The sequence below is a fragment of the Triturus cristatus genome, chromosome 6 (assembly GCF_964204655.1).
Source record: "Triturus cristatus chromosome 6, aTriCri1.1, whole genome shotgun sequence".
NCBI classification, from domain to species: Eukaryota; Metazoa; Chordata; class Amphibia; order Caudata; family Salamandridae; genus Triturus; species Triturus cristatus.
This window is the reverse complement of record NC_140589.1, coordinates 1,005,704,793-1,005,776,881: the sequence shown is the minus strand read 5'-3', so window position 1 is coordinate 1,005,776,881 and position 72,089 is coordinate 1,005,704,793.

The window sequence follows — 72,089 nt, the reverse complement described above, 5'->3', positions numbered from 1 at the left end:
AATCTTCATAGCTTTGAAATTCTCCCAGTAGTTCATCCTCTGTACGCCATGGTTTAAACAGCTGTAAAAGAGCCAAGTAGTAAAATTCCTTTTTGTCAGTAGTGTCGCAACTCAGCTTCCTGTGATTTATCAAACTTCCTTTTGTTTGCTTCACCAAACATCCTTCCTCACCAATGACTTTATATTTTCCATTGTTGATGTCTTCTGCGGCTTTCCGTGAATAAATGTAGTTCTGCAGCACTTCATAGAGACACATGTTCTCCAGATGATGACTTCTCTTGGGATAATATGTGTCCAACATGTTTGATTTCAAAATATCTGTACTTTCTGGGTCATTCTCGGCCAAATATTCAATTTCTCCAACAGATTTCAGTACCCGATTTCTCATTGCTGCAAGGCTTAAACTTGCCCAAATTATTCTTCTTGATTTCGAGTAGAGACTTGCAGAAGATAACCTATCTGAACATTCGTAGGATCCAATTTCTCGATGCGATAACATCTTTAAACTGAAACTGTACAGCTTCTTACTGACAGTCTTCTCGTGAGAAATCTCTTCCCACATTTCTTTCAATTCAGTTTTTTCTGATTTAGTAATGTAAGACGTTACATATGAGCAACAGCAATGGAATTGTCAGCTACATACTGTATATCCATGTTAGCAGTCCACATGGATAAAATGACTGGGTTGTAGTCATTTATATTTTTTGATTCTTCTTTTCTTTTAAGGTTGTAGGTATTCTTAGGTGATTTTCTTGTGATAGTATGTCTCACAGATGACATAAAACTGTTTACTCTTCCATTTGAAAGAACAGGTCTAGGAAATCCAAATCGACATTTAGTGTAGTATTTATCTTTGCTCTTGTATTTCCGTCGACAGTATTTTCCACACCGATGACTTTGGAAACGTAAAACTTGCTCCTTTAACTTTTTCTCTTCTGTGCTTTTTGGTATAGCACATGTTGCATATTCTTCAATGTAAGATAACACTGCTTCATCAGCATCTGTTCCAAACTTTGGGGCATCCTTGATCCACAACAGCATATGAATATGAGGAGCACCTCTTGCCTGGTACTCTTTTCTCCAAAAGAAATCCACTACTTCTCCTAGAGGTGGATTTTTTTTATTGCAGATGAAGGACATCATAGCCTCAAATCTATGATTGAAATATCTGCAAACATTAACCGGATCCAATGAGCACAGTTCTCCTGCTGTCTTGTATTCGATGTTTTTAATGTTTGAATTTGCCTCTCGTAGAAAATCCAGTAAATCATCCCAAGCGTACTCAGCACAGCTTAGGGTAAGGAACCATGTTGGTGTTCCTAAATTCCGTAACATGCATTTTAATTCACCATGGCGTCGGTACCAATATTCATTTGTCCCACGCTGACAAGCCATCAGATTGATCAGTTGTGTTTCCAAATGATCATCTCAGTGCTGCACTTTCTCCATAAAATCCTTAGCAGACACATTTTGTAAATGTACTCCACTTTTTAAAATGTGATTTACTGCATAAGACAGTGCAGACAAGTCGCTTTCAAATAAAAGATGGAACAAATAAGGAATACTTTGTCGAAATCTGGGATCTTCAGCATATAGTCTTGTAGTCCGATACTCAGAAGCTGGAATCTGTTCTAGACGTTCATCGTATCGTCCTCCTTTTCCTTTAGGAAACAGCTGGGGAAAACATCGAGCTTCCAAGCTCTCCTCCCATACACTCACGGGAGTTCCTTTTGCTTTCTTCATCTGAAACAGATCAATATTGTCTCCCATAACTTCTTTTGAATGAAGAGGATGTATGCTAAAATGTTCATAAATTTCTTCTTCCTTTGACTTGTCCACTTTTTCAATTTGTCCAGTTGGTGTTTCTGTGTCTTCTTGTAAATCTTCTTCTTCTTCTTCTTCTATATAAATTGATTCATACCATTTGTTATTCCTTTTCAAATACAAATTTGCTCTTTGTACTTTCCGTACATCTACCAGCTCCTGCCAAATCTTCTTATTCTTTGTAGGTACACCATTAACCAGAATAACTAATGGTTCAGTTTCCAAAGTATCTGCATCAATAGTTTCCATATTTTTTTTCAAATCCAAGGGCAAATACACCACTCTACCTTTTAAACCTCTCAGTAAATCTGAAGGAGGTAATTTACCAGTTTTGGGCTCCATACGTACTATGGTCTGGAACGGATGAACACATTGAATAAGTATAGACTCATAAGTATTTAATTCAGAAAGTTCGGCAGGAATAACATCCAATTCTAAATTATTATGTACAGCTCTGGTCGGCATTCTATTTTCTTCTAATTTGTTGTAACAGTATTTACAAATACGCTGAACTTCACCCAATTCAAAACAATTTTCAAGAAATATATATGTGGCAAAATCCTTCCACTTATAATTATCTTCATTTTCACTTTTTCTATAGAGATCAACATACCTGGTTTGTTTTCTATAATGAGTTCTGCGGCAACAAATACAAGTAATATTTGGTCTTTCATTAGAGATTTTTTCAAATTTTGTTATGTGATCATTAAATGTCTTACTTACAAATGGTTCTACATTCTCTTCCACTTCTTCCTCATTTACTGTGTCCTTTTCTGCACTGTTTTGTTCAGGACCAAAGTAACAAAACTGAATTTCATCAACAACCTTCTCTACATCTGATACTGACCCACGGAACAGAGCCCAATTCAATTCATCTAACTTTAGTGCTGGACTTTTAGCAAAATACAACCGTCTCACAAACTTTCTCATTTCAGTATGATGAACAGCCAGCATCCTAAAATGATGGAAAACACTATTACACACTTTTCTAGATAGACAAGCCAGAGAATGACCCTGCAAACCAGTATTCTCTCTCACTCTGCATGGATCTAGACTTTGAAGCACCTTAATCTTCTGTTTTACACTTTTTTTACTATATTCTCTTAGAAACTCACGAAATTTATCAATAGATTCCTGACGCACAGTGCAAATACTACTACAATTCCAAGTGTACACTGGGGCTTTAGGACGTCTCCCCATAGCCTCATCCGCCATCACTTGTACCTCATCTCTTGGAACCATTATCTCCTTCTCCATTATGCACCCATTTTTCACTTCGTAAGCACGACCTCTGGTGTCAACTGCATGCAGCAAACTATTACTTTGAAAATAGTTCTCTTCATTAAAAAAAGGTTCACTACTTGAACTATGCATCCATTTTCCTAAAACACTTTACAAAAGTTTGTTCTGTTCACTACTCTTTTCCTTTTGCTTTGTGATTTCAGTACATTAACCATTTTATCTAATGTACGCATCCTATTCAAAATTAAAATGAATAGTTTCCTTTTTAATTCTAATGCCTTTGCTGCAATGGCTTCAATTTCTTTTTTTCTCTTGTAAAATTGTGCCTTTTGCTTATATTTCTTCACATCCTTTATCAAATTGGACATAACTCTTCTCTGAAACATTTTTCTACTTATCTCTTTAAACGCTGTTTTTCTGTTTAAGTTAATCTTTATATTTACAGAAGGTATATTTGCATTAACTAAATTCTCAATTTTTTCCTGTCCTTTTCTATTGAAAACATTCTTTCCAGTACAGATATTTTGTACATTTTTCCTTTTTTTGAATATGTTCTTTAAAAAATCTTTTGTCTGCTTACCAGAAGATTTTTTCTTTTTCCCAACATGAGCATCTCCAACTAACTTAGGTCCTCCAGTTGTCTTCAAATATAGGATTTTTTTGTGGTCTTTCTTTAGTCTGGATTTTGTAGGCATCTTAAATTTTGTTCACTGCTCTTCAGCAATACCTGAAAAAAAACAAAAAAGAAATCCTTTATTTTATTTAAATATATTACTACATTTTTTATGTTCTTTAGAAATCTTAAAATACTACAAACCCCTTTCCTATAAATGAAAATCACAATAACACCTTCACAAATTAAATATCTAAAAATAATTCCTGTGTGCACACAAAGTCATGCTTTGAAATTAGACAGAAAACGAAATTTCTTTGCCAATTGCAAAGCATACTTTCTACTCTTTTTTTTGGCAAGTGATAAGTACTTTTTCAGACTGACACATTTTGAATCCACTTTTCATATTCTTAAAAAAGCACATGTCCAAACTGCTTTTTCAGACCAGCACCATGTGTAACCTGGGTGACTGACTACACTCCAGCAAGGGCAACCAGCCTTAGTGATGCTGAATGTATTTGCATTACTGACTGAAACCTCAAACCCCACTCGGTTGTGAATACTATGCATGATTCCAGAGGATAAGCAGCTGGGTGTGTGCTAAGAGTCTGCTTCTACACAAAAAAAATGGCTCACCCTTTCCATCTAATGCAAATGTGAAATCTCCAGAGCAATACGCAATAAATCTCTGCCTGTAATTCCTCTTTGCACACAGAGTCATGTTTTCATATTAGTGACAAAACGAAATTTCTTTGCCAATTTGAAAGCACACTTACTTTTCTTTTTTTTGGCAAGTGATAAACACTTTTACAGACTGACACATCTTGAATCCACTTTTCAGATTCTGAAAACAGCACATGTCCACACTGCTTTTTCAGACCAGCACCATGTGTAACCTGGGTGACTGCCTACACTCCAGCAAGGGCAACCAGCCTTACTGATGCTGTATGTATTTGCATTACTGACTGAAACCTCAAACCCCACTCGGTTGTGAATACTGTGCATGATTCCAGAGGATAAGCAGCTGGGTGTGTGCTAAGAGTCTGCTTCTACACAAAAAAAATGGCTCCCCCTTTCCATCTAATGCAACTGTGAAATCACCAGAGCAATACGCAATAAATCTCTGCCTGTAATTCCTCTTTGCACACAGAGTCATGTTTTCACATTAGTCACAAAACGAAATTTCTTTGCCAATTTGAAAGCACACTTACTAGTCTTTTTTTTGGCAAGTGATAAGTACTTTTACAGACTGACACATTTTGAATCCACTTTTCAGATTCTTAAAAAAGCACATGTCCAAACTGCTTTTTCAGACCAGCACCATGTGTAACCTGGGTGACTCACTACACTCCAGCAAGGGCAACCAGCCTTAGTGATGCTGAATGTATTTGCATTACTGACTGAAACCTCAAACCCCACTCGGTTGTGAATACTGTGCATGATTCCACAGGATAAGCAGCTGGGTGTGTGGTAAGAGTCTGCTTCTGCACAAAAAAATGGCTCCCCCTTTCCATCTAATGCAACTGTGAAATCACCAGAGCAATACGCAATAAATCTCTGCCTGTAATTCCTCTTTGCACACAGAGTCATGTTTTCATATTAGTCACAAAACGAAATTTCTTTGCCAATTTGAAAGCACACTTACTACTCTTTTTTTTGGCAAGTGATAAACACTTTTACAGACTGACACATTTTGAATCCACTTTTTAGATTCTTAAAAAAGCACATGTCCAAACTGCTTTTTCAGACCAGCACCATGTGTAACCTGGGTGACTGACTACACTCCAGCAAGGGCAACCAGCCTTAGTGATGCTGAATGTATTTGCATTACTGACTGAAACCTCAAACCCCACTCGGTTGTGAATACTATGCATGATTCCAGAGGATAAGCAGCTGGGTGTGTGCTAAGAGTCTGCTTCTACACAAAAAAAATGGCTCACCCTTTCCATCTAATGCAAATGTGAAATCTCCAGAGCAATACGCAATAAATCTCTGCCTGTAATTCCTATTTGCACACAGAGTCATGTTTTCACATTAGTCACAAACCGAAATTTCTTTGCCAATTTGAAAGCACACTTACTTTTCTTTTTTTTGGCAAGTGATAAACACTTTTACAGACTGACACATTTTGAATCCACTTTTCAGATTCTTAAAAAAGCACATGTCCAAACTGCTTTTTCAGACCAGCACCATGTGTAACCTGGGTGACTGACTACACTCCAGCAAGGGCAACCAGCCTTAGTGATGCTGAATGTATTTGCATTACTGACTGAAACCTCAAACCCCACTCGGTTGTGAATACTGTGCATGATTCCACAGGATAAGCAGCTGGGTGTGTGCTAAGAGTCTGCTTCTGCACAAAAAAATGGCTCCCCCTTTCCATCTAATGCAACTGTGAAATCACCAGAGCAATACGCAATAAATCTCTGCCTGTAATTCCTCTTTGCACACAGAGTCATGTTTTCACATTAGTCACAAAACGAAATTTCTTTGCCAATTTGAAAGCACACTTACTAGTCTTTTGTTTGGCAAGTGATAAGTACTTCTACAGACTGACACATTTTGAATCCACTTTTCAGATTCTTAAAAAAGCACATGTCCAAACTGCTTTTTCAGACCAGCACCATATGTAACCTGGGTGACTCACTACACTCCAGCAAGGGCAACCAGCCTTAGTGATGCTGAATGTATTTGCATTACTGACTGAAACCTCAAACCCCACTCGGTTGTGAATACTGTGCATGATTCCACAGGATAAGCAGCTGGGTGTGTGGTAAGAGTCTGCTTCTGCACAAAAAAATGGCTCCCCCTTTCCATCTAATGTAACTGTGAAATCACCAGAGCAATACGCAATAAATCTCTGCCTGTAATTCCTCTTTGCACACAGAGTCATGTTTTCATATTAGTCACAAAACGAAATTTCTTTGCCAATTTGAAAGCACACTTACTACTCTTTTTTGTGGCAAGTGATAAACACTTTTACAGACTGACACATTTTGAATCCACTTTTTAGATTCTTAAAAAAGCACATGTCCAAACTGCTTTTTCAGACCAGCACCATGTGTAACCTGGGTGACTGACTACACTCCAGCAAGGGCAACCAGCCTTAGTGATGCTAAATGTATTTGCATTACTGACTGAAACCTCAAACCCCACTCGGTTGTGAATACTGTGCATGATACCAGAGGATAAGCAGCTGGGTGTGTGCTAAGAGTCTGCTTCTACACAAAAAAAATGGCTCACCCTTTCCATCTAATGCAACTGTGAAATCACCAGAGCAATACGCAATAAATCTCTGCCTGTAATTCCTCTTTGCACACAGTCATGTTTTCATATTAGTCACAAAACGAAATTTCTTTGCCAATTTGAAAGCACACTTACTACTCTTTTTTTTGGCAAGTGATAAACACTTTTACAGACTGACACATTTTGAATCCACTTTTTAGATTCTTAAAAAAGCACATGTCCAAACTGCTTTTTCAGACCAGCACCATATGTAACCTGGGTGACTGACTACACTCCAGCAAGGGCAACCAGCCTTAGTGATGCTGAATGTATTTGCATTACTGACTGAAACCTCAAACCCCACTCGGTTGTGAATACTGTGCATGATACCAGAGGATAAGCAGCTGGGTGTGTGCTAGGAGTCTGCTTCTACACAAAAAAAATGGCTCCCCCTTTCCATCTAATGCAACTGTGAAATCACCAGAGCAATACGCAATAAATCTCTGCCTGTAATTCCTCTTTGCACACAGAGTCATGTTTTCACATTAGTCACAAAACGAAATTTCTTTGCCAATTTGAAAGCACACTTACTTTTCTTTTTTTTGGCAAGTGATAAAAACTTTTACAGACTGACATATCTTGAATCCACTTTTCAGATTCTGAAAACAGCACATGTCCAAACTGCTTTTTCAAACCAGCACCATTTGTAACCTGGGTGACTGCCTACACTCCAGCAAGGGCAACCAGCCTTATTGATGCTGTATGTATTTGCATTACTGAGTGCAACCTCAAACCCTTAAAGTATTCCTTATTTTTACCAGTACACCTTAATTTATCGTGAAAACATAGTCCATATTATTTTACATGTTCCTCACATTTAAATTTCTCCCAAAACAGAAAATGATAAACACAACTTCAACAAAAGGAATTCCATTTCTATTATTCATTTCTTAATTTACCATATACATCCCCTCTCAAACTCTAAACTCACCTTTAAAATTAGTTAGTTGTGAAAGAAATGTGGCACTCAAACAGCAGATTATCAGAGCCAGGATCTCTGTTCTTTACACCTCTCTCCTCTCAGCAGAACCAGATAATGGCAAACTTTCCCTCTCTTTTTCCACACATATACATGTTAATTTCAAATCTCAGTGCTTCCCCCTTTTTTTCAAATGTAATCACACATTTCTATTGGTTGAAAACCAACCCTTTTCCAAAAGTACCCTTCCCCCAACTTGACTTCTGCCTAGTACCCTTCCCCCAACTTGACTTCTACCTGCTACCATAGCAACAGCTCATGGAACACTGCTGTGTGGAGTTAGGTCAGAAGTTCACCAAACAATGTTTCAATTCCACAGAGCAAGAGTGCTTGACTTTTCAAACCTAACAGCAAATCCATAGTACTGTTCTTTGGTAACACATTTTTCTGTACCAATACAAAACATGCTTCTATTAATTTACACATACAGCCTAGTTTTTATTCTAGAATGGTATGAAACAGCCAATCAGTTCTTTTTTTTATAAAAAAAAATATGTATGCCTCCATTTCCAAACTGTCTTTCATTTCTTTTTACCATTCTACTGAATTTCACCTCCTGAGTGCATCCATTTCTCCTTTGAAGATGTTCACAGTGTGGATTGTAGGGCACAGCTATGTCTTCTGGAGTGAAAAGTATGCAGAGAAAACAGATATGGTGAGAGACCTTGCTTTGCCAAATGTAGACATTAAATGGATTGGTCAGAGAGGGTTAAAGTGGCACCAATTGATGCCATTGGTGAAATCCTTCATGCAAATCCAACACCCTGACCTCATAAGAGTGCACTGTGGTGGCAATGACCTAGGCACTTTGACTGGGGTAGGTCTGGAAATGCTTATGAAGGACACCTTTGCACAACTGTTTTCACTTTTCCCTAAAACTGCCTTTGTCTTTTCTAACATATGCCAAAGGCAAAAATGGAACTGGTCCAATCATTTTTGTCCGCAGATTGACAAAGCAAGAAAGCACGTCAACAAATCTGTTTCTGCTTTCCTCCGTGACTATGGTATGGGTTCCATTTACCACAACAACTTGCGTTACGACATGCAAGACATTTATAGAGGAGATGGTGTGCACTTCAATGATGAAGGGAACAGAGTCTTCCTCTTGAACCTTAGACTCTGCATCGGTACTTACTTGTAGGTACCACTAAAAAATCAAATCACTTCATAAACACAACGGCTCTTTTTAGAGCCCCCTAATATCTAAACTCTTAAATCTGAATTTAATTTCTTTTTTTTTCTTTTTTTTTCTACCGTACGCGTACGTTGAGCTTACCGTACGCGTACCCCGCGATTTCTTTTAAAATCAATAAATGTTTTCTTTGTACTTTTCTGTCCTTCTTTGACCCCTTTACAAATGTTAGGGGGTCTGTAACTCTCTCCCTTGCCCCCTTTTCAAGATATCACCCTTTTTTTTCTGAGTGAAACACACGAAATGGCGGCCGCCGCTTCCTGGTTTCGACCGATTCGAATGTTTACTAAGATCTAACAGCCAATCAGAATCGCGCTCGCGCACGCCACCGTACGCGTACGGTAAGCGCACCGTAAGCGCACCGTAAGCTGGCTCAGATATATATATATTGATTTAAAGGCTATTTTCTCTGAATCTACTGAACAGATTTACACCAAACCTACAAAAGGCACTTCCTTGACCTGAGGACTACCTCTCTGCCAAATTTCAAGTAATTCTGTTCAGCCGTTCGGGCTGTAGCTGTGTCTAAAGGTCCTATGGAAAAATGCATGGGAAAAATGCGTTTTGGGACCCCCCTTTTATCTCAGCCCCCGCTTGACGAATCCCCCCGAGACTTTCAGGGTAGGAGCGGAGCGTAGCGCCCCACCTATTTTAAAAAATTCACGAGGATTCGTCGACCGGCGCCAAAGTTATTCCAAATAGAATGTTGCGGATTTCCTATGGAAACGTGGTCCTAATTAACTACCTACTGGCGACCGCCAGTAGGTAATATATATATATATATATATATCACTCGCGGGTGGGTGCCCTCAATGTGGCGATGCACTCCACAAAAAATCAAAGCTCCAACTTCCTCCTGTCGCAAAGGAAATAGGCACTCACGGGAGACGCTTAGAAGATGTTTTTATTCCGGTAAAACAAACAGACGCGTTTCGGCGAATTGCCTTCCTCGGTGTTTACTCTCATACCGGGAGGTCGCCATTTTAAGTGCATGCAAAAGCTGTCATCGTGATACATCAATCATAGAAAGCGGACTTGCACATTAGCAGATAAACATCCGCCATTGCTAAATTTGCAATAATAGCTTGTTCGAATAGTAAATACCTGTCAAATCACAACCTAAGTTGTAAAATAAATTTGAAAACAAGTTATGTACATATTTGCACGCACTATGGCTATTTAACAAAATTACGCCATGTATTGGCTACGGCATCCAGGTAACATCGCTACAAGCGGATTAACAAATTACTCTAGAAAACCCGTCATAAATAAACAGACAAGGCTACAGTTGTGAATCATTGCTTAGATTATGTTCATACTGTATGACGGTACCTTACAGCTTGAATGTCCTGGGTCTCAATTCCAATTGGAAAATAAACATTAGGACCACCCCCGCTTTTATCTCATGCGTGGCTTGATGTGTAACATGATTTAGCCATGTATTGGCTTACAGTGCTACCTCTACACTAAATAATTGTAAGTATACCCAGTTGCTATCAAATTATCCAACTTCTCATTCCGCCGTGTATCGGCTATTGTGTACCATCCTAAATATTTACACAGCTCGTAAGGTACAACTGTTAAAAACCTTCTCATAATCAGATAACAATCAGATAACAATTGTCAAGTTCGTTGGTTGGAGACAACTCTACTATCAATTTGACAAATAGTACAGATCCTACAGTTGAAACTCTACATTGTTACTTTTTTATTTTTCTCATGTACCCAGGTGTGATGCCAGTTCCTCCCCACTATTTAGGCCTTTAGGAAATTTGGTTTGGCAATCTACTATGTACCGTGATTCTAATCTTCGTAGTTTTCTCAATCTGTCTCCTCCTCTCACATTGTCTGGTACAAGATCCAAACCATAGAATCGTAGTAGATTACGATTGCTGGAATGTTTCTCGGCGTAGTGCCTTGCTACAGGATATGCCGTGTCTTTATTAGCAATTGCCCTTTGATGTTCCAATACCCTGATCTTCAATGGGTGTATGGTACTTCCTATGTACCATAAATTACAGGGACATATTAAGCAGTACACTACATAGGGGGTGCTGCAGGTAATGAATTTCTTGATGATTCTAGTTGTCTGTGTGCCTGGTAAATCAAACGAGAGAACTCGTCTACTATTAGAGCACGCTTTGCACTTTCCACAGGGAAAGAAACCTTTCATATCCTTAAGGGCTCTAACCCCAGGAGATGCTTCCTCAAGGTGACTGTGTACTAATCAATCTCTAAGAGATCTGGCCTTTCTGAATGTAACTTGTGGATATGCTGGAATATCATCATTTAATACCGGATCAGTTTTCAAAATGTGCCAGTTTTTTCTCAGTATGCGTTTTAGTTGATTCGCTTCTGCTGAGTAGGTGGTTATCATCCTAAATTTCCCTTGATGGGTATTCTCTGACTCATTAACTGACTTCTTTTTGCTGACCAACAGGTTCTTTCTAGGAATGCCTTTCACCTTATTCAGTGTATTATGCAATAATGTGGGATTGTAGCCCCTTAAGGTGAACCTCTGTATGCATTCTTGTGCTGACACTTTGAAATCACACGGACGTGTGCTGTTGCGTTTGAGACGCAATAGTTCCCCATATGGGATGCTTTGAATCAGTTGTGGCGGATGGTTACTTGTGGCAAACAGGGTAGAGTTGCCTGCTGTGTCTTTGCGATGTAGTGTGGTATGTAACTGTTCTTCTATTACAAATACTTTTAGGTCTAGATAGTCCACTGCCACTGGCCTGACTATACCTGAAAATTGCAAATTAAGATGATTATCATTCAGATTCCTGATGAAACCATTAGCAGATTCAATGCTGCCTTGCCACACTATAAATAAATCGTCTATATAACGATACCATTCAACTACTCTCCCTGTTAAATTTCCATATTCATATGTTTTTGGCACCTGCTCCTCCCACCAGCCTACGAAAAGATTCGCATAGCTGGGGGCGAAGCAGGTGCCCATCGCTGTACCTGATACTTGTTTGAAATAACTGTCCTCAAACAAAAATATATTGTTCATCAAACAAAATTCCGTGAACTGTAAAATCATTTCATTGTGTGCAGCAAACCTCAGTTGTCTTCTGTTTAGAAAGTACTGCAATGCTTTTAAACCATCATGATGATTAATACAAGTGTATAGGCTGGTGATATCTAGCACCATCATTAAATAAGTTGAATTCCAATTAATTAAGGAGATTTTGCTCAGAAAGTCTTTGGTGTCTCTTATATATGATTTCAATTCTACCACAAATGGAAAGAGAAAATGATCCATGAACATGGACATATGTTCTGTCAGACTGCCCTGTGACGAGACTATAGGTCTTCCGGGAGGGTGGGCTACATCCTTATGTATCTTCGGGATGTGGTAAAACGTTGCTGTCACCGGATTAGGACACCTCAGAAATAAATGTTCATCTTTACCCAGCATTCCTCTGGTATTCCACATTTTAATCATAGTGTCATATTTTTCTACACTTTCCAGATATGTTCCTCGTGTTGTCGGTATGTAGTATTTTGTATCTTTAAGTTGTCTTAATGCTTCTTCTCGATATTGTGATCTTGTTTGCAAGACTACATTACCACCTTTGTCTGAAGGTTTTATAATGATCATTTTGTCTTCCATCAGATTGGTTAGTGCCAGCTTCTCCTCTTTAGTTAAATTGTCTCTCCCAGTGGCACGGTACTTTTTGCCTCTAAAGTCAAGTAAATCTTTGACCATAGCCTCAGAGAATACGTCGATAGAGTCATAGGGCATTTGCGGGACAAACAACGATTTGGGTTTGAATGGACTCTCTTGCATCCCTTGTTCGATACCAACTTTCATTGCCCTTTCTTTCATGGACAATCCAGTGTTTTCTAGATCTGCAGTATTCAAATTTTGCAAGAGTTCCACTGCGTTTATATCATTGCAGACCTGCAATGATATAAACGCAGTGGAACTCTTGCAACATTTGAATACCGCAGATCTAGAAAACACTGGATTGTCCATGACAGAAAGGGCAATGAAAGTTGGTATCGAACAAGGGATGCAAGAGAGTCCATTCAAACCCAAATCGTTGTTTGTCCCGCAAATGCCCTATGACTCTATCGACGTATTCTCTGAGGCTATGGTCAAAGATTTACTTGACTTTAGAGGCAAAAAGTACCGTGCCACTGGGAGAGACAATTTAACTAAAGAGGAGAAGCTGGCACTAACCAATCTGATGGAAGACAAAATGATCATTATAAAACCTTCAGACAAAGGTGGTAATGTAGTCTTGCAAACAAGATCACAATATCGAGAAGAAGCATTAAGACAACTTAAAGATACAAAAAACTACATACCGACAACACGAGGAACATATCTGGAAAGTGTAGAAAAATATGACACTATGATTAAAATGTGGAATACCAGAGGAATGCTGGGTAAAGATGAACATTTATTTCTGAGGTGTCCTAATCCGGTGACAGCAACGTTTTACCACATCCCGAAGATACATAAGGATGTAGCCCACCCTCCCGGAAGACCTATAGTCTCGTCACAGGGCAGTCTGACAGAACATATGTCCATGTTCATGGATCATTTTCTCTTTCCATTTGTGGTAGAATTGAAATCATATATAAGAGACACCAAAGACTTTCTGAGCAAAATCTCCTTAATTAATTGGAATTCAACTTATTTAATGATGGTGCTAGATATCACCAGCCTATACACTTGTATTAATTATCGTGATGGTTTAAAAGCATTGCAGTACTTTCTAAACAGAAGACAACTGAGGTTTGCTGCACACAATGAAATGATTTTACAGTTCACGGAATTTTGTTTGATGAACAATATATTTTTGTTTGAGGACAGTTATTTCAAACAAGTATCAGGTACAGCGATGGGCACCTGCTTCGCCCCCAGCTATGCGAATCTTTTCGTAGGCTGGTGGGAGGAGCAGGTGCCAAAAACATATGAATATGGAAATTTAACAGGGAGAGTAGTTGAATGGTATCGTTATATAGACGATTTATTTATAGTGTGGCAAGGCAGCATTGAATCTGCTAATGGTTTCATCAGGAATCTGAATGATAATCATCTTAATTTGCAATTTTCAGGTATAGTCAGTCCAGTGGCAGTGGACTATCTGGACCTAAAAGTATTTGTAATAGAAGAACAGTTACATACCACACTACATCGCAAAGACACAGCAGGCAACTCTACCCTGTTTGCCACAAGTAACCATCCGCCACAACTGATTCAAAGCATCCCATATGGGGAACTATTGCGTCTCAAACGCAACAGCACACGTCCGTGTGATTTCAAAGTGTCAGCACAAGAATGCATACAGAGGTTCACCTTAAGGGGCTACAATCCCACATTATTGCATAATACACTGAATAAGGTGAAAGGCATTCCTAGAAAGAACCTGTTGGTCAGCAAAAAGAAGTCAGTTAATGAGTCAGAGAAAACCCATCAAGGGAAATTTAGGATGATAACCACCTACTCAGCAGAAGCGAATCAACTAAAACGCATACTGAGAAAAAACTGGCACATTTTGAAAACTGATCCGGTATTAAATGATGATATTCCAGCATATCCACAAGTTACATTCAGAAAGGCCAGATCTCTTAGAGATTGATTAGTACACAGTCACCTTGAGGAAGCATCTCCTGGGGTTAGAACCCTTAAGGATATGAAAGGTTTCTTTCCCTGTGGAAAGTGCAAAGCGTGCTCTAATAGTAGACGAGTTCTCTCGTTTGATTTACCAGGCACACGGACAACTAGAATCATCAAGAAATTCATTACCTGCAGCACCCCCTTTGTAGTGTACTGCTTAATATGTCCCTGTAATTTATGGTACATAGGAAGTACCATACACCCATTGAAGATCAGGGTATTGGAACATCAAAGGGCAATTGCTAATAAAGACACGGCATATCCTGTAGCAAGGCACTACGCCGAGAAACATTCCAGCAATCGTAATCTACTACGATTCTATGGTTTGGATCTTGTACCAGACAATGTGAGAGGAGGAGACAGATTGAGAAAACTACGAAGATTAGAATCACGGTACATAGTAGATTGCCAAACCAAATTTCCGAAAGGCGTAAATAGTGGGGAGGACCTGGCATCACACCTGGGTACATGAGAAAAGTAAAAAAGTAACAATGTAGAGTTTCAACTGTAGGATCTGTACTATTTGTCAAATTGATAGTAGAGTTGTCTCCAACCAACGAACTTGAAAATTGTTATCTGATTGTTATCTGATTATGAGAAGGTTTTTAACAGTTGTACCTTACGAGCTGTGTAAATATTTAGGATGGTACACAATAGCCGATACACGGCGGAATGAGAAGTTGGATAATTTGATAGCAACTGGGTATACTTACAATTATTTAGTGTAGAGGTAGCACTGTAAGCCAATACATGGCTAAATCATGTTACACATCAAGCCACGCATGAGATAAAAGCGGGGGTGGTCCTAATGTTTATTTTCCAATTGGAATTGAGACCCAGGACATTCAAGCTGTAAGGTACCGTCATACAGTATGAACATAATCTAAGCAATGATTCACAACTGTAGCCTTGTCTGTTTATTTATGACGGGTTTTCTAGAGTAATTTGTTAATCCGCTTGTAGCGATGTTACCTGGATGCCGTAGCCAATACATGGCGTAATTTTGTTAAATAGCCATAGTGCGTGCAAATATGTACATAACTTGTTTTCAAATTTATTTTACAACTTAGGTTGTGATTTGACAGGTATTTACTATTCGAACAAGCTATTATTGCAAATTTAGCAATGGCGGATGTTTATCTGCTAATGTGCAAGTCCGCTTTCTATGATTGATGTATCACGATGACAGCTTTTGCATGCACTTAAAATGGCGACCTCCCGGTATGAGAGTAAACACCGAGGAAGGCACTTCGCCGAAACGCGTCTGTTTGTTTTACCGGAATAAAAACATCTTCTAAGCGTCTCCCGTGAGTGCCTATTTCCTTTGCGACAGGAGGAAGTTGGAGCTTTGATATATATATATATATATATATATATATATATTCAATGAAAAAACCAAAGGTTTCACACATGTTATAGTTAGCTGGACATTTCACTTGTAAAAAACCATTGAAATTCCCCCGTTATAGTTAGTTCAGCTAACTATAACTCGCGCGCCCGCAATGCACTACTGATGACGTCACATATTATATCACTCATGACATGGTCAGTGACATCACTCATGACATCACTGATGACATCTCAAATGACATCACTGATGACATCATCCAGTGAATGTGTGTTTTTCTGAAAATTAAAAAAGTTTAATATATGTATATCTCAAGGTCGATGGAAGAATAAATGAGTATATAAGTGTCTAAATTGATGATTTGTTTTTTAAAAATTGATTGTGTAACTGACTGATTAAGTGTATCTTTATGAATACATGGCTAAGTGAGTAATGTTTAAATGTGTAAATACCTGTATCAGTCTCTCACTTTGTATATAAGTGGCTGCATGGGTTGGTGAGTAGCTACATGAGTGTCTATATAGGTTATTAGTTGGTTTTTTGAGTATCAGTATGAGTGTCTGAGTGTCTTCATGGTTCGGTGGGGGTTATTATGTAGTGCATAGGTGCATGAATGAGTGACTCACTGTTTGTATGTGTTGAAGACAGCATGTGTGTAGGACCGTATGGGTGGATGAGTGTGTGTATGGGTGTGTTAGTGAGTGAATGACTGTCTCAATAGTGTCTTTATGAGTAACTACATATTTTTTAAACTAGTATATATGACTATTGGTGTATATAAGTAAGTATATGTGCGAGTGAGAGATTGGAAGAGTGCCTGTATGAATAAGTATGTGTTTCTATAAGTGATTATTTAAAAGACTAAGTATGTGTAAGTTTCTGTAAAAGTAAGTGTGGTGGTGTGTGTATAACTGTATATGCAGGTAAATGGATGTTTGATTCTTTATTAGCATGAGTGACTATGTGTGAGTAACTCTATGAATGAGTGGCATTGTGTTACAGGATGTTTAGGTGTATGAGTACATATGATGTGTGAGTACATGTATGAGTGACTGTATAGGATTGTTGGTGGATGAGTGGATGTGTATGTGGATCTTAGAATTACTGAATAGGTTGTTGTAACTGTTATTTGTATGTCCATTTTTTTGAAAATTTCAGTCTCTATTTTTAAATGTGTGTATCAAAGGTTATATTAGGGTGAGAGGAGGTCTACCACTCTATCACAAGGATGATGTCATCAGTGATGTCATTTGAGATGTCATCAGTGATGTCATGAGTGATGTCACTGACCATGTCATGAGTGATGTAATATGTGACGTCATCAGTAGTGCATTGCGGGCGCGCGAGTTATAGTTAGCTGAACTAACTATAACGGGGGAATTTCAATGGTTTTTTACGAGTGAAATGTCCAGCTAACTATAACATGTGTGAAACCTTTGGTTTTTTCATTGAATTTCTAAGGTTTTTTAAATGCTAATTCCTAACTATAACGTGTGTGAAACTCATGGTTTTTACAGTGAATTTCAAAGGTTTTTTAAATGCTAATTCCTAACTATAACGTGTGTGAAACCCATGGTTTTTTCAGTGAATTTGCAAGGTTTTTTAAATGCTAATTTTTTTTTTTTCTTCTTTTTTTTTTACATATTTTTATTTTAATTTTCTATCCTTTTTTAAAGAGTATGGTTAAATTTTTAAAATTCTACAATATGTTTTTATTTTACATTTTTTATAAAATAAACAGGTAAAATTTATTAGCAATACATTTTTTCCTTTTTTTTTAATTTTTTTTTAGTGCGCGTACGGTAAGCTTACGGTAAGCGTACGGTTTACGCAATGTCCGTAATTTATCTACGCTGTTTGCGTATAGTTACGCAATTTGCGTAGCCGCGCGTACTCCGCATGAGGCGCGTACGCGTGTACGCTACACGCGCACGTTACGCGGAAGTGTTGGGGAGTGACTGTTATGCGCATGCGCGCGAGCGCGTTTCTTTTTTACGCGCATGCGTACTTTTGCCGTAAGCATACCGTAAGCGTACGGTAGGTCATGTGATCATGAAACACAACTTTTGATTGGTTGAAACTACTTTCAGTTCTAGAACTCTCCTACACCACACCCATTCCCCTCATTTCTGCTTGTGATCCCTTAGGAGAAGGAGCTGGGTTGTCTTTGTGATACGATGGCAGAACAGCAGAGCTCTTCTGAGAGTGAGGCTAGCAGCACTACCTTGAGGCAGAGAGCGAGGAAACAAAAGACCTCTTACGTATGGGAGTATTTTACTTTTCCAGAAGGCCAGCAAAGGGTAAATGCACCCTTAGTGACTTGTAAGCTGTGTAAGCGTGTACTTTCAAGAGGGAATCCTGACAGGAAGTATTCCTTTGGGAATCACACCATGATGAGACACCTTAAGGATGTACACAGAAGGACACATGCTCGACTTACTGAAGGTAACCCTTCAGTAAATCAACCAAGCACATCCACAGCAGCTCAGCCTGGACCATCATCTGCAGTGTCGAGTCCTTCTTCTGCAGGTCAGGTGAGCCCTTCATCTGTGGGGGGAGCATCTCCTTTTTCTGGTCCTCTGGAAATTAACCCTCGGTTTGCGAGGGTTGAAGTACGGTGCGCCACTTGTCATGATCTAATTACTTATAGGGAGACCAGTATTTCCCTAGTGAACTATAAAATAGATCAGCACACTTGTCGTACCGTCTAATATTCCCATTCTTTCTTTCCTCTGTCCCTGCATGAACACAACGGCTCTTTTAAGAGCCAACCTTACCTTTCATCTATTTTTTATATATGTTTTTAAAAACTTTTTTTTTTTTTTTTTACCGTACGCGTACGGTACGCGTAATTCTCTTTTTTTTAAAAAAAAAAACACTAAAAATCAATTATCACATTACAAGGTCCTTGAAAGACTACAATTAAAAACTGAAAATGTGATTGTAGAGAAGTGGAAAAAAGGGACCATGACATTATTGACTTACCATACCCACTCAAAAAAAGATTTATTCATTTAATTTTTTTTTTAATTGCTTTAAAAATGGTTCTAGTTTTCGAAAATTTTCTATCTCAATCTGAAAAAAAAGAAAAAAGTATTAATATTTAATAAAACATTTTATAATACAGTACACATATTTACATATTTTTCAAAAAATATTTTTGCCTTTTTTTTGCTGTTTTCAGAAAATATTGCATTTCACTATAAATTGTGAAAGCAATTGCATTCATCATTTAACAGCAGGCAAAAAAAAAATTAACAATCTCAAAGATTGTTTTAAAAAGCCCACAATCTCTTTTTGCATAAACATAACTTTATAGAAATGCATGATATTCTTAAAAAATATCATCTAATATCAATACTTATTTCTTTAAAATACCGTCTGATATTTTTGTTTCAGAAGTATAATCACAATAATATATCTCAAATAACTCCACAATACATCGGGTTCCATTTCCTTTAGGCCAAATAGTAATTTTAAAATTCTTTTTTGGTTAAATTTCCAATGGTAATCCAATAAAATCTAAAGTTTAAATTGTACAGATGTCACCGATTCTCTGTAACATTTTGGTTTCCGAAAGATTAATTAATAATTAAATAAGTCCACAATAGAATTGTTTACCTTTCCGCATGGCCAAATAGTAATTTTAAAAATCTTTTTTGAAAAAATTTCCAATGGAAATCCAATAACATTCCAAAATTTAAATTGTGCAGATGTTACCGATTTTTTCTAAATTTTTGGTTTTCCAAAGTTTCCTTAAAAAATGGAAAAATTCCACATTACAATTGGTTACCTTTCCATTAGGCCAAATGATAATTTGTTAAATCTTTTTATTTGTAAATTCCAAATGGTAATCCAATAAAATGGTAAAATTGTTTTGTCCAGATGTTGCCAAATCTCTCTAAAATTTAGGTTTCAGGAAGATTAGATAGGAATTTGCTAAATCAAAAGGCAAACGTTGCTTAAAAATCAATTGGGAATCATTACACAGTGTCCAGCCTTTTTCACATTTAAGATAAACTGTGTAATGACCAGAAGTTACAGTAGGTCCATCATGGAAAATTATTGCAACTGTTACAAAAGTTTTTCCTGAAATTGATAATTGCTGTCCTGTAAACTTCTTTATTAAAGTATCCAATTTTGAACCATCAGCTCTACATCGTTGCATCATTAAAATTACATACTGTCTGTATTCCTTTAAAATTAATGTTGAAAACATGTCAGATTTACACTCACCGCATTGCATGCTATGATTAGCATCTTTAACTAATTTAGCAAAAGTGACTGTTTTACTTTCTGGCAATGTTAAATAAATAAACCTTTCAGAATCAACATTAGAGCCACATATATTATAACAGTTTTCACAACTATGTTCCCATTTATAAGAGAGACCAAATACATTTTCAATGGGAACCCCTTCTTCTTTCAGTACCTGAAGAAAATAAATCAAGAATTCCTGTGCGTCTTGCTGTACATTTTGAGAAAACTGTGTTCGTCCTGAACATACATCTAAAACTTTTCTAATTTCAGAAGCACTTTCTATTTGAGTTTTATCATTACTCAGCTTTTCAAAAAGGAGACTCAGCACAGAACAGAATCTTTTTCCCTGATTTACTATTATCTGCTCTTGCAAACTTTCCAGATAAAATGCAACATTCAGCACTACATTAGCGTAGCAGTTGACACCAGAGCTATTTTCAAAATAATATCCTACAACCTGTTCTTCATTTTCCTTATTCTTTTTGCATCACTCCTCTTTTTTTTCCTCCTCTCTACATCTTCATTACAGATATTCTCATTTCTCCTTTTACGAGAAACTACAAGTTTCTCCAACACAGGATACTGACCTAAATGAGGAGCATAGCTTCTTCTTAATCTATTATACTCCTTTACACAATTTGTATCAGCACTAACTTTTGAATCATCAAAGTCTATCATGAATAAACCTGATAATGTTTTCACTCGTGACAAAGCAACATATGCCATACCTTCTTTGAACACAGTTGAACCAATGTTCACAAATGCACAATCTACAGTCAATCCTTGAGACTTGTGAATAGTTACAGCATATGCTAGCGAAAACGGAAACTGCTTCCTACGTACATATAAGTCTTTCACAAGCATGAAACGAACTGAACAACGACAAATGTCTTTAACTTCTTCTATCTGATCAAATTTTATTTTTAAACATTCAATTCCATCTTTTTTCTGATAATTAATAAAACCCACAACTCTTCACATAGCTCCATTAACTAAACCTTTTTCAACATCCAAATTTCTCCTTAAAAATACTCTACAGTTCATGCAAACATATAGATTTTTTTCTAATCCAGCTGTTTTGGAAATGTTCTTCTCTAGTGAATCCAATTTATTTTTCAGTGTGCCTGTTAATGTGACAGTAATTCTTCCATCCTCAATTTTGTCCACTGCTTCCAATTTCCTGATATCTTCCTTTTCCAATTTCAAAAGCTCCTCATTGAATATTGAGCATTCACGTAGAGTTGGCATTAAGCAGATGACACTTTTGTTTTCTGCAATGTTCTTGTATATCTTCTCTGCAACTATTTCTTCCTTTGGAAATAAATTATGTAGCAGCCGACTCTGTAATGCTTTTTTGCCAGCTTCAGTGAGTAGTCCAATTCTGATATCTTTCAGAATACTTCCATATTCTTCATCGTTTGCTTGCCTCATATTAGTAGTAAGTTCCTTGTACTCAAAGAAGGACCAAATATTTGTATTACCGATGCTTCCCAATGACTTCTTCGTGTCTTCATGTGTCACAGTATTAAACACTGGTTGTCCTTTAACTGGAGTAAGTTGCAAAAGATCTCCAAAAACTATGACGTGTTTTCCTCCAAATAACACGTCATAGTCTGTCTTCAGAATTTGCTGCATTCTTAAATGCACAAAGGCAAGCATTAAGTTTGATACCATGCTCACCTCATCAATAATGAGAACTTGCATCTTCTTCAATACTCTTGAAACTGCCAAGCATGCTTCTCCAGTTAGCTTGTTGTATTGTATTTTATTCTCATGCTCCACTGGTAACATTAGCAAACGATGTAAAGTGATTCCTTTTATGTTATATGCTGCTAACCCAGTTGGAGCAGTAACCACACAAGACAAAGTAGAATCCGTTTTTTGCTGTAGGTAGCTTCTGATGACTTTTATTAGGAAACTTTTTCCAGTTCCAGCTTGTCCGCTTACATACATCCTGATTGGATGAAATGATGTGCATGAGCACTCTTTTTTTTCATGTAGAAATCCGTGATCAATTTTTTTTCTGATCTCTTCATAAATTTGTTGCTGCTCTTCGTTCAGTTGTCTTTCCAAATTTTGTAAGTCTATAAATTCTCCTTGAGCTTGATTCATAGCCGTTTCCACTTCATTCATGGCTATTGATGCTTCATTTTCAACGATTGGTTGTCCTAGGGGATCTTGACTGAGTGTTCCTGAACTTTGGCTGTCCTGAGAACTGTCTCTAGCTATTTCTGCTGCAATTGTAGTTTCCTGTTCAATTTCTTCATTTAACATTTGCAGATAAGTTGTGAATGTATTGCATTGTATGCTGTCTTTGCAAGCATTAAAAGAATCTTCATAGCTTTGAAATTCTCCCAGTAGTTCATCCTCTGTACGCCATGGTTTAAACAGCTGTAAAAGAGCCAAGTAGTAAAATTCCTTTTTGTCAGTAGTGTCGCGACTCAGCTTCCGGTGATTTATCAAACTTCCTTTTGTTTGCTTCACCAAACATCCTTCCTCACCAATGACTTTATATTTTCCATTGTTGATGTCTTCTGCGGCTTTCCGTGAATAAATGTAGTTCTGCAGCACTTCATAGAGACACATGTTCTCCAGATGATGACTTCTCTTGGGATAATATGTGTCCAACATGTTTGATTTCAAAATATCTGTACTTTCTGGGTCATTCTCGGCCAAATATTCAATTTCTCCAACAGATTTCAGTACCCGATTTCTCATTGCTGCAAGGCCTAAACTTGCCCAAATTATTCTTCTTGATTTCGAGTAGAGACTTGCAGAAGATAACCTATCTGAACATTCGTAGGATCCAATTTCTCGATGCGATAACATCTTCAAACTGAAACTGTACAGCTTCTTACTGACAGTTTTCTCGTGAGAAATCTCTTCCCACATTTCCTTCAATTCTGTTTTTTCTGATTTCGTAATGTAAGACGTTACATATCGAGCAACAGCAATGGAATTGTCAGCTACATACTGTATATCCATGTTAGCGTTCCACATGGATAAAATTACTGGGTTGTAGTCATTTATATTTTTTGATTCTTCTTTTCTTTTAAGGTTGTAGGTATTCTTAGGTGATTTTCTTGTGACAGTATGTCTCACAGATGACATAAAACTGTTAACTCTTCCATTTGAAAGAACAGGTCTAGGAAATCCAAATCGACATTTAGTGTAGTATTTATCTTTGCTCTTGTATTTCCGTCAACAGTATTTTCCACACCGATGACTTTGGAAACGTAAAACTTGCTCCTTTAACTTTTTCTCTTCTGTGCTTTTTGGTATAGCACATGTTGCATATTCTTCAATGTAAGATAACACTGCTTCATCAGTATCTGTTCCAAACTTTGGGGCATCCTTGATCCACAACAGCATATGAATAAGAGGAGCACCTCTTGCCTGGTACTCTTTTCTCCAAAAGAAATCCACTACTTCTCCTAGAGGTGGATTTTTTTTATTGCAGATGAAGGATATCATAGCCTCAAATCTATGATTGAAATATCTGCAAACATTAACCGGATCCAATGAGCACAGTTCTCCTGCTGTCTTGTATTCGATGTTTTTAATGTTTGAATTTGCCTCTCGTAGAAAATCCAGTAAATCATCCCAAGCGTACTCCGCACAGCTTAGGGTAACGAACCATGTTGGTGTTCCTAAATTCCGTAACATGCATTTTAATTCACCATGGCGTCGGTACCAATATTCATTTGTCCCATGCTGACAAGCCATCAGATTGATCAGTTGTGTTTCCAAATGATCATCTCGGTGCTGCACTTTCTCCATAAAATCCTTAGCAGACACATTTTGCAAATGTACTCCACTTTTTAAAATGTGATTTACTGCATAAGACAATGCAGACAAGTCGCTTTCAAATAAAAGATGGAACAAATAAGGAATACTTTGTCGAAATCTGGGATCTTCAGCATATAGTCTTGTAGTCCGATACTCAGAAGCTGGAATCTGTTCCGGACGTTCATCGTATCGTCCTCCTTTTCCTTTAGGAAACAGCTGGGGAAAACATCGAGCTTCCAAGCTCTCCTCCCATACACTCACGGGAGTTCCTTTTGCTTTCTTCATCTGAAATAGATCAATATTGTCTCCCATAACTTCTTTTGAATGAAGAGGATGTATGCTAAAATGTTCATAAATTTCTTCTTCCTTTGACTTGTCCACTTTTTCAATTTGTCCAGTTGGTGTTTCTGTGTCTTCTTGTAAATCTTCTTCTTCTTCTTCTTCTATATAAATTGATTCATACCATTTGTTATTCCTTTTCAAATACAAATTTGCTCTTTTTACTTTCCGTACATCTACCAGCTCCTGCCAAATCTTCTTATTCTTTGTAGGTACACCATTAACCAGAATAATTAATGGTTCAGTTTCCAAAGTATCCGCATCAATAGTTTCCATATTTTTTTTCAAATCCAAGGGCAAATACACCACTCTACCTTTTAAACCTCTCAGTAAATCTGAAGGAGGTAATTTACCAGTTTTGGGCTCCATACGTACTATGGTCTGGAACGGATGAACACATTGAATGAGTATAGACTCATATGTATTTAATTCAGAAAGTTCAGCAGGAATAGCATCCAATTCTAAATTATTATGTACAGCTCTGGTCGGCATTCTATTTTCCTCTAACTTATTGTAACAGTATTTACAAATACGCTGAACTTCACCCAATTCAAAACAATTTTCAAGAAATATATATGTGGCAAAATCCTTCCACTTATAATTATCTTCATTTTCACTCTTTCTGTAGAGATCAACATACCTGGTTTGTTTTCTATAATGAGTTCTGCGGCAACAAATACAAGTAATATTTGGTCTTTCATTAGAGATTATTGCAAATTTTGTTATGTGATCATTAAATGTCTTACTTACAGAGGGTTCTACATTCTCTTCCACTTCTTCCTCATTTACTGTGTCCTTCTCTGCACTGTTTTGTTCAGGACCAAAGTAACAAAACTGAATTTCATCAACAACCTTCTCTACATCTGATACCGTTCCACGGAACAGAGCCCTATTCAATTCATCTAACTTTATTGCTGGACTTTTAGCAAAATACAACCGTCTCACAAACTTTCTCATTTCAGTATGATGAACAGCCAGCATCCTAAAATGATGGAAAACACTATTACACACTTTTCTAGATAGACAAGCCAGAGAATGACCCTGCAAACCAGTATTCTCTCTCACTCTGCATGGATCCAAACTTTGAAGCACCTTAATCTTCTGTTTTACACTTTTTTTACTATATTCTCTTAGAAACTCACGAAATTTATCAATAGATTCCTGACGCACAGTGCAAATACTACTACAATTCCAAGTGTACACTGGGGCTTTAGGACGTCTCCCCATAGCCTCATCCGCCATCACTTGTACCTCATCTCTTGGAACCATTATCTCCTTCTCCATTATGCAACCATTTTTCACTTCATAAGCACGACCTCTGGTGTCAACTGCATGCAGCAAACTATTACTTTGAAAATAACTCTCTTCATTAAAAAAAGGTTCACTACTTGAACTATGCATCCATTTTCCTAAAAACACTTTAGAAAAGTTTGTTCTGTTCACTACTCTTTTCCTTTTGCTATGTGATTTCAGTACATTAACCATTTTGTCTAATGTACGCATCCTATTCAAAATTAAAATGAATAGTTTCCTTTTTAATTCTAATGCCTTTGCTGCAATGGCTTCAATTTCTTTTTTTCTCTTATAAAACTTAGCCTTTTGCTTATATTTCTTCACATCCTTTATCAAATTGGACATAACTCTTCTCTGAAACATTTTTCTACGTATCTCTTTAAACGCTGTTTTTCTGTTTAAGTTAATCTTTTTAGTTGCAGAAGGTATATTTGCATTAACTAAATTCTCAATTTTTTCCTGTGCTTTTCGATTGAAATCATTCTTTCCAGTACAGACATTTTGTACATTTTTCCTTTTTTTGAATATGTTCTTTAGAAAAATTTTTGTCTGCTTACCAGAAGAATTTTTCTTCTTCCCAACATGAGCATCTTCAACTAACTTAGGTCCTCCAGTTGTCTTCAAATATAGGTTTTTTTTGTGGTCTTTTTTTACTCTGGATTTTGTAGGCATCTTAAATTTTGTTCACTGCTCTTCAGCAATACCTGAAAAAAACTAAAAAAAAATCCTTTATTTTATTTAAATATATTACTACATTTGTTTTCACATTAGTCACAAAACGAAATTTCTTTGCCAATTTGAAAGCACACTTACTACTCTTTTTTTTGGCAAGTGATAATCACTTTTACAGACTGACACATTATGAATCCACTTTTCAGATTTTTTAAAAAGCACATGTCCAAACTGCTTTTTCAGACCAGCACCATTTGTAACCTGGGTGACTGCCTACACTCCAGCAAGGGCAACCAGCCTTAGTGATGCTGAATGTATTTGCATTACTGACTGAAACCTCAAACCCCACTCGCTTGTGAATACTGTGCATGATTCCACATGGTAAGCAGCTGGCTGTGTGCTAAGAGTCTGCTTCTGCACCAAAAAATGGCTCCCCCTTTCCATCTAATGCAACTGTGAAATCACCAGAGCAATGCGCAATAAATCTCTGCCTGTAATTCCTATTTGCACACAGAGTCATGTTTTCACATTAGTCACAAAACGAAATTTCTTTGCCAATTTGAAAGCACACTTACTGCTCTTTTTTTTGGCAAGTGATAATCACTTTTACAGACTGACACATTATGAATCCACTTTTCAGATTTTTTAAAAAGCACATGTCCAAACTGCTTTTTCAGACCATCACCATTTGTAACCTGGGTGACTGCCTACACTCCAGCAAGGGCAACCAGCCTTAGTGATGCTGAATGTATTTGCATTACTGACTGAAACCTCAAACCCCACTCGCTTGTGAATACTGTGCATGACTTCACATGGTAAGCAGCTGGGTGTGTGCTAAGATTCTGCTTCTGCACCAAAAAATGGCTCCCCCTTTCCTTCTAATGCAACTGTGAAATCACCAGAGCAATACGCAATAAATCTCTGCCTGTAATTCCTATTTGCAAACAGAGTCATGTTTTCACATTAGTCACAAAACGAAATTTCTTTGCCAATTTGAAAGCACACTTACTGCTCTTTTTTTTGGCAAGTGATAAACACTTTTACAGACTGACACATTATGAATCCACTTTTCAAATTTTTTAAAAAGCACATGTCCAAACTGCTTTTTCAGACCAGCACCATTTGTAACCTGGGTGACTGCCTACACTCCAGCAACGGCAAACAGCCTTAGTGATGCTGAATGTATTTGCATTACTGACTGAAACCTCAAACCCCACTCGCTTGTGAATACTGTCCATGATTCCACATGGTAAGCAGCTGGGTGTGTGCTAAGAGTCTGCTTCTGCACCAAAAAATGGCTCCCCCTTTCCATCTAATGCAACTGTGAAATCACCAGAGCAATACGCAATAAATCTCTGCCTGTAATTCCTATTTGCACACAGAGTCATGTTTTCACATTAGGCCCTTAAACGAAATTTCTTTGCCAATTTAAAAGCACACTTACTGCTCTTTTTTTTGGCAAGTGATAAACACTTTTACAGACTGACACATTATGAATCCACTTTTCAGATTTTTTAAAAAGCACATGTCCAAACTGCTTTTTCAGACCAGCACCATTTGTAACCTGGGTGACTGCCTACACTCCAGCAAGGGCAAACAGCCTTAGTGATGCTGAATGTATTTGCATTACTGACTGAAACCTCAAACCCCACTCGCTTGTGAATACTGTCCATGATTCCACATGGTAAGCAGCTGGGTGTGTGCTAAGAGTCTGCTTCTGCACCAAAAAATGGCTCCCCCTTTCCATCTAATGCAACTGTGAAATCACCAGAGCAATACGCAATAAATCTCTGCCTGTAATTCCTATTTGCACACAGAGTCATGTTTTCACATTAGGCCCTTAAACGAAATTTATTTGCCAATTTGAAAGCACACTTACTGCTCTTTTTTTTGGCAAGTGATAAACACTTTTACAGACTGACACATTATGAATCCACTTTTCAGATTTTTTAAAAAGCACATGTCCAAACTGCTTTTTTCAGACCAGCACCATTTGTAACCTGGGTGACTGCCTACACTCCAGCAAGGGCAACCAGCCTTAGTGATGCTGAATGTATTTGCATTACTGACTGAAACCTCAAACCCCACTCGCTTGTGAATACTGTGCATGATTCCACATGGTAAGCAGCTGGCTGTGTGCTAAGAGTCTGCTTCTGCACCAAAAAATGGCTCCCCCTTTCCATCTAATGCAACTGTCAAATCACCAGAGCAATACGCAATAAATCTCTGCCTGTAATTCCTATTTGCACACAGAGTCATGTTTTCACATTAGTCACAAAACGAAATTTCTTTGCCAATTTGAAAGCACACTTACTGCTCTTTTTTTTGGCAAGTGATAAACACTTTTACAGACTGACACATTATGAATCCACTTTTCAGATTTTTTAAAAAGCACATGTCCAAACTGCTTTTTCAGACCAGCACCATTTGTAACCTGGGTGACTGCCTACACTCCAGCAAGGGCAACCAGCCTTAGTGATGCTGAATGTATTTGCATTACTGACTGAAACCTCAAACCCCACTCGCTTGTGAATACTGCGCATGATTCCACATGGTAAGCAGCTGGCTGTGTGCTAAGAGTCTGCTTCTGCACCAAAAAATGGCTCCCCCTTTCCATCTAATGCAACTGTGAAATCACCAGAGCAATACGCAATAAATCTCTGCCTGTAATTCCTATTTGCACACAGAGTCATGTTTTCACATTAGGCCCTTAAACGAAATTTCTTTGCCAATTTGAAAGCACACTTACTGCTCTTTTTTTTGGCAAGTGATAAACACTTTTACAGACTGACACATTATGAATCCACTTTTCAGATTTTTTTAAAAGCACATGTCCAAACTGCTTTTTCAGACCAGCACCATTTGTAACCTGGGTGACTGCCTACACTCCAGCAAGGGCAACCAGCCTTAGTGATGCTAAATGTATTTGCATTACTGACTGAAACCTCAAACCCCACTCGCTTGTGAATACTGTGCATGATTCCACATGGTAAGCAGCTGGCTGTGTGCTAAGAGTCTGCTTCTGCACCAAAAAATGGCTCCCCCTTTCCATCTAATGCAACTGTGAAATCACCAGAGCAATACGCAATAAATCTCTGCCTGTAATTCCTATTTGCACACAGAGTCATGTTTTCACATTAGGCCCTTAAACGAAATTTCTTTGCCAATTTGAAAGCACACTTACTGCTCTTTTTTTTGGCAAGTGATAAACACTTTTACAGACTGACACATTATGAATCCACTTTTCAGATTTTTTAAAAAGCACATGTCCAAACTGCTTTTTCAGACCAGCACCATTTGTAACCTGGGTGACTGCCTACACTCCAGCAAGGGCAAACAGCCTTAGTGATGCTGAATGTGTTTGCATTACTGACTGAAACCTCAAATCCCACTCGCTTGTGAATACTGTGCATGATTCCACATGGTAAGCAGCTGGGTGTGTGCTAAGAGTCTGCTTCTGCACCAAAAAATGGCTCCCCCTTTCCATCTAATGCAACTGTGAAATCACCAGAGCAATACACAATAAATCTCTGCCTGTAATTCCTATTTGCACACAGAGTCATGTTTTCACATTAGTCACAAAACGAAATTTCTTTGCCAATTTGAAAGCACACTTACTGCTCTTTTTTTTGGCAAGTGATAAACACTTTTACAGACTGACACATTATGAATCCACTTTTCAGATTTTTTAAAAAGCACATATCCAAACTGCTTTTTCAGACCAGCACCATTTGTAACCTGGGTGACTGCCTACACTCCAGCAAGGGCAACCAGCCTTAGTGATGCGGAATGTATTTGCATTACTGACTGAAACCTCAAACCCCACTCGCTTGTGAATACTGTGCATGATTCCACATGGTAAGCAGCTGGGTGTGTGCTAAGAGTCTGCTTCTGCACCAAAAAATGGCTCCCCCTTTCCATCTAATGCAACTGTGAAATCACCAGAGCAATACGCAATAAATCTCTGCCTGTAATTCCTATTTGCACACAGAGTCATGTTTTCACATTAGTCACAAAACGAAATTTCTTTGCCAATTTGAAAGCACACTTACTGCTCTTTTTTTTTGCAAGTGATAAACATTTTTACAGACTGACACATTATGAATCCACTTTTCAGATTTTTTAAAAAGCATATGTCCAAACTGCTTTTTCAGACCAGCACCATTTGTAACTTGGGTGACTGCCTACACTCCAGCAAGGGCAACCAGCCTTAGTGATGCTGAATGTATTTGCATTACTGACTGAAACCTCAAACCCCACTCGCTTCTGAATACTGTGCATGATTCCACATGGTAAGCAGCTGGGTGTGTGCTAAGAGTCTGCTTCTGCACCAAAAAATGGCTCCCCCTTTCCATCTAATGCAACTGTGAAATCACCAGAGCAATACGCAATAAAGCTCTGCCTGTAATTCCTCTTTGCACACAGAGTCATGTTTTCACATTAGTCACAAAACGAAATTTCTTTGCCAATTTGAAAGCACACTTACTGCTCTTTTTTTTGGCAAGTGATAAACACTTTTACAGACTGACACATTATGAATCCACTTTTCAGATTTTTTAAAAAGCACATATCCAAACTGCTTTTTCAGACCAGCACCATTTGTAACCTGGGTGACTGCCTACACTCCAGCAAGGGCAACCAGCCTTAGTGATGCTGAATGTATTTGCATTACTGACTGAAACCTCAAACCCCACTCGCTTGTGAATACTGTGCATGATTCCACATGGTAAGCAGCTGGCTGTGTGCTAAGAGTCTGCTTCTGCACCAAAAAATGGCTCCCCCTTTCCATCTAATGCAACTGTCAAATCACCAGAGCAATACGCAATAAATCTCTGCCTGTAATTCCTATTTGCACACAGAGTCATGTTTTCACATTAGTCACAAAACGAAATTTCTTTGCCAATTTGAAAGCACACTTACTGCTCTTTTTTTTGGCAAGTGATAAACACTTTTACAGACTGACACATTATGAATCCACTTTTCAGATTTTTTAAAAAGCACATGTCCAAACTGCTTTTTCAGACCAGCACCATTTGTAACCTGGGTGACTGCCTACACTCCAGCAAGGGCAACCAGCCTTAGTGATGCTGAATGTATTTGCATTACTGACTGAAACCTCAAACCCCACTCGCTTGTGAATACTGCGCATGATTCCACATGGTAAGCAGCTGGCTGTGTGCTAAGAGTCTGCTTCTGCACCAAAAAATGGCTCCCCCTTTCCATCTAATGCAACTGTGAAATCACCAGAGCAATACGCAATAAATCTCTGCCTGTAATTCCTATTTGCACACAGAGTCATGTTTTCACATTAGGCCCTTAAACGAAATTTCTTTGCCAATTTGAAAGCACACTTACTGCTCTTTTTTTTGGCAAGTGATAAACACTTTTACAGACTGACACATTATGAATCCACTTTTCAAATTTTTTTAAAAGCACATGTCCAAACTGCTTTTTCAGACCAGCACCATTTGTAACCTGGGTGACTGCCTACACTCCAGCAAGGGCAACCAGCCTTAGTGATGCTAAATGTATTTGCATTACTGACTGAAACCTCAAACCCCACTCGCTTGTGAATACTGTGCATGATTCCACATGGTAAGCAGCTGGCTGTGTGCTAAGAGTCTGCTTCTGCACCAAAAAATGGCTCCCCCTTTCCATCTAATGCAACTGTGAAATCACCAGAGCAATACGCAATCAATCTCTGCCTGTAATTCCTATTTGCACACAGAGTCATGTTTTCACATTAGGCCCTTAAACGAAATTTCTTTGCCAATTTGAAAGCACACTTACTGCTCTTTTTTTTGGCAAGTGATAAACACTTTTACAGACTGACACATTATGAATCCACTTTTCAGATTTTTTAAAAAGCACATGTCCAAACTGCTTTTTCAGACCAGCACCATTTGTAACCTGGGTGACTGCCTACACTCCAGCAAGGGCAAACAGCCTTAGTGATGCTGAATGTGTTTGCATTACTGACTGAAACCTCAAATCCCACTCGCTTGTGAATACTGTGCATGATTCCACATGGTAAGCAGCTGGGTGTGTGCTAAGAGTCTGCTTCTGCACCAAAAAATGGCTCCCCCTTTCCATCTAATGCAACTGTGAAATCACCAGAGCAATACACAATAAATCTCTGCCTGTAATTCCTATTTGCACACAGAGTCATGTTTTCACATTAGTCACAAAACGAAATTTCTTTGCCAATTTGAAAGCACACTTACTGCTCTTTTTTTTGGCAAGTGATAAACACTTTTACAGACTGACACATTATGAATCCACTTTTCAGATTTTTTAAAAAGCACATATCCAAACTGCTTTTTCAGACCAGCACCATTTGTAACCTGGGTGACTGCCTACACTCCAGCAAGGGCAACCAGCCTTAGTGATGCGGAATGTATTTGCATTACTGACTGAAACCTCAAACCCCACTCGCTTGTGAATACTGTGCATGATTCCACATGGTAAGCAGCTGGGTGTGTGCTAAGAGTCTGCTTCTGCACCAAAAAATGGCTCCCCCTTTCCATCTAATGCAACTGTGAAATCACCAGAGCAATACGCAATAAATCTCTGCCTGTAATTCCTATTTGCACACAGAGTCATGTTTTCACATTAGTCACAAAACGAAATTTCTTTGCCAATTTGAAAGCACACTTACTGCTCTTTTTTTTTGCAAGTGATAAACATTTTTACAGACTGACACATTATGAATCCACTTTTCAGATTTTTTAAAAAGCATATGTCCAAACTGCTTTTTCAGACCAGCACCATTTGTAACTTGGGTGACTGCCTACACTCCAGCAAGGGCAACCAGCCTTAGTGATGCTGAATGTATTTGCATTACTGACTGAAACCTCAAACCCCACTCGCTTCTGAATACTGTGCATGATTCCACATGGTAAGCAGCTGGCTGTGTGCTAAGAGTCTGCTTCTGCACCAAAAAATGGCTCCCCCTTTCCATCTAATGCAACTGTGAAATCACCAGAGCAATACGCAATAAAGCTCTGCCTGTAATTCCTCTTTGCACACAGAGTCATGTTTTCACATTAGTCACAAAACGAAATTTCTTTGCCAATTTGAAAGCACACTTACTGCTCTTTTTTTTGGCAAGTGATAAACACTTTTACAGACTGACACATTATGAATCCACTTTTCAGATTTTTTAAAAAGCACATATCCAAACTGCTTTTTCAGACCAGCACCATTTGTAACCTGGGTGACTGCCTACACTCCAGCAAGGGCAACCAGCCTTAGTGATGCTGAATGTATTTGCATTACTGACTGAAACCTCAAACCCCACTCGCTTGTGAATACTGTGCATGATTCCACATGGTAAGCAGCTGGGTGTGTGCTAAGAGTCTGCTTCTGCACCAAAAAATGGCTCCCCCTTTCCATCTAATGCAACTGTGAAATCACCAGAGCAATACGCAATAAATCTCTGCCTGTAATTCCTATTTGCACACAGAGTCATGTTTTCACATTAGTCACAAAACGAAATTTCTTTGCCAATTTGAAAGCACACTTACTGCTCTTTTTTTTTGCAAGTGATAAACATTTTTACAGACTGACACATTATGAATCCACTTTTCAGATTTTTTAAAAAGCACATGTCCAAACTGCTTTTTCAGACCAGCACCATTTGTAACTTGGGTGACTGCCTACACTCCAGCAAGGGCAACCAGCCTTAGTGATGCTGAATGTATTTGCATTACTGACTGAAACCTCAAACCCCACTCGCTTGTGAATACTGTGCATGATTCCACATGGTAAGCAGCTGGGTGTGTGCTAAGAGTCTGCTTCTGCACCAAAAAATGGCTCCCCCTTTCCATCTAATGCAACTGTGAAATCACCAGAGCAATACGCAATAAATCTCTGCCTGTAATTCCTATTTGCACACAGAGTCATGTTTTCACATTAGTCACAAAACGAAATTTCTTTGCCAATTTGAAAGCACACTTACTGCTCTTTTTTTGGCAAGTGATAAACACTTTTACAGACTGACACATTATGAATCCACTTTTCAGATTTTTTAAAAAGCACATGTCCAAACTGCTTTTTCAGACCAGCACCATTTGTAACCTGGGTGACTGCCTACACTCCAGCAAGGGCAACCAGCCTTAGTGATGCTGAATGTATTTGCATTACTGACTGAAACCTCAAACCCCACTCGCTTGTGAATACTGTGCATGATTCCACATAGTAAGCAGCTGGGTGTGTGCTAAGAGTCTGCTTCTGCACCAAAAAATGGCTCCCCCTTTCCATCTAATGCAACTGTGAAATCACCAGAGCAATACGCAATAAATCTCTGCCTATAATTCCTCTTTGCACACAGAGTCATGTTTTCACATTAGTCACAAAACGAAATTTCTTTGCCAATTTGAAAGCACACTTACTGCTCTTTTTTTGGCAAGTGATAAACACTTTTACAGACTGACACATTATGAATCCACTTTTCAGATTTTTTAAAAAGCACATGTCCAAACTACTTTTCCAGACCAGCACCATTTGTAACCTGGGTGACTGCCTACACTCCAGCAAGGGCAACCAGCCTTAGTGATGCTGAATGTATTTGCATTACTGAGTCCAACCTCAAACCCTTAAACTATTCTTTTTTTATACCAGTACACCTTAATTTATTGTGAAAACATAGTCCATATTATTTTACTTGTTCCTCACATTTAAATTTCTCCCAAAACAGAAAATAATAAACACAACTTCAACAAAAAGAATTGCATTTCTATTATTCATTTCTTAATTTACCATATACATCCCCTCTCAAACTCTAAACTCACCTTTAAAATTAGTTAGTTGTGAAAGAAATGTGGCACTCAAACAGCAGATTATCAGAGCCAGGATCTCTGTTCTTTACACCTCTCTCCTCTCAGCAGAACCAGATAATGGCAAACTTTCCCTCTCTTTTTCCACATATATACATGTTAATTTCAAATCTCAGTGCTTCCCCCTTTTTTTCAAATGTAATCACACATTTCTATTGGTTGAAAACCAACCCTTTTCCAAAAGTACCCTTCCCCCAACTTGACTTCTGCCTAGTACCCTTCCCCCAACTTGACTTCTGCCTGCTACCATAGCAACAGCTCATGGAACACTGCTGTGTGGAGTTAGGTCAGAAGTTCGCCAAACAATGTTTCAATTCCACAGAGCAAGAGTGCTTGACTTTTCAAACCTAACAGCAAATCCATAGTGCTGTTCTTTGGTAACACATTTTTCTGTACCAATACAAAACATGCTTCTATTAATTTACACATACAGCCTAGTTTTTATTCTAGAATGGTATGAAACAGCCAATCAGTTCTTTTTTTTATGAAAAAAATATGTATGCCTCCATTTCCAAACTGTCTTTCATTTCTTTTTACCATTCTACTGAATTACACCTCCTGAGTGCATCCAGTTCTCCTTTGAAGATGTTCACAGTGTGGATTGTAGGGCACAGCTATGTCTTCTGGAGTGAAAAGTTTGCAAAGAAATCAGGTATGGTGAGAGACCTTGCTTTGCCAAATGTAGACATTAAATGGATTGGTCAGAGAGGGTTAAAGTGGCACCAATTGATGCCATTGGTGAAATCCTTCATGCAAAACCAACACCCTGACCTCATAATAGTGCACTGTGGTGGCAATGACCTAGGCACTTTGACTGGGGTAGGTCTGGAAATGCTTATGAAGGACACCTTTGCACAACTGTTTTCACTTTTCCCTAAAACTGCCTTTGTGTTTTCTAACATATGCCAAAGGCAAAAATGGAACTGGTCCAATCATTTCTGTCCGCAGATTGACAAAGCAAGAAAGCACGTCAACAAATCTGTTTCTGCTTTCCTCCGTGACTATGGTATGGGTTCCATTTACCACAACAACTTGCGTTACGACATGCAAGACATTTATAGAGGAGATGGTGTGCACTTCAATGATGAAGGGAACAGAGTCTTCCTCTTGAACCTTAGACTCTGCATCGGTACTTACTTGTAGGTACCACTTAAAAATCACTTCATAAACACAACGGCTCTTTTTAGAGCCCCCTAATATCTAAACACTTAAATCTGCATTTCATTTCTTTTTTTTTTTTTTTTTTTACCGTACGCTTACCGTACGCGTACCCCGTGATTTTTTTTAAAATCAATAAATGTTTTCTTTGTACTTTTCTGTCCTTCTTTGACCCCCTTACAAATGTTAGGGGGTCTGTAACTCTCCTCCTTGCCCCCTTTTCTTGTTTTTTTCTGAGTGAAACACACGAAATGGCGGCCGCCGCTTCCTGGTTTCGGCCGATTCGAATGTTTACTAAGATCTAAGAGCCAATCAGAATCGTGCTCGCGCACGCCACCGTACGCGTACGGTAAGCGTACCGTAAGCGCACCGTAAGCTGGCTCAGATATATATATTGATTTAAAGGCTATTTTCTCAGAATCTACTGAACAGATTTACACCAAACCTACAAAAGGCACTTCCTTGACCTGAGGACTACCTCTCTGCCAAATTTCTAGTAATTCTGTTCAGACGTTCGGGCTGTAGCCCTGTCTAAAGGTCCTATGGAAAAATGCATGGGAAAAACGCGTTTTGGGACCCCCCTTTTATCTCAGCCCCCGCTTGACGAATCCCCCCGAGACTTTCAGGGAAGGAGCGGAGCGTAGCGCCCCACCTATTTTGAAAAATTCGCGAGGACCGGCGCCAAAGTTATTCAAAATAGAATGTTGCGGATTTCCTATGGAAACGTGGTCCTAACTATAACTACCTACTGGCGACCGCCAGTAGGTAATATATATATATATATATATATATATATATATATATATATATATATATATATATTTCCACAACAAAGTCTCTCGTTCTGGAGCCCCAGACCCTACAGGGCGGCTTCAAAGGAATGGGCACGGAGCAGCCCATCAATTACACTCACTGTGCAGAAACAAACATATTGAAGCCCACTACTGCAGTTAAAATACCTTGCTCGGTCGAGCAGCGCCAGCTTCCATTTCCTAACGTTTCGGCTTAAATAGCCTTGCTCACAGGTGGAAGAAGACGCAGGCGTAAGCTCAGAAGTTGTTTAAAAAGTTTTAATCACGTGACTGAGTTTGGAAAACTGCAAATCCCATAGTGCAATGTGCATTCTGCGAACATACGAACTGGAAGTCCTCGCATTAAACACCATTTGGAAAGTTATTTTTGGAACATGCACTGATGTTAGACATGGAATACCGTATGATGACAGTCAGGTGAGTAGATGGAATGCCATAATATTGTTCTTATTACTGTATACGGCCAGAAGGAATCTCAGACTGCAGCACGATTGTAACAGGACATCAGCCTGTAACAAATCCCTTCCTCACGCATCACTTTTTCGCTGATTAGCATATCCTTTTGTAGGTTGGTGCGCGAGTGGGTCAGGCTCCTCCATTAACATCCACAACAAAGTCTCTCGTTCTGGACCCCCAGACCATACAGGGCGGCTTCAAAGGAATGGGCACGGAGCAGCCCATCAATTACACTCACTGTGCAGAAACAAACATATTCAAGCCCACTACTGCAGTTAAAATACCTTGCTCGGTCGAGCAGCGCCAGCTTCCATTTCCTAACATTTCGGCTTAAATAGCCTTGCTCACAGGTGGAAGAAGATGCAGGCGTAAGCTCAGAAGTTGTTTAAAAGGTTTTAATCACGTGACTGAGTTTGGAAAACTGCAAATCCCATAGTGCAATGTTCATTCTGCGAACATACGAACTGGAAGTCCTCGCATTAAACACCATTTGGAAAGTTATTTTTGGCACATGCACTGATGTTAGACATGGAATACCGTATGATGACAGTCAGGTGAGTAGATGGAATGCCATAATATTGTTCTTATTACTGCATACGGCCAGAAGGAATCTCAGACTGCAGCACGATTGTAACAGGACATCACATATATATATATATATATATTGCAAGTATTCCTCCGCTGACTTTCACCAAACGGCTCTCCCGAAGGATGGACACGGACCCAGAAATTTGTGCAAAGATATTCTTTTATTCCTTTGTCGCCATTACGCGTTTCGTCTCGCCTGAGCCTTGATCGCATGACAGTGGCATAATGGAGGTAACTCCCTTTTAAAGTGAAAGTGCAAATGTGTTAATGACCACGTGACTGACATGACGTGTTGATTTCCAATGAACATAGAGAAAAGCTTGACCTTATTTACATTGTACAAACTCCATGTGGTGTCGAAATAATATTTAGACATTTAAACAATTGATACAATATCTATATATATTCATTTATTTTTTAAATGTCTGCCCTACCTGCCTAATCCCTCTACCCTAGCCCCTGCAGTAGAGAAAATCTAGTCTCATTTCCTTGGTTACTGCCCAGCAAATGTCATTTTGGGAAATACGTGGTGGTGGATGAGGCCATAGAGTAAAGTGGGAGGAAGTCTATGATTTGATATCAAGTTTGGCATATGGGATACATAGTGACAAATGTGCCAAATAAAATCTATATAATCCATCCCTTTACCTGTAGTGCACTACATTAGATTAATTTTCCTCAACGTCTACTTACGGCAGATATGATAATATTTTACTAGCTGCATTTCATACATGAAGTGTGTTACTGACGTAGTTTATCTTATTTATCGTTCATCTGCCCCTTTGGTAGCAAGAGAAATGCATTTGGGTAAGAGCAGGTCCATTTGAATTAAAATAGATAATTGTCAACTACAGCTGCAGACAGTAGCAAACTAGCAGAGGTGCTGGCTAGCAATGGACATGGCTTCATTATTTTAGCGTGCATATGAGATAAAGGTGCACTCCTATTTAATCAATAGATGAAAAAGCCTATAGTGTGTTAATAATGGGTGCTGTGGTATTAAATCCGCTGTCATGACGGATACTGAGACAAGATAAATAATGTAGCAGGAAAACCTACTATGTACCACGCACTATTCACTTGTTTCTAACAAACAAACCACTGTTTAACCGTGAATAAACAGAAATGTAAACCAAAAGAGTAGGAATTAAGCCTTTAAATTGCTGTTCACTTTATACTTTTTTTATTCTCATTTCTTGGCAAGTTAGGTATCTTCATTTCCTTTGTTTTGGTATTCTTCTTACACCGATTTCTGGTCTTTTTTCCCGCATTTTTACCACTACCCGTAATTTTTTCCATTTTCTCCTTAGTAGTTTAACTTGAAAACTACCGCCAGTAACTCATCTATTTTCATTACGTTCGTCACGTGACTCACTCGGCATTGCGAGTTTCCGGTCCGTTCTATTTACCATTCCACTTGACTCCGATTAGCCAGGATTTCTCAGAACATCACCCGGTAAGAATACGACCTTTTACCTGCTCGGTTTGTTTATGAGCATCGCGCTACCTTGCACTTAGTACTTTCACTTTATTTACACAGGTTACCGAGAAGACCTTACCCCCTGTTTGCATTTGAGAAATTTTGTCCAGCTACTAGCATTCTATCATCTCATTTGAGGTGAGCGTTGTTATCTACATCACGTTTCTTACTTCAATAGGCAAACTGGCGATTATTTTCACTGTGCCAACATTCCCGTGTGTTTCTTTTTCTCATTAGCATTATCATTCTGTATTGAATTACATCACAGTACAAGTCATGGTGAGCCTTGATCGCTATTTTATTTCAAAGCTATCTATATCACACAACACCTCTTCTATTCACAAATAATTATTTCTTTTGCAGTTTTGACACCATCACGGGTCTCCATCAATACATTCTTCCTTATGGGCTGTTTCTTTCACTTACTCTTTTGTCCTAATCACACCAATTCAGAGTTGTCCACATGGTGCTTATTATTATTTGTGTTCCCACACCATCAGTGCATGCTGCCATAAGCCGCTGTGTTAATATGATCCACCAAAGAGTTATTCTATACATGTATAATTCCTTAATACATTCATTTCAGTTTTGCCCCTGACGAAGGGATTTATAATCCCGAAATGCATCGGGCTTTTTGCTCAGAAACAGATGAAGAATTCAATCATCGTTCTATTATTGGGAATTTTTCATGAAAAGTGTACACACTATTAAGGACTATTAATGTGCTGTACTTACATATAATTTAATGTGACGTTTATATGGAAATGTTATTATGATTTTTGTATTGATATACTTGAACATCAATTTAAACGCTTAATTCCTACTCTTTTGGTTTACATTTCTGTTTATTCACGGTTAAACAGTGGTTTGTTTGTTACAAACAAGTGAATAGTGCGTGGTACGTAGTAGGTTTTCATTATTTTAGCACCACACACAACTTGTACTTCATATAGTGCATTATGCCGCACTCATCAATGAGAAGTCTTTTATTTTTTAACTCAAAGTGTCTGACTCTGTTTATAGTTACTTGAGAAGCCTGTAGAAAAAAAATCTAATTGCAGTATTTTCAATCCTGTGATGTTATTCTCTGCCCTTTACTTTTCAGCCACACAGTCAGTGCTTTTTTATGTTTGGCAACATCTGTGGGTAAAACATAAAATTGGCCTAGTGGCTCTCTTAATCATAATCACATTAAATGAATTCCAATGCCCCTAGGGGACCAGCAATGTACTGCTGCTGTGACACCCAGTTATTTAAAACAATTGTTTACACAGAGCATTACTTACAATTTGTCTTTTTTGTTTTTCTCAATATAGCTGCTACTGCTGGTCCAGCCTGACCAACCGACAGGCAGGAGAGAGTGGCCCATTTGCGGTGGCAGAGGCTGGAGCTTATCCAGCAGGAATAGCAGTAGCTTGTGGTCCTGGAAGAGGAGAAGGAAGAAATAAATGCACAACAAACAGCCAGGCCCCAGTGCAGCTGCTCCCCCTCAGCCTCCAGCCTCCCAGCCATCCCATCACCGGTGCTGCCGCCACACAACTGCTGCTACTCCTCCCCCCCACTAGAATGGCAACATGCCATTGCTGCACTGCATCCTGCAGCAGCTGAACACCATCGAGGGTCGAGCCACCGAGCATGGACCAGCTCCGAACCGACGTCCATAATTCCCTCTTTTAGCCCTTTTTTTATTTGTTGGTTTTGTGAGAGGGATTTGTTGTTTGTTGGGGCTTGGTCGGGAGGGTGGCAAGGGGAATGGGACTGAAGAGACTTTCTTGGACATTTTGAATTTTGGGGCTTGGGTCAGTTTTGTTTAGGAGAGAGGTGAGCATGTTGTTTGGGTGGAGAGGGTTTGTAAATAAATAAAAGGGGAAACTATTTTTCTAATTTAAATTTATGCCTGAAGTAGTTTATTTAACTTTTACTTTGCACTGCTGCCTTCAAGTAGTTTTACACAGCCTGTTTATGTGCTTGTAACTTAAGAGAGCGTAGCACTTAGTTATAGAGTCTAGGCTTATACTTCTCCAACTATCTTGACCATTAGGGGGAATGCTGCCATGGTGACCTATATTGTGTCGAAGTTCTGAACTATCTAGATAAAAACAGTAGCAGTTAATTTATTTCTTACTAAGTTAAATTCCATCCATACTAGTTGTCTTACCTGAATATATATGCAGCAATAACAGGGAGGCATCACAACCTCACAAGTGAGGTCCCACTTCCAGTTCAACCCAGGTGAGCTCCAACTGTAGCACTGATCTGAATGATTGATTGAGTATCCACCATAGGCAACTAAATGAAAGTAGAAAGACTGAGTAAGCGGGTTATATATTTACCAAAGATTTACAAAGAATCGATTCAACCTAAGTACTATGTGGTGACACAATGAGAATGCCTGATTGTGCTAAAATAGAAAAAATAGCTATACTAGTATGTGTTGGCTAATGTGGAGCTAGCAGAATTATTTATGAACTTCTCAAGTTATAAAAAATGGACTCAAAGTCTGAAGTCGACAAGCTTATGGTAGGCATTTAATGTTAGGCAACACAAGGCTTAAATGATGATGAATCTCTTCATTCTATATCTAAAAGTATGTGGATAATTTTTAATGCGCAGCTTGGTAATGGGCTGGTGTGGGCTATTGCTTAGAAGATTCTACAGTAAGTTGATGTTGATTTCCCCACATCCGCCTCACCAAATGTGTGATCCATTGATGGTGTAATTTAAGCCACACCTCAATAAACCACACAGCTTGGGGGAAGAGGATTAGGGGTTTGATGAATGGATGGGTAATGGGATTTATGGAAAGGTTTGACAAAGATAAACCCTACAACACAAGGCCAACATTCATACGGGCAATAAGCAGCAGCACATCATTCGCCATCTATCACTTGTTAGAAGGAAACAAAGAAATGAGTATGACAGAGTACAGATACATCCATTGCAAACAGTTCTTCTGCCCCCGAGACCCAGTGTAGCCATGTATCTAAATGTTTTCTGTCTTCTAGTTTAGGGAGTGAAACCACCCACCCAGTTCTTTTAGTTAATATGATTGTTAAAAGAAAAATGACATTGTATTGCAAAATAGGGTGGTGCATCTGCATTCTCCTCGGGAATGTCCACTCTTTTGGGCATGTCTGCACTGGTCCAGTAGGTAAGCAGGAGTGCTGTTGAGCTCAGCTAGCTTTTACCTTTCATTTGTGAAGGAGAATAGAAGAAGGCCTGCGGATTGTAAAACAGAAACTTTTATTTTAGAGTCAAGGAGAAGGACAGAACGAAGGTAAGGTTTGTGAGAAGTGTATCAAGAAGACTCCAAGGCAGCACAAACAAAAACAAAAGAGGGACTCAAAGAATCCCCTTTGCCACAAGTTCAACATGCACACAGAGCAGCATTTCACAAACGTACATCTCTATTCCACAAAGCTGAGTACTAGGACTCAAACCCTTGGTTTACCTTTGAAAGCAGGTAAAAAGTATATACGATAACATCTGGCTTCTAGATATTGATGAGGTAGTCCTGCAGCTCTTGCCCTGAGTTCTTCCATGATACTCCTCCAGTCCTGACTTTGAGTAACGCCATCATCATCATTTATGAATCCCAATGACCCGAGCAAGATAGATGTGGAATGCAGTGCACTGCTGCTGAAGAAGAAGTAGAGAATGAAACAGAATTGCAGAATTTTGCATTGGTTTTTTTTTGTTAACTAAAGTGACTGTTTTAGTCTCTGAAGAACCTAAAAAAAGGAGAACACCCTGCAATTAATTAAATTGGGTTAAGTGTGAAAGGGCTGATCATCACCTATAGGGAAAAAATGAGCACCCATCACTCAAGCCCCAAACAATGCAAATCAATAATCTTCTCAAGAAATTTCCCATATTACAGTTTAACACACACTCTACCTCAGTGTTTGCCACCACATGAATTATCAATCAACTTAAATCATCACTCGTACAATTAGTCACTCACTGTTGCAATAGTTGAAGTTACCTCATCCAATCCAAGCGTAGGTAGTTCACATAGGTATTCAATTATCTTTGATGCAGGCAACACATTGGAATTTGGTCTTGGCAGGCAGTCTTGTAGGTAATAATTAATAATCTTACTAGGCAGGCCTTTGAGTGCTAAATGATGCAAAAATGAATAGGCATGCGAGGGGGGCAGGCATTTTCCTCAATGTCATGAAGGAATTGTGGAGGCTTCTTCAATGCACACTGGTCCAACTGCAATTCGGCAATATATATGTGACTATTAAAAAAGATGGGGCAGCATAAAACTGACATAAAAAAATTATGTTCCCTTTAGCTCATATTTTTATGTTTTTGAAAAGAAAGAACTAAGTTCAACAAGAAAAATGTAAAAGTTCTATGGGGGCACAGGCATACTTAGTCTGGGAAGTAGAGTTCGTCTTCAAGCTCTGGTGGTTCACCCAGAAGTTGGTCAGCTAACACATTTGATTCAATTTTGGACCAATCATCCTCTTCCTGCTCCTGTGATGCTGTTTCAGGAATGGTGTAATATGTGGTATAAAATGTTGGTTCATGTTGATCATAGTCAATCTTTTCACATTTTGAGGTGAGAGACTGGCCCTTCTCACTGTGACGATCACGTCAGCTGGACTGAACACACGTTCAGCAGACACACTGGTTGATAGGACAAGCCAGATACTTTATTTCCAGCCTGATGATCTCTAGCCATTGGCGCATCTTCCCATACTAATACATCAATGGATTTTGATCCACATAGACCTCTTTTGGAACATCCAGATTATCCTGGAATATCCTGTGGCTGGTCATTGGTGCTGCCACTTGCTCAACCTGTTTTGCCATCACCTCTACTCTGAACTCGAGCCCTGCCAATTGAAAATAATACACTGCCGAGTTTGGGTCCAGTCTTTCTTTTGTTGTTGTTGCCGGTTTTCTGGTTGATGGTGCTGTTGTGTGCTGTGAGACAAGACTGCCTCTCTTGGGGGGGGGACTCGAAGTTCCAGCCATTCTTCTTCCAAGTCACTGGCCTGCTCTACAATCCACCTCTTGTATTTTAAAGCATCCCCTTCAGAAAAAGGGATAAAAGTGGGCAGAATTTGTTGGCATCATGGTCAAGTAGTGTGGCAAATATGTACTCTTTGGACTCAATTATGTCATGTTGCTGCCTTATATTAGAAGCTAAGCGCAGGACTAAGGTCTCAACCAAGACATGTGCTTCTGTGTTTTTATTCACACCTGCAGAGTCGAACCTTTCAGACACCTTCTTTACTTGGTATTATAGGAGATGCAATAACAGGATAGCTTAGCCCATCGTACTGTCCTCCTTGCTAACTTCCCGTGTGAAAACCTCAAAAGGCAGTAGCATTTTTGTCAGGCATTTGACTATGCCCCATTTGTCCGCATCCATGGTCATAGCTTTCCCAACTGCATCCCCTCCTCTTTAAATGACATAGTTATTGATCTGTTTGCACTGCTGAAACAGTCTTTGCAGCATGCAAAAGGTGGAGTTCCAATGTGTTGGCACCTCCTGTATCAGAGATTTAACTGGTACTCTATTATTACGTAGAATAATCCTCAGGCGCTTCTGGGCTTTAAAAGAATGGCTGAAATGGGTGCAGATTCGTCTGCAAGTGGTCAGTATGTTGCTGACTATGTCATCCCTTTTGAGGAAGTCTTGCACCACTAGGTTAATGCAATGGGCAAAACACAGGACCCTGAAATAGCCTCCGTCTGACATGGCCTTGACTATGTTACTGCTATTGACCATTGAAACAAATCAAATTGTAAGACCTCTTTGTCGCAGACATTCTTACACCTTGCTGTTAAATACCTTCAAGATGTGATTTCTCCATCATGAACATGTCCACTGTTTCATGCCGCCGAACGGTCTTAAAACTTTCTTCAGGGCCAAGACCTGAAGATATCTTTTGCTTTAACCCTGCAAAAGAGATCCAGTGTGAAGTGATGCACATATAATCAGTCAGCTGACAACTGGTCCACATGTCTGTCGTTATGTGGATGGTGTGAACAACACTTTGCTACAAAGCTTGTCCAACCAACTGCAGCACATCATGATGCAGTGCTGTAACAGCCACTCTGCCGAAAAAGGTCCTACTTGGAACCTTCCATTTTGAACAAATGGCTGCCACAAAATCTAAGAATCCCACTCCTTCCACAAAAGACAAAGGGGCAGATTTATAAGCCCTGTGCGTCACTTTTGCAGCGCCGTTGCGTCACTTTTGTGATGCAGCGGCGGCGCAAAGCCAGCGCCATGCTGCGGCAGATTTACAACGTGACGCATCTAGGGAGGTGCGTCACGTTGTAAAGCTTGCGCCACATGTGGGCGTACCTGCACAGGGGGGAAGGGGCTGGAAGGCCTCCGAAAAGTGGCTGAGAGAAATCTACAAGATTTCACTCAGTCACTTTTCCGGCCATGCTGCGTCAAATCCCTGCGCCTGCTTGAAGCAGGCGTAAGGATTGACGCAGCATGTTAGGGATAGGGGCACCGCGAGCCTTGCTGGAGCTGCATCGCGGTTGCGACGCAACTCCAGCAATGCGCCAACCTTACGCCGGCAGATGCGTCACGCATATGCTTGTCCTTGCGCCGCGATGCACCGCATTGTAAATGCGGCGCATCTGCGGTGGCGCAAGGGCAAACTTGCGTGACGCATCTTCCCTGGCGCATCCTTGCTGATTTGCAGGGATGCGCCAGGGAACATAAATTTGCCCCAAAGGGAGGAGACCAAGCACGAACATTTTTTCCAGCTTCCCATTTTACAAACACGCAGTTGGGTGGTTTCGCTTATAGGGCCCCTCCTGCCTAAACATACCAATAATAGTAGCCTGGATTTTTTTCTTTTCTTGGAGCACTGACACAGACATATTTTAAGAAGTAGATGCTATTGGTAGACTCAATTTGTGTCATGGTGGCGGGGCAGTCACTGTATGCCTCGGTGTCTCCATTATCTCATTCTGAGTCTTCTTATACCATTGTGAAGTCGCTGAGGTGGGTGGGTGAATCTGCTGGCACACTGCAGGGGACAGGGCTGCTTTGCATTAAGATGTCACCCTCTTCTTCCTCATCATCATCACCTTCCCCGTAATTGAACTTGTAGCTGATGTTCACCGACTCTCCCCACCACCACACCCAAATTCAGTAATTTTTTAAGGGCCTTCCCACTTGATTATGTGATGTTTTTTTCATATGGTTTGTCTGGCCTCCAGTACCATAATGTGTACCACACTTACCTTGACCAACATGTGTGCGGCAAATGGTGCATATTGCAATGTGCTCCCCCTCTTTGCTAACTGTAAAAAAAGTTCCAAACTGGGGAGGACAACTTTTTTACCAGGCCACTACCAATGCCTGAAGAAGAATTGGAGGTATGTGGACATGTTGTCTCTGTCTATCATCATCATAAGGAGTGGTGCTCAGAGAAGATGGTGCTGTAGTACCCTTCCTTTTCCTTGGTGGAGATCTGGCAGCCAATAATTCTAAAAGAAGAGGTTCAACTTCTTGCTCTGAAGGAAGCTCAACCTCCTGTTTGGCTGTTTCAGGAACAGTGTAATTATGTGGCATAAAATGTACCATTGCTGGTTGCAGCTGCTGTCCACTTTGCTGTGTTTACTGAATTGATTGTGTACTACTTTGTGAAAGGGACAGATCCAATTCAAAATTACTTCTCGTCACATTGACATGATTGCTCTGGCTGCCTCACTGACAGACGTGGTCCTGGGCTTAGGGGGGTGGCGCTGTTGATGCAGGAGTGCTCCTCTGAGCTTTCTCGCCAGAGGCCAGTGCAGCAGGCACAACTTTCCTGAAAAAGGTTGCGGTTGGTCACGGCAGTGGTGGGAATCTGCTTTTTCTGCTCCCCACTAGCCACTTTCTTGGCAGCACCTTCCTTTGGGGCCATCTTGAAGCTGTCAGTTAGCAGTGCCACTTAGCTGTACAACAGGCTGAAGCGATGATCGAGGTACTTAGCCAGTCCCACATCACGTCGTGCACAGGTCTTCTGTCAGGCAATACTGAAGATGATGTCTCTTTCCTTATGCACCCAAAAACAAATAGCCAAGAAAAACATCAGTGAAACAGGCCATTGTCACTGTTCAAGAAGTAGTACAAACAAGCAGTATCATTTAGTGTGGTTACTTAAGTTATTATAAATATTTAACAATACAGTGTTCATTCATAAAACGCAAAACTACACCAACATAAACTTTCATGGTGCATACTCAGGAAAGATAAGAAAGAGAAACAACAAAACACACAAATGTAACTGTTTGATTTATGTGCATCACGTGGAATTTGGCAATCAGGGAGGTGCAGCTGATAAATTACAATTGAATAATCCTTAACCCCTTCGACGCGCATGACGGAACGGTTCCGTCATGCACGTCGGTTGAGCTGTGCGCATGACGGAACCGTTCCGTCATGGCCCCGCCCGCGCACGGAACCTTCAGCGTGGCGCAGAAATCCGCGCCGCGCTGAAGGGGTTAAACAATTAATGCTGTTGTGCATCTATTGCAGACATGGGGTTGATTCATTGATGCCAGATGTTATGAAAATGGTTAAACAAATATAAGCCAAAAATTAAATAAATATAAAAGTGGGGAATTAACATAAAAAATAATATAAATTTAAAAATTTAAAAATAATTAACAAATTGAAAAAATAAAATTGAAAAAAAATAAAATAAAATATTTATAAATAAGTGACATTATCCTCAAGCATATCATTATAATTTAATAAGCTGTTATCTCATTACTCAAGTATATGGCAAAGGGCCACAATGGCTGGACGCACAAAATGGCTTCCTGCCATTGCCACATGGTCATCAACAACAACACAGAGCAAAAAGGCATTGGGAACAAAGAGAAGACATGCAGGCCTATGGAAAAGCACACCGGCTACCTACACAAAATGGCCACTGACTGACCACATTGTGAACCAGCAAGCAAGGAGGCATGGCCGCGACAGAATGATAGAAGAACAACACATGCAAGCCTATGGCAACAGCACACTGGATGCTTACGCAAAATGGCCACCGGTCACATGGTCAAACAGCAAGCAAGGAGGCATGAGGAAAAAAGAGAAAATATGCAGGCCTATGGCAAAAGACACTGGCTGTCTACACAAAATGGCCACCAGCCACATGTTCAGAACAACAACAACCAGCAAAGAGGCATGGTCTCTCACAAATAGAAAAAACATGCAGGCCTATGGCAAAAGCACACTGGCCGGCTACACAAAACGTCCGCCAGCCACAAGGTCACAACAACAACCAGCAGGAAGGCATGGCCACAAACAAGACATGCAGGCCTATGGAAATGCACACTGGCTGGCTACACAAAAAGGCCACCAGCCACATGGTCAGACAACAACAACAACCTGCAAGAAGGCAGGGCCACAAACAAAGAAGACATGCAGGCCTATAGGGAAAGCGCACTGGCTGGCTACACAAAAGGGCTGCCAGCTACATGGTCAGACAATAACAACCAGCAAGGGGGCATGGTAACAAACAGAGAAGGCATGCTGTACTATGGCAAAAGCACACTGCCTGACTACACAAAATGGCGCTAGCCACATGGTCAGAACAACAACAAGCAGGAGGCCTGAAAAACAAAGAACACATGCAGGCCTAGGTTGGACACTGAGTATACAAAAGGGCCCCTGGCCACATGGCATACTGAACAACAAAGGTGAATGGTGGCCCATGCCAAACACGCATGCACACACACTGGCCAAACAAAAGAGGCATGGTAACACAGTGAACACAGCATTAATTCAGCAATGCCAATAATGAAAATTAACAGGGCTAAAAATGTTCACAACAACACACATCCTTCAAAGGCATTACCCCACCTAAACATTGCTTGCAGGTAAAAAAATATGAAATATCACAAAAAACATATTTTGCATTTTAATCCAATGCCATCCATAGCCTAAATTATGTTTCAATTCTACAGACACCACAGAAACAGTTGTTTCATGCACCCACGGATAGTACAGGGCCTACTGGCAAGAAAGGCCCTTTGGCAGACTAGGCCACATAGTGAATTAAATCAATCAATATTGCAAACCTATTAAAAAACATGGAGAAGAAAATGTATTGAACTGTACAACATTTTTCCTTTACAAAAGAAGATAAATGTCATGCAAAATAATAACTAGATCCCTACTAAAACTGCAGGCCACCCACCACAATATATTTAGAAAATCGAATAAAAATGCACAAATAAATCCAGTCAAACTACACCCTATCTACTGTTTTTTCAACTTTCTTGTGATATCTCAAAAACAAAGTCCTTAAATCCAATGGTATATATGCAGCAGACAAGGAGAGTGATCCTTCCAGGTCCAAATCCCAATGAAAAGTGACCAGGAGAGGGACAAAGCACTGGGAGGAGCCTGCTGGACAGGAACAGGAAGCTGGAGTCTCAGGGGCACTTCCTTGAGGTTTAAAAAGAAATTTAAAAAATGGCTTCTCGCACACAAAACCACTTTAACAGCCAGATTCAGAAGCAAATCCTCTCCAAATGCCTCTCAGCTGCATTCTCAAGCAGAAAAGCTGCTTGACAACTCCGTTTATGATTGTGATGGGCACTAAGAATGCTAGATTGGAGCCGGACTGGACAGAATCCGTGCAAGTGAGCATGAAGTCTTGCAGGAGCTCGCTAGCAGTGTGAGACGTTTTGTGCAGGCTTGCAAGCGGCCCAAGAGTCTTGTCATTAGTGGTTTGCACCAAAAGAAAACTCACGCGCAAATGGAAAAAAAACTCTGCTTCGCCCCCGAATGGTAGAATTCAGGAATTCCGCATTCCTCCGTGGAACGAGGGGTGCCCAAATTCCGCTAACTCTGCAAGCGGAGTGGAGTTTACCACCTGGGCTTACACTACATAGAGACTGGAGAAGGGTGGCAAATTTATGACTGTCTGATTAGGAAAAAGTAAGCCACCCTGTTTGTACTCTGTTATTGGGTTCTAGCAGAACTGATTACCAACTTGGTGATGGTTGTCTGTTAAGATCCATCCATTAGTGATTTGGTCCCGCAGTTAGTAGATACAGGCATCCATACTGGCAAATTAGTTGCATTCCAATTACATCGCAAACAAGTGCTGTAAGCTGGGGGAAAGAGATTATTTTTAGATTGAGCAAGTTGCAATTTATCCAGCTGGTACTGAATGCGGCTCAGTTGGTACAAGAGTGGGTGAAGCTGCACCTGTAAAATCTTTGAGACTTTACAGCAATATTGCTTATAAAGTGGAGATCAGGGTTTTGGAAACTCTGTCTAGGGCTTGTGTAGGGGTGGAGGGAATGTACCTTTTCTCCACTTAGATGTAAGGTACGTCGGGTGACTGGGCTGATACAGAACTCGAAGGAACTGAAGAACTGTTGGTAGCACTGAGTAAACTCTCAGGGCCTAATTTATAAGAATCTGACGCATCTGCATAGATGCGTCAGTTTCCTTGCACCAGCGCCAAATGTCCTTGCGCCACCATGGATGAGCTGTATTTACAATACAGTGCTCCATGGCGCAAAGATTAACAGATGCGTCAGAAATTCTGGCTCATCTGTTGGCACAAAAGTGATACATTGCTAGAGTTGTTCATGAAAGTGATGCAACTCCAACACTGCGCCACAACAGATAGGTGAGTCCCTTTCAAAAAGCCCTGCGTCATTCCTTACGCCTGGTCTTAGAAGGTGTAGGGATTTTGAAGCAGTGAAGGTGTAGAGTGGCACAGTAAAACTTTGTAAATTTTACTACGTCAGTTCTACATGGCTTTTTGCATCGGAATGCCCTCCCTGCATACATTATACCTGATGCAGGTATAATGTGGCGCAGGGCTTTAGAACGGGACACATCTCCCTAGATGCGTCACATTGTAAATGGGCCACAACGTGGCCCATTGTTTACACCGCTACTGCGTCACAAAAAGTGACGAAACGGCGGCGTAAAATTGTCACAAGGGGCTTGTAAATGTGCCCCTCAATATTATTACCGCCGATTTATGCAGTCGTCTGCCACTCAACAGCGCTATCACCATTACCAACGCCAGCGGTAGGAATACTGTCAGTGTTTGTTACTACCCCAAGTACTAGACCCTGATCAAGTGATAATCAACGTTAAGTCATAGCAATTTAATGGCTTCTGACCCCCACCGCCTTTTCTAGCATACTGTCAATCGTACTCTGCAGGGGGCTGTAGCTGAACCAGTTGCTTTGCGCTTGCCAATAGCGCGTTTGTTGAACACTCAACTAAAATAGTTAGATTAATCAAGATCTCCTTGTGCTGATGAAAGAGGGTCGGCTCATCCTTGGCCTGGCACAGACGGGCCCGCTCTTGGTCCGAGCATGTCCCGCGCTGCAGGAATCCTCAAATGTATTCAATGCGCCCCAGCGTAGATAATAATGCACAGGGAGATCTGGGGAGGCTCGTCCGGGTGCACCCGGACAAAGAAGCTTTGAGGCGGGTAACTCCTGCATTGCGGGAATCCTCGGCTGTATTTAAAGTGTCTACCAGTGCAGGGAACAATGCAGCCACATTCCAGCCACAGGGATATATCCGGGGCAGGTATCCCGGGCCCTCAAAGACAGGAAAACAAACATTGAGGCACGTGAGTATTTTTTATACACTTTTTCCTTAACAAAAAATATGGGACTGAGATATACCTTGCTCCATTGGACAGGAGTGAAGAGTTGAATTACTTTTCTGTGACATATTTACAAAACATGATCGTTCGCGGGATACTGTTACTTAAATATCAAGGGGCATATCAACAAGGGCTTTATCTCAGCTTTTTTGGCTTTAAAAGCAAACAAAGAAGATATAAAACTAGCGCAAATTTGCATGTTAGCACCCTTTTACTCTACGCTTCCCCTTGCATCTCTAATGAGATGAAAAGGGGGCGTTCTAGAGTAAAATAATAGGAGAAATGTCGCTAAGCGACATTTCTCCTATTATCAAGGATATCGCTAACCCTGTTAGAGATAAAAAAAAAGCAGCGCTAACCGCGGTTAACGCTGCTTTTTTACGTCTGGTCATTTTCTGACTTAGCCATGATATCCTATGTAAGGTGGATATCATGGCTAAGTATGTCTATCCCTATCAGCAAGCTATCGCCAAACCTTGTGGGATTATCGCTGTATTTCCAGCGATAATCTCACATTTGGCAGCTTGCGCTTTGAATTTTATCGCTTTGGAGATAAGCGTTGCTGATAGATAAAATTTAGAGTTGGCCGGCGATAATTATCCTCACGCTAAGAGCGCTGAGCGATAATTATCGCCGGCCCTTGCTGATATGCCCCTAAATTCCATATTTAATTACACTGCGCATACCACCACCAGCTTTCGGATCCAGAAACAATCCGCCCAATGATAGATTGTGGGTGTTCCAGCACTGGAGTGCAGTCAACACTGGGCTTGATCAACATTGTGGGCTGGATGTATCACACTTTGCTCCGATACAAAAACATCAAACGTGACACAGACAGGAGCACAGTGTTGATTTCAGATTTACTTTTCACCCAACACTTGTTTTGATTTAGAAAGCTGCCTAAAAGCAATGCAGAATCTCGCCCTGCGTTGCTTTATGTTACTATGGGGCAAATGTACAAAGAAGTGGTGGAGTGAGGCATTAGCCATCATGGCTTAACGCCTCACTCAACCACTTCAGAAACGCGAGGCTGCACCATATTTACAGGGATATGGTGCAGTCGTGCACTTCCCCCTGCTCTGGCGCTACACCTAGCAGTGTAGCGCCAGCGCAGGTACCCTTGCACCTGCGTGCAGGGGAGGATTGTTTATGTGTGGGAAGTTGTCCCTTCCTGCACATAAACATTCCTGAAATGCCATTTTATCACTTCTATGTGTTCTGCTTAATGCAGCACACATGGAAGTTACAAAATGTAATTTTTTTTAGGATTGTTTATGTGCAGGAAGGGTCACCTTTCTGTACATACACAATCCAAGGCTTTTTGCTTTTCCACAAGGCAGCACACATGGAAAAAGCACAAACAAGGAGAAATAAAGCATTTCTCCTCGTTTCACCAACTTCAGACCAGGTTTTCCCTGGTCTTACTTTTTGCGATGCCTCCTATTTACGCTGCCCTTGTAAATAGGGGCAGCATCAAAATTAATGGGTGTTGCGGTTGGACGCCCACTGCAATACCCACTGCCTGCCATTTTCAGGCTAAGCATTGCGTGAAAGGAGGCCTTATTTACAAGGAAGCGTTAAGCCTCGTTAAGTGGCTTATCGCTGCCTTGTAAATACGGCATAGCCACTATCAGCACAGGAACGTCACAAAAAGTGACGTTCCAGTGGCGATAAGGGGCTTGTACATATCCCCTTATGTGTGAATACCCATGTGCCACCCATTGCTTTTTATGCCAAACCCTATTCAATAACATTTGGATACAGAGCTTTGTGCCCAAAAATATGCCTCCTTGTTTCAAGTGCAAAGGAGGAGGAACGTTTTTTCTCCAAACCTTTGTAACTTTACATGGGCTTTGCATTGTGCAGAGTGCATACAAAGGAAGACAGATTTTAAAGTAAGTCTAGGCATAGTATGTTGTACTGGAAGGTATCATCTCAGTAAAATATCTATGCTAGACTCACACATTCACCTTCGCAGTGTGGTGCACCAGAAGGTGCACCAGAAAGTGCACCAGTGCTTGGGAAGAGAACAGCACCACCAAATCTTAGTAGCTATGGCATTATCCTGCTCTATCCCTCTCACAAAATGTGTGAGGTATTAGTAAATCTGTCCCTTGATCTTCCCATGCTGCCGTTCAATACCATTGACTCATTAAGCATTCCTGAAGTCAACACATACATTAACCTGGCAGGAGGACCAAAGAAATACAAGACACCATCCTTTCTAAGAGTTTCATTACTTTCCTCTCAGATATTGTGACATCTAATAAAGAGAAATCCAATTCTGAAAGGCCATAACCCTTTCTACTGTCAGATAAGCTTTATCCTGTAGAGGTTGAAAACTAGATTTTTCGACACTGTTGGTGAATTCAGGAATATGCAAAATTGCTGTTTTCTGTGTGTGTGTGTGTGTTTTTGTCTCCAATGAACTTCTCTTCTCCAGCCAGGTTTCAAGGTAAGGACACAGATCAATGTCCTGGTGACATAGGTATGCTGTGACCACTGTCAAATAGTTGTTCAGCATGTTTTGTGCAGATTTTATGCTGAATGGAAAATCTTTAAATTGTTAATGCTTGCCATTCCCACACCAATGCAAGCAAATTGGAAAATGTTGAACTATGGCGGGGTAACTTTAGAGGGGTTAGATATACCATTCCCACTCCAACATAAACAAAAAAGGGGAAAGTGTTGGACTTTAAAAGGTAAGATTTATCATTTCCACTCCAATATATGTCAATAGTAGAGAAAGTGTTGGACTTTGAACAGGTTAGATTACTATTCCCAATCCAATTTTAGCAACAGTAGCGAAAATAGTGCACTTTGGAGGGGTTAAATATCCCATTCTAATTCCTAAACTTTAAAAAGTATTTCCTATATAGCAATATACAAATATTTAAACATATTTATAATAAAACATCTGTTCATTATAGATCAAAAAAATAACTTTGATACAAAAAAACGAATTTCATATTCTCAATTAATTTTAAAAATAGGCACCTGGGCACCCAGTTGCGCAACAACTTGCCTGTTCCTCTGCCTGGACTAGTTCCTGGACTAGCTTAGTCTAGTTCTGTCCTGTTCCAGCTGTTACCTACTTGTTGCTTGCTGCCTGGTTTCTGCTCTCCCCGTTCCCGCCGATAACTGTTCCCGCCCACCCCATGACATGCCTAATGTAGTCTGATGTGCGACCAAGCTGCAGACACGCACAACAGATGCATGCAGTGGGTGCACCAGCCACTGAACTCTTGCACCCACCACCCACACCCACTCACACAGCACCCTCATCCACATGTTGTACAAAACCTCACCTGCTCATCAACAATTACTCGTATGCATGCTCCTCAACACCCACTCTGCCAGCAAGCACACAACTTAGGTCTGGGCCTTATCCACTCCCACACACCAGACTTCGTCTTCCTGGTCCAACCCTTCGTATGCCCCTTCTATCGCCAACGCCATTCCACCATGATACAAGATCCTGCACCAGGACTGAACCATGAAAGCAGTTGGGGGCATCGCCATCATCCAAAGATACACCATCAAATGCACCACCACCAATGACCCAGAAGCTACTTTCTTAGAACAGCTACATTTCTAGCTCCAGATAGACGGCAAAACCACCATGAAGGGTATCCTCGCATACCGGCCACAGGGACCCTGGAGCAACTTCATCCTTCTCCTTACTGATCTCGTCACCCCATTCGCCAATAAACTCCAAAGACTTCTAACTGCTAGGAGACCTCAACTTCCATCTCAGTGACCCCACAGATTCCAACACAACAGACCAACTAGACAGCCTACAAAACATTGGATTCACTCAGCTTGTGAAAGGGCCCACACACACCGCATGACACACCGGGACCCCATCTTTACCTCCAGCAACAAAATCAAGCGCAGCCACGTCTCCCCGCTCAGTTGGATGGATCCCTTCATCATACACTTCAACATCTCGACCTCACCCACCATTCTGACGAAGAGGCTATGAACCCCCAGCCATGGCTGGAAGAAGGGGGCCGAAGTCGCATGGCTAAACATCCTTTAGCTCCTTCGTACTATATTTTCCTACAACACCAACACAGGCTGTTTCAATAACTGGATCTCCACCAGTGCCAACATCCTTGCACCCCTCATAAACACCAAACCAAAGAGCACGTGAGCTGGTACACAGATGCAATCAGAGAATCCAAGAGGCGATGCAAACTGTTGGGAAAAAAATAAAGCACCTCACAAGACCCTGTCTCTAAGAAGGCCTACAAGACCTCATTCAGAAGCTACCACCATGAACTGAAAGAGACCAAGAAGAAAGCTCTGACAAAAAAAACTGAAGCCAGCAACAACAAATGCTAAAAACCTTTCAGCATTGTTAATGAATTCACCCATCCAGTAGCGACCTCCAATTCCATCACCTCATTACAAGGACTCTGCAACCAACTCTCAGACTTCCTCCATGACAATATATCTAAAATCCAGAGATACATCGACCCTCAACCACACTCCACCTCACCTTCGACCTCCACCACTGAGGTCACCCCACACACAGAGTGGACCCCAAATGACCAACAAAGTCAAAGCAGCCACAATAGCATCCATCCACTCAAGCACCCTATAACTCTTGTCCTCACTGCTTCTTCAACCTCGGGAGACTCAAGATACGCATAGCACTCACAACCGTCATCAACACCTCTATCACTGCAGCCACTCTACCTGATGCCCGGAGACATGCAGAAGTCCCACCGCTCCTCAAGACAGCATCCGCAGACCCCAAAGACTTCAGCAACTACCAACTCGTCTCCCTGCTCCCCTTCCCATCCAAGTCATGGAAAAGGCCATCAACGATCTACTCTCCCAATACCTTGAACACCACAACCTCCTGGACAGCTCACTATCAGGTTTACACATAAACCACAGCACTAACATGGCCCTCATCACAGCTTCAGACGACATTCGCACCATACTAGATTGAGGCCAACTGATGCACTCATCCTCCTGGGCCTCTCCACCGCCTTTGACAAAGGCTCTCACAACACACTGATCACCAGGCTCCACGAAACCGAAATCCAAGGACCAGTTCTCAAGTGGATAGCCTCCTTTCTGACTGGAAGAATGCAACAAGTCAAGCTCCCTACATTTACCTCAGAACCTAAGGACCTCATCTGCAGAGTTCTGCAAGGCTCTTCACTCGACCCCACATGACTCCTCCAGCAAGCACCATTCTGACCCACGGACTCAACATCATCTCTTATGCCAACGACACCAAACTCATCCTATCCCTCTCAGAAGACACCAACACCAATAAAAGTAATTTCAAAATGTGTATTACTAACGTGGCCAATTGAGAGATGAGAAGGAATGAGAGGCAACTACCTCAAACTCAACTCTGACAAGACAGAAGTACTGATATTCAGCAACAATAACTCGCCCTGAGACTCCACCGGGTGGCCCACAGCTCTAGAAACCATCCCCTCACCCTCCGACAATGCCAGAATCCTGGGCATCATCCTGGGCACCAACCGCACCTTGAGACACCAAATCAACGCTGTCACATCCGACTGCTTTGACAAACTTTGCATGCAAAGAAAAATCATCAAATGGCTCACTTCGGAAACCAGAAAGACCGTCACCCAGGTCTTAATCACCAGTAGACTGGACTATGGTACAGCCGCAGCCCGTGCAAGTAAGAGCAGTGGGGCGGTGCGGCCGGGTGGGAGGGATTTCGACAGACAACTACAGGAAATTTTATAAATAATTTATTTTCCTTCATTGTCGTTTGTCAAACTCTTCCCCCACACCCTGCCCACAGCCCCACTGCTCTTCCCTGCATGCATCGCAGCTGCTACGATAATGTCCACTACTACGGTATCCCTGCACACCTGCTACACAAGCGGCAAACCCTCATAAAGGCTGGCGCCAGACTAATCCTCGAACTTCTTCGTAGCACGCACATCACACCTCATACCCGAAAACTACACTAGGTCTCCATTCAGAAACGCTGCTGTTTCAAGATGCTCACCCATACCTAAAACGCATTTCATGACCAGGGTCCCACCTACCTCAACCACTGTCTACACTTCCACCAACCAACCAGGAACCTCCTCTCTGCGTTCGCTCAAACCCCCATGTATACATGGAAGAAAGACAGGCGATAGGGATGTCTCTTACCTGGTAGCCAAATCCTTAAATTACCTCCCTGATCACATCAGGTCAGCAGCTTTTCTTATGGATTTCCACAAGAAATGGAAAACCTGGCATTTCAACTGATCATTCTTGCAGGACCCGCACCTACTCAGCACCTGCATATCCTCAGGGGTGGCAAGCTTTGCGCTCTACAAATCCATGTTACATTACATTATAAGAAATATAAAAGTTAGAAGTATTTAAATTAAATACATTTGCCTCCCCACTACCCAAGAATACATTGAAATAAAAATGTAAAAATACAAATTAAACATTATGAACATTAAATTAATTATTAAATAAACAATACAAATTAAAACAAGTATTGAATTTAAAACAATTTTTCCAAATTTTACATCGAAAGAGCAAGTTACTTACTTTCTGTAATACTCTTTCTTATAGGGACTCTGGCTTGCCCCAGATTCTCCATCTTTTGAATATTCCCAAGGCATCAGAATGGATCCAGAAACCTTTCAGCAGTACCTCTGTACACCGGTAGGCTGCGTCTCATAGCTCCGTACGGATGCCATTATACTCCACAAAGACATACAGAGCCTATAGATGCCCCACTGACGTCAGTTGCTTTCGAGATTGTCTGCTCCCTCACAGAGTCCCAAAAGCAAATCATTATGACAGGTGTGCAGATTCTTAAACTTACGACCTTATAATTAGAGGGAGGCCACTCACAGGAGACGAGGATTGGTTTGGAATCTGAAGCTAGATGGAGTCTCTACAAATGATTATTATTGAAGGTAAATAACTTGTTATTCTGATAGGCTTCTAGCCTCAGATTCCTCACCTTTTGAATAGAAATCAAAGAAGTGCCCAGGGCCGGCTTTAACACTGGTGGTGCCCTGTTGGACAATGTGTGTTGGTGCCCCCCAATAACCACCTCTGCCACGGACTCCCTCACTAGCATCCTTTAACAGTGCCCCTCAAGTCTCCATAACCACTGTCGCTCAGATCCATTTAGTTTTATAGCACCGTTCATACCAGTGTAAGGTGTCAGAGCACTTTACATCACACACAGATATTTGTGTGTAAATCAGTGTATAGGAAATGTTACATCAGACAGGACTACAAGGTGTAGGAGTGACATGTCATCGATACTCGTAGGCAATAAGGTTTAAGATTCCTTATTCTGGAAAAGCACAAATTCAGAATTTGAAATGTAACATCATTGTTAGGGGTTCTCTTCAATAATAAGAATTGTTTTCTACCCAAATGAACCCTTTTCGCAGGATTAGAATGATGAAAGACTAGGCAAAAAAACATATTGCTCTAACATATACCTTGCAGTTTGCATACAGCTCTTTGATGACAGTTAATAGCTCAATGTTCTATATTAGGATTTTGACTTATAAAAAACAAGCAACAAAAGGAGCTCTCTTACAGAAGCAGTAACCCACTGACCTATTTACATTCTATGCACTTTGTTATCTGCATAGTACGCGTGCTTAGCAGCAGGCATTTTAACCCTCTGCTCTACCTTAGGATGAGTCGAAACTTCCACTAGACAAACCTCCAGTCTTTTTCCAGGAAAACAATTAATCACCCAAGTTATCTTGACATTTTAATTTATGCCTGAAAATTGCTGGAGGCCAGGAACTCGGCTGCAGGTGCTTTTAAAATGATAATATACTTGTAAAAATGACGTTCCACTCCCAAGTCAGCTCCCGGTGCGGTTGCACAGATCGCACCGTCCTAGAGCCGGCCCGGGCAGTACCTATCGCGAGGTGGCTCTGTGAATAGACTCAAACCAGACAGTACTGCAGGACCAAGTGGGCAAAATAGCTATCTCTGCGAATCTGACCTTCCAGACAATAGTGCTTTGTTAACATATGGAGGGACACCAACATCAACGCCTGGCAGATGTCTAGGACAGGGCCTTCATGTGCTAATGCAGTGGTAACAGCTTTGGCCTTTGTAGAATGAGTGTGCAGTCCTTCCGGATGATGTTTTTTAGCTAATGCTTAGCAGATCCTATTGCAGATCATGATTCAACAGGTGATGGTTATCTTCTGCACAGCTGTGCCTTTTTTTGCTCCAGTGAACCCCACAAAGAGCTGATCGTCCACCTGGAGTTCCTTGGTATGATCAATGTAGAAGCTCAGTGCTCTCTTGGGGTCCAAGCGATGGAGTCTTCCCTCTTGCTTAGAGAGGTGAGGTGTAGTGTAGAATGCCAGCAACATGAAGTTATGACCAACGTGGAATGGTTAGCCAAGAAAGATGCTCATGTCCGCAAAACCAGTTTGCCTGGGAAGAAAATGATGTACAGTAGGTTAACGCAGAGAGATTCAAGCTCACTCACATGCTGCATCAATGTTATGGTGATGAGGTTGACAATCTTAACAGTGAGGAGTCATAATTGAGAGCTGTAAAGCTGCTCATATGGAGTACGCATCAGGAAAGTGAGGACAAAGGAAGGTCCCACTGTGACATGACAAAAGGGGAAGGAGGAAACACATGCTGCAACCCTTTGGAAAATCGCTAAAGAAATGTAGACTGAAACAGAGAAGGCTGATCCGGCAAATGCAAAAAAGCCAAAAGGAAGCCTTTAACTGCCCAGAGTAAGACCTTGCCATGCTAAGAATAGGACAAACAACAAAACGTCAGTTAATTTGGCCTGAAGGGGATCAATGTGGCATGTGCCTCACCAAAGTACAACCTTGTCCCAACAACAAGAGTATACAGTTTTTGTTGAGGGACGCCTGGCTGCCAAGAGAACTTCAACCACCTTTGGAAGCAGGCCAAAGGTGTTCAGGTGTCACCATTCAATCGAAGGTCCAGGTTCAGAACCTGGTCTACTTCTGAAACAGCATATCCTCCTGGAGGGGCAAACTAATCAGAGGACAGATGCTCATGCCCAGGAGTTATGGATAGCAAACTCTCCATGCCTAATCAAGTGTACCTGGCATGACTTGGGCCTGGTCAGTCCTGAACCTCTTAAGAACTCGGGGCAAGGGTAGTATTAGCAGAAGGCACACGGGAGTCCCGAGTTTCATTCGAGGTGGAATGTGTTTTCGAGTGGGAGACAATTAAAAAACTCCAACACGCAGAAGTGCTGACATTGCACGTTCTTGGTGATAGCGTATAGATCGAGCCAAGGTTCTCCCAATTTCTCAAAAAGGCCTGACACCACCTCTGGGTGTAACTACTACTTGTTATTCACTAGGCACCGATGGCTGGGCTCTTTCCCCCTTGCATTTAATAATCCTGCCGGGTGCTTCAAAACTGGGAAGATTCCTTGGAGGTACAGCCAGTGCCAGAGACACAAGGCCTCCTGGCACAGGGTCTGTAACCCCACCCCACCATGTTTTTTTCAATATCACATAGCATTGATATTGTCCGTAAGCACCTGTACCAGCCACCATTTGATGGACGAAATGTAGCCTTTCAACACCAAGTGGATACCCCTCAGTTCTAGTGGGCTGAAATGGAGCCAGGACTCCACTAGAGACCAGACACCTTGGATCTCCACCTCTCCCAGTTGGCCACCCAAACAGGAGTGACGCTTCGTTCACCACTGTTAGTTCTGAGTGCAGTAGGTAGAGAAGTCTGAGGCTGAGCCAATTGTGGTCCAGTAACCTCCACTGCAGGTCTTGTGCAGTCTCCTCCAAAATCTGGACATGGTCGGAGAGTTCCCCTTAAGGTTGGGCCCACTTGCTGAGCACGTATATGCCACCTGGCATGCTGGCCCATCAGGATGCATGAGGCCATATATCCCTGAAGCTACAGAGTCAACCTCACTGAAATCCAGGACCAAAGCTGAAAGATTGGGGTCATCGCCTGAATGTCCTGGACTCTCTTTCCTGGGGAAAGGCACAAAATTAAACTCTATCCAGAATGTCTCTGATGAAGGGGAGCATATGAGGAGTCAGGTGTGACTTCAGCATGTTGATAGTAAACTCCAAAGATGACAGGAGATTTGCCAAAGTCTGGAGGTGGTTGATGACTATCTGGGTTGAACCTGCATTTACCGGCAAGCCATTGAGGTATAGGAAGACTGACACCCCTGACCTCCAACGTTGTGCTGCCACCTAGCGCCATTACTTTAATCAACACCCAGGGGCATTGATGAGATCCAAGGGTAGTAAAGCGAACTGGAAATGCTCCTTTCAGACCATGTAATACAGATAGCGCTGATAGGTCTGCAGGACTGGAATATGGAAGTAGACGTCATGCAGGTCTAACACTATCATCCAATCTCCAGGGTCAAGGGCAGACAAGACCTTGGGCCAGTGTGAGCATCTTCAAAACTTCCTTCTGAGGGTGCAAGTCTAAAATTGGACAAAGGACCCTGTCCCTTTCGGGCTCCCGAAATCACAGGAATAACAACTACGACGTGCTCCTGGTGCATGCACCCTCTTGAAGGCCCCCTAGGCAAAACAGGCTGGCACTTCCTGTCTCAAGACAAAAAGATGGTCCTCCTTTAGTTGTTGGGGAGATAGTGGAAGGTGTACTAGTACCCAAAGAAAAGGTAGGGCATAACCCTTCCAAACAATATTCAGGTTCCAATTGTCTGATTTTATGGCCTGCCAACCCGGCGAGAACATTGGATCCTGCCTCCTACCAGGTAGCTGTGCTCTACAAAGGGGACGTTAATGGGGTTTGGCAGGAGGGCTGCAGGGGAGATGGGGACTGAGTGGCCCCATGGGGGTGATGGACAACATGATCGCCACTGTAAAACTGCTGGGTGCCATGCTGTGGTTGGATTGTATGGTTGTACTGGGCACCTGTGCCGAAGCCGCAAAAGAATCAGTTTGTGTGGGGTGGGTAGCTAGGTGGAGCATATAGATGTAGAGAGCGAGCTGTGGCCCTGCTCTCTTTGAACTGCTTGAGAGTAGAATCTGCCTTCTCCTTTAACAGGCAGGCCCCATTGAACGACGTGTCCATGACGGATGACTGGATGTCAACTGAAAAACTAATAGACTGCAACCAAGCATGGCAGCGAATGGCAACATTGGTGCGAATGGTCCACTGGATGGAATCCATGGTGTCCAAGCCTCAATGAATTGTGACTTTAGCCACATCCTGACTCTGCCAGATGGCCTTGCTAAGACAAGTTGTAGATCTTCTGGGACACCAGGAAGGATTAGAGCCACTGAGTCCCAAGGGCATGGGAATAGCATCCCAGGAAATAGCTGGCGTTGATTGAACAGGGAGCCAGGCTGGTGGAAGAAAAAACTTGCTTCTCAAATGTCTCAACTTAAATTCCCTGTTGGGGGGAGTAGTCGAGAAGGTGCTTGGGTTACACCTGCTTGTGGAAGCCTGCACAACCAAACCTTTGGGGCAGGGGTATAGAAACAAGAATGCAGGGTCGCCTGGGCAGGACACTCGCATATTGTTATTTGTCTGTTGACTTTGTGGCCAGAACATGGCTTGGCACAGGTGCCCAGCAGAGTGTTTGTTAGTACCTCATTAATTGATAAAATGGTTCAACATGCTCCAGCTGGAGGACTTCTGTCAACACATTATATTTAACCTCCAGGGTGGAGAGCTGGAGGTCAAGGACATAAGCTGCTATGCATTAGCATGGCATGAGAGGTGGATTCCTGGATGGGTGTTTTAGGGACTGAGAGAAGACTGGTTTCAGGGGATTTTTACGAGACTGCTGGCATTCTGTGAGTCAACCTACCAATTGTCCCCAGTATAGGGGTGAGCAACCTCATCACTTCTGTTATAATCGTTGGTTGAGTTCATGCTGAAAACAGAGTGTAGTGTGTGTGGTTTCCCTTGTGGCAGAAGTAAATCAATTGGGGGAAGTATCACCTCATAAATGGTCTGTTGTGCCCTCAGTAAAGATCAGACCAGTGCCAACTGGGAGAGTATGGTAGGTACCTCCTCGTCTGGCGTTGATAGATTCAGCACTGGCGCTGAAGTTCCAGGCATTGGAGAGTGGACAGTGGCACTGAAGGCGAGGCCGGAATCAGAGCCAGAGTTGTCATGATGGACTTGGATGGTGCAACTGACTCGAAAGGCAAACCCGCCAGGGGTACTCCAGACTGAAGGCCTCTCGGCTCCTTGGGGTATGAAGGCATGCCAGAAGAAGTCAGCAAGAAGTAGAGCATGGCCTTGCAGAACTCTGTGATCTGTTTAGGAGTGGCTAATTGCCCCCGAAACTTGGGTAGTGGTGGAACCAGTTGCACGATCGGCTCCTCGAGCAAGATGAGAGCCATGGTGTCTCCCCGCGTCTTCTGAGGTGAATGTGAGTGGCAAGAGGGGGCCGGGTCCCAGGTCAAATTCTTACGTTTCTTTTTAGACTTACCAGACGATTTGATTCTCAGTGAAGAAAGACCTCTGGAACGGCTCCATCAACTTCTGGAGCGAGAACTGTGCCAGAACCTAAGAGTTTCACCCCGTAGTGTCGTATAGCCATTGGATTCATCGATGAACAGTCACTGCAGACTTGAAGTCATGACTCGACATTAGGCACAAGAGGCACACCTGACAGAGAACTGTTACAGACATTTATTTGCAACAGTCCCAAGAGGGCTTAAAACCTGACATGTTTGTGGGTGATATTCCCTCATGCACTGTACATTCGTTACAGAAAGTGAGGTAAGTGTCTCTGAGAGGGAAGAAGAAGCTGAGGATCCGTATCTGATGCTGCAGAAAGAAAGTACCCGACATCAACGTGTGGTAGTGGTACCTATAAATAGGCTCACCATGTCATTTCCAGAGTGGCATCATTGTGGAGCTGCACAACCCCACCTATCAGCGCACAGAAGTACCGCTGAAAAGTTTCCAGAGCCAGTCTATTGCCCGGGTAATAGTCAAAAAGTGAGAAATCTGTATCTAGCTGTCTCTACCAGAGTAAATTGATCAATGATATATGACACAATATTCTGGTATCACACTGCGATATTTTGCAGAATATCACGTAGATACTTGAGATATAATGTTGTCATGAAGTCACCCTTGCATAGCAATGGAATCACTTTCTGGAAAGTTATATTGTTGAAGTTTATGGTTCTTTTTTCATATGTATAAGAGCTATAAATCTGGTATGCAGCATAGAACTGTGTCATTGTTTGGAACAAGTAAGAGACTGTACCCTTTTTACCCTTTCAAACAGTGGCACTTCTTCTACTGTTCTTTTCAAATGTTCCAAGGGCATCTACTCTTTAGGCAGTGGTAGGAAATCTTTGTTTGTTTTGTTGTTGGTTGACAGATGATTGAAAGGCATAGTGTTGCGTTCAATGGAATATCCATTGTGGACAGTGGTACACACTCATTAATCAGTAGTAATTTCCTTCCCTCTATTGAGAAATACCCTTATTTCCTCCACCTGAACAGATGTTGTGTGATTGAGGAATTGATGCTTGCTGTCAGTTTTTGGCACTAGTTCCCACAGTCTGCCTCTTTGGCTGAAATAGCCATGTAAAGTTCTGCTGCTATGTTGGAGACTTTGGTAGAATTGTTCTGTGTTTTTTTAGAGTGGCTTTGAATAGAGAACTGGAAGAACTGTCTTTGGCAGGTTGTTAGCTCCCTGGCTGGGGATTTTGTGTTGAAGTTTCTTTTGTTGTTTAAAAGCCCCCATAGGCTTGAATATTTCTGTGCCTTATTTTATCTTAATTAGGCTCTTATAACCTTTGGATCTAAATAAACATTCTCTATCAAGTAAAAAAAGGTCTAATAATGCCATTGTAGCTGATCCAGCGCGACCCAATACCTGATCAGGGATCAGAACTCAATAACATCGCAATTATAATGGCCATACACATTCACCCAAATCGCTGATGCACTGGGGGTCAAGTTTTAATGTTGTTAAATTTGTTTCCTTTACAAATTCATGTTTTGACATCTCTGAATACATAACTAAACCTATACATCAACATTCTTTCTTCTTGGTCGATGGACCAATTAGTTGAAGAGTTGATGGTAATGATAATATTCTCTAACTAACTATCAAGTCAACTAAATAATCAGACTCTCGATAAGATTAATAAAGCTTTATCTCATATTAAATGTTCAATGCATACAGTCACATATGCAAACAATGAAATCCACAAAGGGAGAGTGAATAGCAGCAAAACGCAAATAGAGTAATTCTCATCACAATAATCAAAATGCACAATGAGGAGTGGATAGATTAAGAGACATCCGTTTCAGCAAAATAGTGCGAAACAATAAACATATATCGGAGTAGATAGATCAAGAGATATCAGTTTCAGTGACAAAAATCTAATTGCAAATAATTATGCAAAGAATGAGTTAGAATAATACAAACTCAAAAGATCTGTGAAATACCACCCCCCCTGGCCAAGGAAGTGGTGGGGGTTCCCTGAACTAGAGTCAGGGAACAAAGATTTCAGGGAAAGGAATCGGGCAGAACAGGAACAGCCAGGCCTTTCTGCAAACCGACGGACAGCGACGCATCTCCCCTCTCCCTCTCTCTCTCTCTCTGCAGCCAGCCTTAGGTAGCCGCACCCTAAAGGCACCCCAGTTTTACCCTAAAACCTACATGTCTATCCCACATCAGCTGAAAAGTTTCACGAAACTCAACAGTTGATTGTCTAGTTCGGGAGGTGGTCTTGTCACACCACCAGATTCCCATTCATGACTACTATAGACTATTGTTTTAATTCTCTTCCCATTACCTCAGTTCATACATTTAATATATGTAGCTGTTTAAATGACATTCTCATAAGTCTTTCTGCTATGTCCGCGGAAAAGGTTTAAGCCCCACGGTCAGTCACATCCCTTTGGCAGCCACTCAATATTCTTTTTCAGCGCATTGGCCTTGAACTTCTGTGCCTCATCTGCTGTGCTCAATGCTTCTGTCTGTACTGAAAAGTCAGTTTCACTCTTTTATCCAACCACTCCTCTATCCGGCCAACTTAAGAATAATGGGGGCTCATTCGGCTCACTATGACACATGGAATATAGACATTCATTAATTACAAGGAAATGCACTTTTCACTGTTATGCCTCCCACCTTAGCACTATCCCTCATTTATGTTTTTCCCAGCATAGCGGTATTATTTATTATTTCAAAGCAAAATGCAACATGCAGACTACGAATTTCACATGTGACATAGTAATGCATTATTTCTCGTTTCTTTCAAAGTATAATGTAAATATGGTTTTAGTTCTTTCATGCTTTATCTCACGTTAGTGCATACATGCACAAAACAGTTTCCCTCGTGTTCATGTAAGGTGAGCGTTAGTTTTCTATTACTACTTACTCTTAGTACGTATTATGGGGGTGTCAATCCGAGCAGGTTTCTTTACGTGAAATCCTGCTCTATCAATCCCCCCTCTGATGGCTTTCAGGAGCCATCATAAAATACCTATCATGCCAAGTACCATCTACTTTTATCTAAAACTAAGTATTCTTCTCTCTTTTTATGGCACTTTTGTCTAAATCTTTCATCATATCATAGTATTCTCATTTCATATCTTCTAATTCTATGTCATCTCTTTTTCTTATTCTCGCTCTTTGAGGATTCTTTGAGTCTGTCGCTTCCTTTCTTCCACTTTTACACTTCCAACATTTATATGTTGTTATTATCACGAAGGCTACTACGGCTACTGACATAATTGTATTAAGTACAGAGATCTGGGCCTAAATCCATCGTTTTTTTGCTCACCATGCCGTTCCAGTTTGAACCCAGCCATATGCAAATCAGTCTTGACCCTGTGCCTCATGGGAACAGTCCAGCCCGAACTGCCAAGCCAGGTCCTCCCTGGACTGGAAACAAGCATCCTAGGACCGGTTTCGGGGTTTCACCCCTCTTCAGCCAGGATAGCTTGATTCCAGTGGCATAGAGAGCAAGGGACCCACGTCTGGGCATACCCTTCCCACTCGGTGCAGTGCAGCAGAAGTAACAATAGCTCACCGGAACCTGAAGGAACTTCTGGAGATAGTGGACTTGAATGAGTAGATAACAGTTGAAACTGTAGAAACCAGGATTAGTACTCCACAAAATTTATATGAAATAAATAACACTCCGGATGGAGGGAGACATACCAAGAAAAGTGGAAGCACTCTTTTGGGAAAATCTTTCAAGGGGTTATGACATACTTTTAGCGGAAAAAGACTGTCACCAAAATTTGTCATGGAGTGCCCACATGGCGAAGACATCATTATGCCAGCCTTCTCCAACCATGTTCCTATAAATGTAAAATATACTTAATGGAAATGGGCAGTTGCCCAGGCCCCAGCATTATACAAAAATCATGTAGGATGGGATGAGGACTCACCTCACCATAAAATCCAAATAAAATGTCAACCTACTGCACAAAGACAGTACCCAATTAAGCAAGAAGCTAAAAAACAGGTCAGGGAGATCTTAGATCAACTTGAATACCAAGGGGTGATTGAAACATGCACCTCATCATTGAACAATCCTTTGTTTCCTGTTTCCAAACCAGACAACACATATCGTCTTGTTTTGGATTACAGACACCTGAACACTTGTTCTAAAACTTTTGCAGTACAAAATGCACACAGTACAGCACTAATGAATAACATTGGATATTGCAAATGGTTTCTTTTGTCAAAACACAGCACCTGCAAATAGGTACTTGACAGCATTCTCAATAATGGGGACGCAGCGTCACTTCTGTCGACTTCGTCAAGGGATTAAGAACAGCCCGGGGTTATTCTCAGCAAGAGTAACAGAGTTACTACAAATTTATGATGACGAGGCATTGTCATATGTTGATGATATCTATCTGACAGACGATGACCTGGATAGGCACTTGAACAGGGTGAACACCATTATACTGGGCTTCGCCTCTGAGGGCTATAAATTCAACTTTAAAAAATCAAGAATTGCCCATCTCAATGTCCTTTTCCTAGGATATGAACTTTCAAGTGAAGGCAAAAGCCTGGCAGCAAACTTTTTAGAAAAGTGTGCGCTGCTCCAACCTCCAAAAACGCTGAAAAACTTACACAGTCAATTCTAGGTTTCCTGAATTTTGCAAGAACTTACGTTCTAAATTACGCAGAGAGGATTAAACCTCTCTACAAACTAATCAAACCTGATTTCAAAATCATAGAATGGACACAGGAACACACAGATATCCTGCGTTCACTCCAAGCTGACATGTTAGCAACAAATCACTTACAAACACGCGTAAAAACACGCAATTTAATGATCCGAATAATTTCGGGTCAATGCGGATTCACCTACTTAACTTTTAATGAAGGTGAAAAAGTACCTATTGCATACAAATCACATTTGTACACACAAGCGGAAATGCGATTCACTTCAACAGAAAAAATTCTGACAGCAGTTCAAACCGCTGTAGCAAAAGAAAGAGCTCTAGCTCAGGGGAAACGCATTATTGTCGTGACTCCAGTACCAGCCTTAGAAGCAGTTACAAAAGCAAGCATTCCAAATTGTATTGTATGGAATGCTTATATAGAGCGGCTGTCACCCAACGGGTATCCTGGCGCTTAGAGACCTGATGAATGAAAAATTAGGACAGTGGAAAACGACTAAGCTCTTAATCAGGAGGCTTACTTCATAGTCCTGGTAAATAGCCAGGTCTTAAGGTCCTTCCTGAAGCCCATCAGGGAGTCGGCTTGCCTGATGTTTTGCGGTAGCCTGTTCCAAAGACATGCTGCTGCTATAACAAAGGCCTTTCCTCCCATCCCAGTCGTCCTAACTCTTCCTACAGAGACCAGACTCTGACTGGCGGAACGAAGAGATCTTCTGGGCACGTACCAGGAGAATCTCTCTCACAGAGCCATTGATCCCATATTATGTAGAGCCTTGTATACCATACATAGTGACTTGAAGCTAACTCTGTCTCTGATGGGTAACCAATGAAGGTCCCTGAGAGCCAGAGTAGCAGACGAGCCACGCTGTCTATCAAGGGCCAGTTTGGCCACCATAGACTGGACTCTTTGAAACCCCTGCAGGATGTATTGGGGAGCACCCAGATACAGGGAGTTGTAATAGTCCAGTCTACCCAGGATTATACTTCTAACCACCAGGGGTCTGGCCTCACTAGGCAAGAGAGGTAAAATTTGTCGAAGGGCTCTTGCCAGACCAAAGCAGATGCTAATTGTTTTATTAGCCTGTGATTGCATCTGTAAGTCCTCATCCACCAGCACCCCCAAGTTATGAACCGTCTTTGTGGCCACCATAACATCCTCCTCAGACCTAAGCCTGAATTCACCCAGTAGGGGTTTGGATCTTCCTGCTGCAGAATAATACAGCAGCTCTGTCTCCCCCCCGTTAAACTGTAGGGAATTGGCCTTCAGCCAATCCGAGACCTGGCCCATACACGCCTGAAAGGTGTTCAAAGGCACGGCATGTTTTCCTTCCAAGGAGAAGAATAATTAGGTGTCATTGGCGTAATTAACCAGGTCGATCCCATAAGATTTTATAATAGGGATCAGAGGGCGTATGTAGATATTAAAGAGGATCGGACTGATTGCCAATCCCTGAGGTACTCCATGATGGACAGGAGACTTCGAGGAGGCAAATGGTGCCATGGTTACCACCTGTTGTCTATTTGATAGGTAGGACTGTAGCCATTTCAAAGCGCAGCCCCTCACCCCCAACCTCTCTAGCCTCGCGATCAGTACTGCATGATTAACTGTGTCAAAAGCAGCCGACATATCCAGTAACACCAACACAGAGGAGTCACCGTTATCGACACGCGTTCTTAGCTTGTCCAACACAGTTGTCAGAGCAGTCTCCGTTCCGTGTCCTGGTCGGAATCCAAACTGGTCCCTGTCTAATAGATGGTTTTCTTCCAGGTAACATGACAGAGACTTACTGACCGTTTTCTCCAAGATCTTAATGGGAAATGGCAGGAGGGATATTGGGCGGAAATTGGCTGGTATTGAAGGGTCTAAAGATGGCTTCTTCAGCAAGGGGGTTACCACAGCCTGCTTCTGAGCCTCAGGTACTACACCTTCCCTCAGGGATTGGCTGCAGATTTGCCGCAATCCTGGGAACAGGTCGGGACCATATTCCTTCCAGATCTTATGTGGGAGGGGTTCAAGGGATGACCCAGAGGAAATCTCCTGAGCGATGGAATTAAAAAGTGTTTCGGTGAGAGGTTGAAAGTGCTCAAGGGATATATCGGTTTGCATTTCTTCGTCGCCTACCTGGGTATAGGTGACACCCTGATTAAGGCTTCCCACAATTTTTGCAACCTTGTCATCAAAAAACAAGGCGACTTCATCACACAGTTTTTTGTGATGCCTGCGTTTTATGCAAAAGCTATACATCCAAGATGGATACAATTGGTTAATTCTCTTGCTGCAACAGATGTTGAATATGTTTTTGATCCTTATTTAAAAACACAAGCATTCCTGCAATACGAACATGAATGTCCTCTGCCTATTGAGATTCTCCCTCTTGACCAGTATGAATTTATGATTTATACTGACGGATCAGCACAACCCACTACGGAAAGTAAGCAAGCTTACAGTGCAGCATGCGTGATCGTTAAAGGTCGTATGCGTAATGGTAAATTCCGACCAATGGCCACCA